The sequence below is a fragment of the Bufo bufo genome, chromosome 9 (genome assembly GCF_905171765.1).
Source record: "Bufo bufo chromosome 9, aBufBuf1.1, whole genome shotgun sequence".
Taxonomy (NCBI): Eukaryota; Metazoa; Chordata; class Amphibia; order Anura; family Bufonidae; genus Bufo; species Bufo bufo.
This window is the reverse complement of record NC_053397.1, coordinates 206,898,714-206,970,802: the sequence shown is the minus strand read 5'-3', so window position 1 is coordinate 206,970,802 and position 72,089 is coordinate 206,898,714.

Here is a 72,089-nt window from a genome sequence, read left to right as displayed (position 1 = left end):
TACTCCTTCCCTCTATCTCTCTGCAGAATCTAAGGATGGCAATTTTATACTTGCAAAGGTGGCTGTAATTCCCAGCTGAGGGACACAGGATTAAGACACGATGGACCAGACTGTGGCCAAGTGGGAAGGGTGTCTCTGCAATGTCCCTCTCACTGCAGTAAAGTCTTTATCAGATACCTTACTGACTGACTCCAGAGCTCGGCTAAGCAGATTCTGGATCTTCTAGGTTCTTCCTTTCTCTCTCTTTTCTGGTTACTGTGAAGTAGAGATGGTTTTCTCTCTGGAAATTTCAGAGATAGAGGTTCTCTGGAGGCCTCCTCTTGTTTCCTTAGCTAACTCTAGACTGAGTTAGGGGCGGACCTAAATCCAACACCTAACTTCCTAAAGGGGCAGAGTCCGGATTATTAACCCCGACTGATCCATACAGAGATATGCTAGTACATTGCAATGCATTAACATATTAAATAACATTAAATAACCTCATGTAACAAGAACAGTTCACAAGTCCCCTATTCTGGGGGACCTCGTATTTGCAATGAAGACTTATGGCTTCATTTTTAATTTGCGATGCATTGGGGGCTTGGGGCAACAAAAAGTTGGTCTCAGAAATAGACACAACCTTTCACAAGCATTTGAGGAAAGGAGCGCTGATGCAAGTGCAAACGTTTTTGCAATTAATCCCAGATTTGCACAGAGGCAAATGATTTTTCAATGTCAACAGCTCTTATTTACATGACATTTTCCACAGAGGACCTCGCCAGATTGTGAACCTCTGATTTCCCCATCATTGTATATTGGATCCAACACAAAGAAAACAGAAAAATTAGTGCGCTGTACAAGGCGAGTCTTGTCGTTACTGCGTTGTGTGTGTTGCTGTATTGATCTGTTTATCATTACATTACCCTGATGGATTTCGGCATTAACCATTTAAGAACCTTAGACAGTTTTAATGTCTTTTTTATGGAAATGTTACTGACTTGAAGTAGAAAGATTTATGTGTTCCTCTCCAGGGCTAACTATAGATTACTCCTTGTTAATGAGCAAAAGACTTCTCCTGAACATTAATGTGAGGAGCGAGAATCCTGCGGCTTTGTGACCGGTCTGGTGGAGGCAGAGAAGAAGACAGACCAGCATAAGATCCCTGCAGGTCCAGGCCATCATTTCCTAGCAAGGGGTTTTCCAATCTTAGACCAGCAGGAGCCTCATTTCAGATTAAAATATAGGATTCTAAAATACTGAAAAATGCCGGTACTCATTACAGTGAATGGGATCCTCCAGGTGCTGGTGGTGTTCAGCATATGCCAGATCTGATAGTTTTGGTATTCTGCTCCTATGCAGGACACAGAATACTGAAATCTGGCTGCAGATGTGAACCTAGCCTTTTAGATCCACAATACATCAGGGGGGCTGCTGAGGTAGCAGTGGTACATCAGGACCTCAAGAGGTCCAAAGGTCCCCCTGCCACAAAAATGGATGCTAGTCTTATAAATGGCACACGGTAGGTGGGAACCTCATTTCAGAGTTGTTATTGGATCCCAGAAGCTTCAGATTAGACACTTAAAGACTTGTCTGATAGGTGTGAGTCCACCTCTGGGACGATCATTTATCTGTTCCAGCAGACGAGAAGGTGCATCCAGCTGAAGACCGAATGGAGATGTAGTCAGTCATTCTTGGCTTATCCACACTGTAACTCCAACTGCAAATGAAAAGAGCCATGTCCATGAGTTTTCACCTCTTCATTCAGTCTATGGCTGGATGAGGCTGCTTCGTCTGATGGATGATGGTCAGGGAGATCAGTTATTCCATCACAGGGGCCCCCACCTATCAAGTGTCACGCTGGCAGTCCATGGCCACCGCGGTCTGTGTGAATTGGAATTAGAGCTCTGTGAACTTTCCTTCAGCACTGAGAGAGTTAATGCTTTTCCCCTGCCCCTGTCCAGGTGCTGGTTAAGTGGATGATCAGCGGCCTGGTTGGTTCCTTGCGACAAAGTCCAGATCCGTGTATAGGGGTTAAAGGGTGAATACCAGGGAACCATCAGTACAACGCCCTTAGGTTTAGCCCAGAGCAAACCAGGTTAGTATGCACAGTGGGTCCACATCCACTGTCCGTAAAATCAAGCCTGTATAACCTGTGGAGATGCCATACGTATCTGAGATCCAGGGGTGCACCACCAATGAGGCCAGGTGAGGCAATTGCCTCAGACAGCACCAGGTAGGGGCAAGAGAGGGGCAGCCATGGGCTGAAGGGAAGGGGTTAGGTTAAGAAATTGGCATTGGGGAGGCATGGGCGCCATTTCAGTTTTCGCCTCAGGCAGCAGAAAGGCTAAGTGCACCCCTGCTGAGATGGAAACATCCCGTTAGGCTTACATACAAGAGAGGCATGCAGAGAGGAAAAGTAGGATCTACTGACAATCACCCCATCACAACCCACCAGTCTCTGTTCATCTGATCTCTTGTAGGACAAAAAGTAGCATGAGCTTCAAACTAGCTGCCATCACATCAATCATTGCAGGCCTCCTTGGTTGCACCAGGAAGCCCTTGACTGAGGGGCTTGCAGCACTTTAAGGCAGGGAGCATGAGTATTCATGGTTTCCAATCAGTTGCAGGTCACATGCTAGGGCTGGCTATTTCCCCCATTATGGTGCACTACAGAGACAGTCTCTTTTTCTATGGACCCTTCCATAGCCAAAGAAAACTAACCACCCACCCTACCCGTTCTTCTCAAGTTGAATGACATTTTCTTTGAACATTTCACTGTGTGTTATGTCATCTTGTCGTTATTGTGTTTTAATGCTTTGTAAGTCGATTTGTATATTTCTATATTTTAATATGCTTTTTGTTATTTAAGCGTCACTGCTGGCATATGGTAGGACCTTGCCCCCTTTCCAAGGTCGGTGAAGAGGATCAACGAGGACATGCCCAGTGTGATGGAAGAGTACAAACATTTGGTGTACTACTACTACCTTCTCCCTTAAAGGTATTGCCTGAGTGTTTAATAGTGATAACCTATCCTCCTGACGAAGCTGAGGCGAAGGTTCTTAGCCTGTCCCGTGCCTGCTGCTTTTACCCTCCATCATGTCTCATGGTATGCTTTAACTCTTTATCTGTTACCCACAGATGAGCTCCTTCCTGCCCTTTACAATAAGGCTTGGTGTGTGTTGTTTCACTTATGTGAGGGCTCTATATAAATAAAATAAAATAAATGTTTTTATTTTTCTCCCCCTTTATTGCTAGACTCTAGCGGATGTTTGATTATTTGTCTCTCATTACATTTTGGGCTGAGCTGAGACTCATCTGGTGGTTATGCAACAGGGTGATGATCACATGAACTACAATTGGAATAGTCATATTTTATGGGCTATTGTGTTGTGAATCACCCCGGTGCATACTACTGGTATACTTGACATGTTTTCCACCTTCTGGCGGGTAGCAGCGACACCGGTCAGTGGATAGCGGCATCCGGTTTTTCTGCTGACTCTTCATACCCTTTTCTTGCTCTCTTTAATATTTTAGTAATCATGATATGTTTATTATAATTAAATAAAAGTATATATTTTTTGAATACACTGGGCATTCTTTTGTTGTTTGTTCAACAACACTATAGGTTTATATGGTTATTCATTCCCTGCCCTAACTTACGGTTTTACATTGAGGCTTTTCTTGTTTGGTTCTATATCCTCAGGATAGGTTATTAATATCAGATCAGTGGTGGTCTGACTCCTGGCACCCCCACTAAGCAGCTGCTTAACCCCTTAGTGACCAGCCTGTTTTGGGCCTTACTGACCAAGCGTTTTTCTTCCTTTTTTCACCGTCGCGTTCCAAGAGCTATAACTTTTTTATTTTTCAGTCTATATAGCTTTATGAGGGCTTGTTTTTTGCAGGACAAGTTGTAGTTTTTAATGGCGCCATTTTGGGGTACACATTTTTCTATTTAACTTTTATTAACTCTTTATGGGAGGGAGATGGGAAAAACAGCAATACTGCCACTGCGTTTTTACGTTATAAATTTTACAGCGTTAATTTTTTGGTATAAATAACATAATATCTTTATTCTCTGGGTCAGTACAATTACAGTGATACCAAATATATATAGTTTTTTCACGTTTTACAACTTTTTTGCAACAAAACCCCTTTTTTTTAACTATTTTTTTTTTTGCATTGCCACTTCCCAAGACCCATAACTTTTTTATTTTTCTTTATATGGAGTTGTGTGGGGGCTTGATTTTTCATTGGTATCATTTTGGAGTAAATGGCGCTTTTTGATCGCTTGTTAGTATGTTTTTTTGGTGGCAACTAAGAATAAATTAGCAATTCTGTCTTTTTTTATTTTTTTTGTGCGGCATTCACCGATAATTTATGTGATATTTATGTATTCCAGGTCGTTACGGACACGGCAATACCGAACATATGGGGAAGCTGTCCGGGCTGTTAGAGCAAGGCCGGGGCTCTCATGTGAGAGCCAGGTCCCCGCTGCACAGTAAAAAAGGGGCGGCCCAGCCTAAGGCCCCTTAGTGACCGCTGTAAAAAGGCATATGGGTGGTCACTAAGGGGTTAAGGAGGCTACCGCGCTCAGGTGAGCACCCCAGCATCTTCACAGCTTACCAAGCACAGACCCGTCCATTAGACAGTCACTGAGCTTGGTATTCACGCCAGCCCCATTTACTTCAATCGGACTGAGCTGTGACTAGGCCACATGACCCATGAACGTGACTTCACTGGCCGTGGAAAAGGCCTCAGCGCTCACCGCTGCCTCTTCAAACAGGTGGGTCCCTGCTGATCTGATATTAATGGCCTATCCTGAGGATAGGCAATCAACCCCCTTCAACAACCCCTTTAAGTCCAGTAACACTGTGTGACAATGTATGATTGCCAATTATGTGGATCTCACAATTCGATTTCATTTGTGTCAGAAAGAAGTGACTCCAATATTTATGGTATTTTTTTTTACTACTACTACTCCCATTTGGTCATTCAAGTTTGGATATTCCTGGATTAGATCAGTGCATATTACAAACCGAAGCGAGCAAATATTGGCTGCGGTCTTTGAAATATGAGTTGCGAGGATAAGTGGCTCAGGTGGGTGAGGTCCATTGCTGTAGACAAATGATTAGGTGAGTAATATAGTCCTGTATTTCCTCTCTGTAAAGCTTCGCTTAGCGGCGTTCCTCCCCTTGTGTGATTTATGAACGCCTTTTGTGATCTTTCTGAAGATCTGAATTGCAGTCAAGAGACCATTTCCTGAGCCTCCAGAGCTTCGTCTTGTAATTGGATCCAACTACTGCATCTGCTTCATTTCCTGCACCTTGCTGACAAAGTGGCCTGAAGACGCACAGAAACATTCCGCACTTCTGAAATAGCAGCAACGCCCAGCGCCACGTTAAACACAATGCTTTTAGTTACTTTGCATGCAATTTATGTTTCCATAGGGATGTATGGAAGGTAATATTAAATAGTGCCACATATGGAATTCATTAAATGTAGACCTGGAAGTGAGTCCAAACAGAATTGACATCAAAGTTGCAGGATAATTCACTGAGAACAACCAGGCGGATGCCTCTATCTCCAGCAACAGTCCCTCCTAGGATTATAATTATATTATCATAAGAATAACTCAGTGACGTCAGTGGTGGAGTGGATGAAGGTATTGTAATGCTGTAGACAAAGTGGTCTTCTCGGGATCCATCATGTCGAGACATCCAGCGAGTGGTTAGTTAATCCCATCGATCAGGATCTCTGCGGCTGACGGTGCAGGTAAGAGTCTGAAAAGGAACGACAGCCGCTGGGGTAGAGACTGGAAATATCATCAGTAAAGGATTAAAGAGGTGAAGAAAATCTCAAATGTCATTTAGTGAGTCGTTGACGTGAAGGAGCATTTTCACCTCAAATCTCCTGTAAATGTTAGTTCTTCAGTCATCTTCTTCTGACAAGTTCTTAATTTCAGTTCCTCCTCATATCTGAGTAAGCTGGGTGACCACTGATATGTCTACTATTACAGCTCGCATAGGGTTGTCATAAAGCTTTCCTAAACCCATGAACAGTGAGATAGGCATAGTTATGGCAGAATTGCCGTAGATGACCATAAGAATGCTAGATGACGCTGATAAGAAGTTGGACTGCGCGCCATATTGATTGTCACCAATGAAGAGATGCAAAACCTTAAAGGGATTTTCCAGGATTATTATGGATTTTAGTAGATGTGCTCATGTAGTTACTTACTACGTGTACATAATGTATTCCCATGTTTTTTCTTCAATTTGGACTCCCCTGAGCCACATTCACCATGTAAACCAATCCCTTTGGTTTGCTTCCATCCTGTATGTAGCAATTCCTGTTACCGTACCCAACTAAACTCATGATGCACTTTTCCTTCCTCCACCCCTGACAAAGCCCAGCGAGTTTATAGCTCCTCCCACACAGCTAGTTACATAGAAAATCCCCTATCACAACCCCTAATAATGTCCAGCTAGTTTACAGCTCCTCCCACCCCGCTAGTGACATAGACACTCCCCTATCACCACTACCAACAACGCCCAGCTAGTTTATAGCTCCTCCCACCCAGCTAGTTACATAGACACTCCCCTATCACCGCCCCTAACAACGCCCAGCTAGTTTAAAGCTCCTCCCACCCAGCTAGTTATATAGACACATCCCTATCACTGCCCCTAACAACGCCCAGCTAGTTTATAGCTCCTCCCACCCCGCTAGTTACATAGACACACCCCTATCACTGCCCCACCCATGGACATAACCACACAGGAAGCAAGAAAGACCTGCATGGACATGGTTATGTGACCACAGCCCAGAACGGGAGATTTTGAAATATTGATGTCAATCGAAAAACCACTTTAACATTAATGAAAACATAAATAATGTTGTCGGATTCTGATGTGGAATATACAGACCCATCTTCAAGGTGTTTTCTGTTAAAATTATTTTTTTATTCAAATTTTTAAGGTTCAAAAAAGTAATTCTGTTTTACAATAAAATGATATTAAAGGTGTTTTCTGAGCAAAGTTCTTTTCACTAGAATGTAAGATACTTGTCAACACATTCACATTTCTGATTTCGCTTCTAAGAAGTATTCCCAGCTCAGTCACGTGATTCTACCACCACCCGATCTTCTTCATGACTGTGACATCACTTACATTGGTCACATGGCTATCCCCCCATACTGACACTGCCTGAATGTATCCAACATCATGAGTCACGTGGCCTACATGGGGCAGGGCTATCTTCCAGAGCTGAGCTAAAACAAAGCTTGCCAATTTCATAGGCAGATTTCTGTTGCAGCAGGCTGCCTCCTAGTCAACCGGGCTGAGTCCCTCTCATCTTCCCAAGCACTAGGAGGGAGAAGGAAAAAGTGGTAATCTCCAAGGACTTTTTCTTTTCTTGGTTTGCAGCACGGAAGAAACTGATTCAGTAAAGAGTAGGATTTATGGTAAATTGTGTTGGTTTTTGGTGTTTTTTGGGGAAAAAGTCTGCCACTTTCATGTTAATCTTTGCAGAGTGTGACCAGCAAGCCAGATGATAGTCATGATATTTGGGCTCCTCCCACCCTCCAGCTGTTGATTGACAGAATTCACTCTATGCTCAGTAATAGGGAGAAACTGTCAATCAGCATCTGAAGGGTTTGGTTAGTAATAGTATGTTTATCATGAATATTGTGGTGGTATAGATATAAAAATAATTTGTAGATAGCAGAGTAGGAGAAAACCCTCCCTGACATTCTTGTTGCTGGCCATAAAACCATTGATGTCTTATTCCCAAACTAATAGAGATTTATCAGGGCTCCCTTGACCTGGTGGAGCCATTCGAAAGGTCATATAGAGGATATCTGTAGATGGTGTAATGTATAGTGTTGATCGAGCACCAAAGTGCAATGGAAGGACAATGGAAGTCAATAGGAGAACAGGAGCACTAAACAGGCTGCCCCTGCTCTGAAGAGGGGAGGGTGTCTGGTTCACAGGAAAAGGTCAGAAATTGATGGAAACACCACTGAAATGGTTTGGGAACAGCATGGGGTCTGGATGCATCCTGAACTCCCAGGTCGCTGCCGGGAACGATGTTGTCCGAGTAGTACGCCACTTTTACAGACTGACAATAATACCGAAGATAAAATCGATTTTAGAGGAAAAATTGTTAGGAAACATTCTTTCCTGTATATTTACTTGTATATAAAGTTCAAGTACTGCCAAAAATTACAAGGAAGAGGCACTCCGATACAACCTGTATATCACATAAAGGAGGGCCTCATTCACATTGTGGTACAATTGTTCAGATAGTGGGACTCCTACACTCATAAAGCCTATGCAGTGAAAGGGCTGCCAAAAATTACAAAGAACCGGCACTCCAATTAGGGGCGAGAGCCTGCTGCTGAGCTGACCATCTAAAACATTATGGGCGAGAGCCTGCCGGTGACCCTCTAAAACATTAAGGGTGAGGGTCTGCTGCTGAGCTGACCCTCTAAAACATTAGGGGCGAGGGCCTGCTACTGAGCTGACCATCTAAAACAATATAGGCGAGGGCCTGCTGGTGACCCTTTAAAACATTAGGGGTGAAGGTCTGCTGCTGAGCTGACCCTCTAAATCATTAGGGGTGAGGGTCTGCTCCTGAGCTGACCCTCTAAAACATTAGGGGAGAGAGCCTGCTGCTGAGCTGACCATCTAAAACATTATGGGCGAGGGCCTGCTGGTGACCCTCTAAAACATTAGGGGTGAGGGCCTGCTGCTGAGCTGACCCTTAAAAACATTAGGGGTGAGGGTCTGCTGCTGAGCTGACCATCTAAAACATTATGGACAAGTGCTTGCTGGTGACCCTCTAAATCATTAGGGGTGAGGGTCTGCTGCTGAGCTGACCCTCTCAAAAATTAGGGGCGAGGGCCTGCTGCTGAGCTGACCAGTTATAAAACATTATGGGTGAGGGCCTGCTGCTGAGCTAACCCTCTAAAACATTAGTAGCGAGGGCAGCCTAATAAGCATATTGCTATGATGGAGGAGGAGGATGAGAATAGGAAGATTGAACCATATACCCTTTTTTGTGGTGGAAGGGGTGCATGGGAATACAGTGTATTCAGTACACCAGAAAAGCCACATTTAAAGTGCCTTTATGTTCAGCCGCTTTCCTCTGGTGAAGTAGAAAAGTCAGGGGCAATCCAGGCCTTGTTCATTTTGATAAGAGTCAACCTGTCAGCATTTTCAGTTGACAGGCGGATACGCTTATCTGTTATAATGCCACCAGCAGCACTAAATACCCGCTCTGATAATGCTGGTGGCAGGGTAGCCCAGCACCTCCAAGGCGTAAAGCGCCAGTTCGTGCCACATGTCTAGCTTGGACACCCAATAGTTGTAAGGCACAGAGGGATCATTGAGGACGCTGACACTGCTATGCACTCCACCATCTTCCAAAACTTTTCTCTCCTTGTGACACTAGGCCGTGCATCAGGGTGAGGGTTTTGGCGGGGTGTCATGAAACTGTCCCAGCCCTTGGAGAGTGTTGCCCTGCCTCTGTTGGAACTGCTGTGTGTTCCCCTCATCTCCCCTCCTCGGTTGCCCAAGGAACTACGTACTCTGCTGCCAACGTTGTCAGCTGGAAATTTTTGGAGCAATTTTTCCACAAGGACCTTCTGGTATTGCACCATTTTGCTAGTCCTCTCTACCACAGGAATGAGAGATGAGAAGTTCTCTTTGTAGCGGGGGTCGAGAAGGGTGAACAACCAGTAATCGGTGTTGGCCAAAATGCGTATAACGTGAGGTTCATGGGAAAGGAAGAGTCAGTCATGTGTGCCAGAGTCTCAACAGACAAGACTTTGCGGTCCTCATCAGGAGGATGACTTTCAATCTCCTCATCCTCTTCCTCCTCTTTGGCCCATCCACGCTGAACAAATGGAATAAACCTGCCATGGGTACTACCCTCTGTAGCGGAGGCAACCGTCTCCTGCTCCTCCTCTTCATCATCATCCAATTCGCGCTGAGAAGACGAACTGAGGGTGGTCTGGCTATCACCCGATGTACTGTCTTCCCCCATTTCCACCTCTTCCACATGCAAAGCATCCGCCTTCATTGTGAGCAGCGAGCATTTGAGTAGACACAAAAGTGGGATGGTTATGCTGATTATAGCGGCATCGCCGCTCACCATCTGTGTTGATTCCTCAAAATTTCTTAAAACCTCACAGAGGTCAGACATCCATGCCCACTCCTCTCTTGAGGGTGGTCTGGCTATCACCCTATGTACTATCGTTCCCCATTTCCACCTCTTCCACATGCAAAGCGTCCGCCTTCATGGTGAGCAGCGCCAGCGTTTGAGTAGACACAGAAGTGGGATGGTTATGCTGATTATAGCGGCATCGCCGCTCACCATCTGTGTTTCTTAAAACCTCACAGAGGTCCGACATCCATGCCCACTCCTCTCTTGTGAAGAGCGGAAGCTGACTGGAAAGGCGACGACCATGTTGCAGCTGGTATTACACTACTGCCCTCTGCTGCTCACAAAGCCTGGCCAACATGTGGAACGTGGAGTTCCATTGCGTGCTCACGTCACACAACAGTCGGTAAACTGGCAATTGCAAGCGCTGCTGCAGCATTGTCAGACCAGCGGCAGCTGTAGATGACTTTCGGAAATGGGCACACATGCGGTGCACCTTCACCAGTAGCTCAGGCAAATTGGGGTAGGTTTTGAGAAATCGCTGAACCACTAAGTTGAACACGTGGGCTAGGCATGGTATGTGTGTGAGCTTGCCGAGCTCCAAGGTCGCCACCAAGTTACGGCCATTATCAGACACAACCATGCCTGGTTGTAGATTGAGTGGCGAGACCCACAGCTCAGTCTGGTCCCTTATACCCTGCCACAGCTCTGCGGCGGTGTGCTGTTTGTCACCTAAGCAAATTAGTTTCAGCACTGCCTGTTGCCGCTTCCCCACTGCAGTGCTACACTGCTTCCAGCTACTGGCTGATGGCTGACTGGTGCTGCAAGATGAGAATTCAGAGGTGGAAGTGGAGGAGGAGGTTGAGGAGGAGAACGGAGGGTTGCAGCCACTAATGTAGGTGGTGGCGGAAATCCTGATGGAAGTAGGGCCCACAATCCTTGGCGTCGGTAGCACCTGTGCCATCCCAGGGTATGACTCACTCCTGACCTCCACAACATTCACCCAGTGTGCCGTCAGGAAAATGTAGCGTCCCTGGCCAAAAGCACTTACTTGTCCATGTGTCAGTCGTTAAGTGGACCTTCCCAATAACTGCGTTGGTCAGGGAACGGGTGATGTTATGGGACAGACGCTGGTGTAAGGAGGAGACGGCACACTGGGAAAAATAGTAGCGGCTGGGGACTGAGTAACGAGAGATGGCCGCCGCCATCAGGCTGCGGAAAGCCTCAGTGTCCACGAACCTAAATGGCAACATTTCCAGGGCCAGCAATTTGGAAAGGTGCACATTTAGCACGTAACACCGGGGAAGAGGAGGCAGTGGTGTGACCCGCAGACACAGATTGTGGACTCAGGCGTTCGGCCCACCTATTATGGTGCTTTGATGCCATGTGGCGGATCATGCTGGTGGTGGTGAGGTTGCTAGTGTTCATGCCCCTGCTCATTTTGGTACGGCACAGGTTGCAAATGACAATTCTTTTATCGTCCGCACTTTCCTCAAAAAAGCGCCAGACTGCGGAACAGCTACCCCTTGGCAAGGGAGATTGCTGCATGAGGGTGCTCCGGGGAACAGTTGCGGGCCTGTTTGGTGTGGCCCACCTTCTCCCTTTTGCCACCTCACTGCCTCTTCCAGCCTTTTGTGGTGCTGCGGATTCCTCCCCCTCTGTACTGCTGTCCTCGCTTGGCTTTCCACCTTTTCCAGGTTGGGTCAGTGACTTCATCGTCCACCACCTCCTCTTCCACTTCCTCACTCTGGTCATCCTCCTGACTTGTTGACCTAACAAGAACCTCACTTATTGACAACTGTGTCTCATCCTCATCATCAACCTCTTGAGACACTAATTGTCGTTGACTTATTGGCAACTGTGTCTCATCATCATCATCCACCTCGTGAAACACTAATTGCCGTTCCCCACCGTCATCTTCTTCTGACTGTGGATGCTCAAGAGTTCAGGAGGATCAGGGTGAGGATTCTGTTGACCAGACTCTTAGCTACTGAGACTGGACTTTGTGGAAGACAGGGTGGTGCTTAACCAACTGGAAGCATTATCTGCTGCAATCCAACCGACCACCTGGTCGCACTGGTATGACTTCGAGAGTGGTGTCCTGCACCGCCCTGCAAACTGGGACATGAAGATAGGTATCGTGGATGAGTGTGTTTCTTGTGCTCTGGCAACAGGCACAGTTTTACGTCGCCCAGGGCCACGTCCTCTGCATGCACCATCAGCAGCACGGCCACTTCCCCGTCCCTTACTGCTCGCCTTGAGAATATTAAATGGTATATATGCTTGCAAGTATGTCACACGTACAGTAGTACAAGTTTTGTAAGTGTATGAGCAAATAAATTAGACTGAATGTCACAGATATTTAGGATGCGCAAACGTTACACAGGAGATATAGCGCTGGTAATGTCACTGCCCCCAGCAGCAAAAAAATTATACTGAATGTCACTGATATTTAGCATGCGCAAATGTTACACAGGAGAAGTAGCACAGGTAATGTCGCTGTCACCAGCGATGAAAAAACTTGGCAGAATGTCACAGATATTTAGGATGCGCAAACGTTACACAGGAGATGTAGCGCAGGTAATGTCGCTGTCACCAGCGGGGAAAAAATTTGACTGATTGTCACTGATATTTAGGATGGGCAAACGTTATACAGGAGATGTAGTGCAGACAATGTCGCTGCCATCAGCCGTGATAAAATTGCACTAAATGTCACTGATATTTCGGATGCGCTAACGTTATACTGGAGATGTAGCGCAGGTAATGTCGCTAGCGCCATTGGCCAAACAGTTGCGCTGAATTTCACAGCGCAAATATAACACAACAGATATAGCAGAGGTTGTGTCACTGTCAGCAGCGGACAAACAATTGCATGCAATTTAGTGCAGGTTGCGCTAATAATATATATGGCAGCCAGATAAAACAATAGTCCTTAAAAGGACTTTTGGGTCTCTAACACCTTTCACCAGTAAACCCTGCATAAAAAAATAAAAAATTCCTGTCCCTACACTATCTGTCCCTTCTGCTGCAGCTCTCCCTGACTAAGACTGAGCCGAACCACGTGTCATCGGGTGCTATATAGCACCCGATGACGCGTTCCAGCCAGCCAATCACTGTAATGCCAGTAACCAACATGGCTACAGCCTTACAGTGAGTGCCAGTACCTACGCACACGTTTATTGTCTGCGTAGCAGCCAACAAACGCGCGGGAGGAGACTCGAGCATCGAGTAAAAAAGTGTTCGGTCGAGCATGCTCGCCCAACACTAGTAATGTATCAAAAGCCATAGAGATGAATATTTATCAAAGAAATACAGGACAGGGTTCTGCAAGCTGTGGTAATTAAAGAACGCACTCTGTACTGTCTCTAACCCCTCCATGTTTGATATGCACATTTGCGGAACATTATGACAGGTTGGATGAAAGTGGTATGAAGTCGCTATGATGTCCACAAGAAAATATATCTAGTGGACAGATTCTGAACCAAGAACTGGCCTCAAAAAACTTGATTGTAAAAGGCCATTATCATACACACTAGCCTCTCCCTGACATCAGAAGCAGGGCGGCTAGTGGTGGAATGACTTACATATAAATTAGGGATGCAAAACTACAACTCCCAGCATGCCCTATTAGCTTAAGGCTCTCCGTGCAATGATGGAGGTTGTAGTTTTGCAACAGTTGGAGGGCTGCCCGTTGGACATCCATGATATAAGTTCTAAAAATCTGCTTCTCTTTCATACATGCTTGACAGACAGAAATCAACATGTCTCCCTCTACACTGGAATGAAAACAGGTTCCCGTTAACTCTCCTGTTTGCGGCGCTTTACCCCTCGCCAAATCCACTTTTATTCTGATGCCGAAGTTTCGAATGTCTTTAAGTATGCTAAATGATCCAGACAGTTTTATTCCCCAAAGATTGTGTGCAGTTAAGGAACTCGTGTCATTTCTCTACATCTTTCATTCAATACAGTTTTTGGTGAAGTCATTGAAATGTGTTTCTGATTCCTATGGAGCGTTAGAACATCTGTTTCTGCATGTCTCGTGTCATAGGTTACTGTATGCTTTGTCACAGGCCTTTGGTCTACCAAGCTACTGATTTAGGGCTGAATCTGTGAATAGGGTAGGGATGGCAGAGAGACGCCTTAAAGAGCGAAACTGAAATGAAAAATAAGATTTTTCAAGGTCTTTCAAATAAATTGCCCAGGTTAGCAACGCTAACATTGACCTTATAAAGAGGGCATCGCTAGCGGAGGCTCAAGGGTTAAAACTGGTTCATGAGGCCACTATATCAAGGGGGCCATAATGAAAATGAATAAGTGGCCCAATTCTCATATTGGTTCATGCAACCACTACAGGTCCTCCAACAAGAGGGCTCAGCACTTGTACCTTGAGCCACGATGAGGATTTAATCACTACATTTAGAGAAGGGGCTTCAGAGCTTGGAAAAGCACAATGGCCCTTTGTTTTTTTTTTGTTTTTTTCAAAAACAGCGAAACTCCTGACCCTGCACTGATTGATTCCCACATCATTGCTAAGGTGTTTAAGATATCAAAATTGGTCCTAGTACTGAGACCCCCTCCTCCCCCCCACTATTCAGACATTGATGGTACATCTAATGGTTGGATGGTGTCTCTAATGGTGGAGATGTACTTCTAGCATAGGCTTTGGTATTATTGCAAATTGTTGTTCAGGATTAAAAAAAAACATGGCTGCTACCTTCCAAAAACAGCGTCCCATCTGCCTACAGGTTGTGTGTGGTATTGCAGCTCATCCCCATTCACTTCAGTTCAGTTGAGTTGCAGTACCAGACACAACCCATAGACAGGTGTGGCACTGTTTCTGGACAATAAAAAAAAAGCAGCAATGTTTTTCGAATCCTGTACAATCCCTTTGAAGGGAACCTGCCATCAACTTTATGCTGCCCATACTAACGGCAGAATGAACAGGTGAGTTGATTTCGGCGATCTGTCATTTATAATTTAAAAGTAAGTGGTTGCCGAGAACCAACATCACAATCATTGCAGACTGGGCCTGGAAAAGAGTCCTGGCCACCTGAGAAGAGTCCTGGTCATTCATGAATTCCTGCTCTCCCGTCCACCTGCTGATGACTGACCGTCTAATACCTAGTCTTCTCCCTTTCTCTCTAGGAGAGAACTGCCAATCATCAGCAGATGGTCGGGGAGAGCAGGAGATTATAATAACCAGGACTCTTCTCAGGTGGCCGTGACTCTTTTCAAGGCCTGGGCTGCAATGATTATGATGCTGGTTCTCGGCGACCGCTTACTTTTAAGCTCATGAGTGACACACGGCTGACATCAGCATTTCTGTCACTATTTTATGTTGTGAAGTCAGCATAACGTTGATGACAGGTTCCCTTTAAATGCGCTCCCCAGTCCTGTCCCTTGACTATAGTAGTAGTAATCTATATAGCGCCAACATAGTCCACAGGGGGTTCAAGTACAAACAGAGTCATAAATAACATAACAGCAAACAAGTCAACAATTAAAACAAGAGGAATGAGGGCGCTGCTCACAAGAGCTTGCAATCTATGAGGAGATAGGGATGGTACCAGAAGGTACCAAGTGCTTGTTTTGTACAATGGTCCGACCATCTTAACACAATAGGAGAGTAGATATAAAGCTGCATGAGCGGTCACCAGCCGATATCTGTAGTGCTTCTGAGAGCATGGGGTGGGATGGATGATGGATCAGGTTAAGCAGGGGTCAAGTCGAGGAGGAACGCGTGGGAACGGCGTTCCTGCACTTTTTTCATGGCAGGAACGCCGTTCCCTTTCAGGGCAAAAGGACCAGGAGGAAGCGGTGAAGGCTTTGTACTCACCGCCGCCTTCCTGGTCCTCGGCTGTCGGCTGTGAGGGCTGCGCACAGGAGCCGAGTGAGTCGCTCTGTGACGTCACTCTGTGCGCAGCCTACAGCAGTAGAAGAGGAGCGTCTGCGTCCATTAGCAGGAGAGGTAAGTGTAAGTGTTTTTTTTTTTCCAAGGTTTAACCCCTTCTATGCCCCGATCAGCGCTGACCGCGACATAGAAGGGATTTGAGGTGGGTGAGGGAGCCCATCGAGTCCCCGCGCTGCTGTGGTGCGGACCCGATGGGTGAGAAGGTAGCCCGATGCCGATCAGAGGCTGCCCAATGCCCTGCACGGCATCGGGACCTGCCTTCTACGGTGCCCAGGAGATCCAGCCTCAGGCCCGGGCTCGGGCTCCTAGGCAACCTGTTAGTGTATGACTAGTGTAATATGCTAACAGGCAATGCATTACAATACAGATGTATTGAAATGCATTGCAGAGGGGATCAGACCCCCAAAAGTAAAGTCCCAGAGTGGGACAATAAATAAAGTTTAAAAAAAAAGTCAAAAAATAGTTTTTAATAAAATAAATAACGTTTCAAGTAAAAAAAAGAAAAAAACGCCCCTTTCCCCTGATTTTATATTAAAAACTGTTAAAAAAAGCTATTTTTTGTCACCTTACATCACAAAAAGTGCAACACCAAGCGATCAAAAAGGCGTATGCCCCCCAAAATGGTACCAATCAAACCGTCACCTCATCCCGCAAAAAATGAGATCCTAACTAAGACAATCGCCTGAAAAATAAAAAAAAATATGACTCTCAGACAATGGAGACACTAAAATATGATTGTTTTTGCTTCAAAAATGCTATTATTGTTTTAAAGTGAAATAAATTAAAAAAAAGTAGATAATTAAGGCTACTTTCACACTTGCGTTGTTCTTTTCCGGCATAGAGTTCCGTCCTAGGGGCTCTATACCGGAAAAGAACTGATCAGGTATGTCCCCATGCATTCTGAATGGAGAGTAATCCGTTCAGTTTGCATCAGGATGTCTTCAGTTCAGTCGTTTTGACTGATCAGGCAAAAGAGAAAACCGTAGCATGCTACGGTTTTATCTCCGGCTAAAAAAACTGAAGACTTGCCTGAATGCCGGATCAGGCATTTTTTCCCATAGGAATGTATTAGTGCCGGATCCGACCTTCCGGTTTGCGCATGCGCAGACTGAAAAAAAGGTGAAAAAATAAATGCCGGATCCGTTTTTGCCGGATGACACCGGAAAGACGGATCCGGCATTTCAATGCATTTTTTCGACTGATCAGGTATTTTTAAGACTGATCAGGATCCTGATCAGTCTTACTAATGCCATCAGTTAGAATACATTTTGCCTGATCCGGCAGGCAGTTCCGGCGACGGAACAGCTTGCCGGATCTCTCTGCCGCAAGTGTGAAAGTAGCCTTAGATATCGCCGTGTTCGTAACATCCTGCTCTATAAAAATATCAGATGACCTAACTCCTCAGGTGAACACTGCAAAAGAATTAAAATAAAAACAGTGCCAAAAAAGCCATTTTTTGTCACCTAACATCATTAAAAGTGCAACACAAAGCGGTAAAAAAGGCGTATGCCCCCCAAAATGGAACCAATCAAATCATCATCTCATCCCACAAAAAAATGAGCCCCTACCTTAGACAATCGGTTAAAAAAGTCTCAGACTATGGAGACACTAAAACATAATTTTTTTGGTTTCAAAAATGCTATTATTGTGTAAAACTTAAATTAATAAGAAAAAGATGACATATTAGGTATTGCCACATCTGTAACGAAGTGCTATATAAAAATATCACATGACCTAACCCCTCAGGTGAACGTTGCAAAAAATAAATAAATAAAAACTATGCCAAAACAACCAATTTTTTTGTCACCTTGTCTCATAGTGTAATAATGAATGATCAAAAAATCATATGTACCCAAAAATAGTACCAATAAAAACGTCAACTCTTCCTGCAAAAAATGAGCCCCTGCAGAAGATGATTTGCAGAAAAATAAAAAAATATGGCGTTCAGAAAATGGAGACACAAAAACATATTTTTTTCTCAAAAATGCTTTATTATTAAAGGGTTTCTACCACCACATTTTGACCTAATTAGTTGTCTGACACTAGCGATCTGCTAGTGTCCGCTGTACCTAACCATGCTATTGTAATACCTTTCTGTGCAGCGGTTACCCTAAAAAACGTAGTTTTATTGGTATGCAAATGAGCCTCTAGGTGCTATGGGGGCGTCTTTTCAGCACCTAGAGGCTCCGTCTACTCACCATTTCTGCCGCCCAGCGTGCTCCAGTCCGCCCCTCTCCTCTAGATTGACAGCATCCATCGCGGCCGAATTCTCGCGCCTGCGCCGTGTGCGTCTGTATTCGGCGCAGGCGCAGTGACTGTCAGACCGCTCCCTGCACCGGGATCTCCACTGTGCCTGCGCATCTCCACTGCGCCTGCGCATCTCCACTGCTTGAGGCCGGGCGTCTTTTGTTCCTGGAAGCACTCTGACGTCATCGGCGCAGGCGCAGTGGAGATGCCGGCGCAGGGAGCGGTCCGACAGTCACTGCGCCTGTGCCGAATACAGACGCACACGGCGCAGGCGCGAGAATTCGGCCGCGATGGATGCGATGGAGGCTGTCAATCTAGAGGAGATGGGCGGGCTGGAGGGACGAGTTGGGCGGCACACATGGAGAGTAGACGGAGCCTCTAGGTGCTGAAAAGACGCCCCCATAGCACCTAGAGGCTCATTTGCATAGCAATAAAAGTTTGTTTTTTAGGGTAACCGCTGCAGAGAAAGGTATTACAATAGCATGGTTAGGTAGAGATCGCTAGTGTCAGACAGCTAATAAGGTCAAAATGTGGTGGTAGAAACCCTTTAAAAATAGCGCATGATCTAACCTGTCAGATAAACTTTGTAAAAAAATATGTGCCAAAACAGCAATTTTTTGGTTACCTTGCCTCACAAAAAACGTAATATAGAGTGATTAAAAATCATATGTACCCTAAAATAGTACCAATAAACCTGTCACCTTATCCCCTAGTTTCCAAAATTGGGTAACTTTTGGGAGTTTCTACTGTAGGGGTGCATCAGGGGGCTTCAAATGGGACATGGTGTCTAAAAACCAGTCCAGCAAAATCTGCCTTTCAAAAACCATGCGGCAGTCCTTTCCTTCTGCACCCTGCCGTGTGCCCTTACATCAGTTTATGACCACATGTGGGGTGTTTCTGTAAACCTCAGAATCAGGGTAATAAATGTTGAGTTTTAACCTAAAGAGTTAAAAAAGTTTGTAAAATCAGTTTTGAGTAACTTGAGGGGCGTAGTTTTTACAATGGGGTCAATTATGGGGGGTTTCTATTATGTAAGCCCCACAAAGTGACTTCAGACCTGAACTGGTCCTTACAAAGTGGGTTTTGGAAATTTTCTTAAAACTTTTTAGAATTGCTTCTAAAATTCTAAGCCTTCTAACGTCCCCAAAAATTAAAATGACATTTACAAAATGATGCAGACATAAAGTAGACATATGGGGAATGTTAAGTAATAAATATTTTATGAGGAATCACTTTCTGTTTCAAAAGCAGAGAAATTGAATTTTTTTTGGTCAATTTGGGATTTTTTCATAAATAAAGGTGAACTATTTTGACTCAAATTTATAACTGTCACGAAGTACAATGTGTCACGAGAAAACAATCTCAGAATGGTTTGGATAAGTAAAAGCGTTCCAAAGTTATTACCACATAAAGTGACAAATGTCAGATTTGCAAAAAATGGCCTGGGTAGGAAGGTGAAAACTGGCCCGGGGTTAAGGCTGGGGCTGGATGTCTTGTGACTGTCGCGGTGAACCCATTCTTTTCTATGGGTTCACCGCTATTCACGTGACCAGTGTCGCCCTAGCCTAAAGAGGATGTCCCTCAAAAAATATTCCACAGATTTCAAACCAGCACCTGGATCTGAATACTTTTGTAATTGCATGTCATAAAAAATTTTGTACAGCCACTGAGCTATTCAATAAAATGTATCTGTATAGTGCCACCTGCTGTTTGCTCTTTTTCCTATTTCAATGTCCACCTTGCTCTAGAATTCTGGGAAGAAACGGATGCAAATGAGCTCTTAGCAAGCTCTGCCTCCAGATGTAGGTCATCGATCCTATAAGTCAATGTTTGACCCTTTAAATAGCCCTTGAGACATGACTCGGATAGAGTCCATATGAACACCAGTGTGCAGACCCTATACATTGGAATACAGATTCTCAATGGGTTTGCATTATGAATCCCATTTATTCAGCATGCCACCGTATAGCGCCACTTTTTTATATCAGGGATCAGCAACCTCCTGCACGTCAGCTGTTCGGAAACTACAACTCCCAGAATCCTCCTTTCACTTCTATGGGAGTTACAAAAACAGCTGAGTAAGTATGAATGCTGGGAGTGATAGTTTCACAGCACCTGGGATGCCGAAGATTGTTGATCCCTGTTTTATATAATGCATATAACACAAGCTATAGATGAGATATTTTTTTTATTCGATGGATTGACTGTTGTCATACAGCAAGCAATCTGTAACAGTAAGTACAATGCGATCCTCATGAGTCTGTAGGTATTTGCACCAAAATGTAAGCAGTGACTATATGTAAGCCTTTATATGTCCAGGCCTTATTTCATTCTGATTGCTGAGCATAGGGATCGTTTATGCTACATTCATTTCTTTTCAGGTTCTTAGTACCTTGTTCTAGTCTAGCATGTTATCTGTGTATTCTGGGACTTGTAGTCCTACGGTCTTTCATTGCTGTATTTAGAAATTTGTCTGTTGCTGAGTTGTTGAATCGTCTTGGCTGGCTTGCTGGGTTGTATTGAGTGCGTTCAGCATTCCTTTGTTTCTGTTTGCTTTGATTCATCCGCTATAAACCTGTATGCCATACCTTCTTCCATCCACACCATTAATGGATCCCATCTCCTCTCTCCTTGGCCATCGTTATTTGGTTCCTAGCATTTATCCAGGAGTGGCCCAGCACATAGAAGAATTCAGTAAGAAGTGGCCTGGTGCTTAGAAGAATTTGGGAAGGAGTGGCCTCGTGAATAACAGAAATGGGAAAGGAGTGACCTGGTAGATAGCAGAATTGGGAAAGGAGTAGATTGGGCAAAAAGAAAAATTGGGAAAGGAGTGACCTGGCGAATAGAAGAATTGGAGAAAGAGTTGCCAGGCACATAGAAGAAAGGCGGGGAGGAGTGGCCTGGTGCTTATAACAATTTGAGAATGAGAGGCTTGGTGGATGAAAGAATTGGGAAAGGAGTGACCTGCTGGATAGAGGAATTGGGGAAGGAGTAGATAGGCAAATATAAATATTGGGAAACAAGTGAACTGGTGAATAGAAGAATTGGGCAAGGAGTGGCCAGGCACATAGAAAAATTGGGGGACGAGATGTCTGGCACATAGAAGAATTATGGAAGGAGTGTGCTGCCAAGTAGAAGAATTGGAGAATGTGTGCTCTGAAAAATAGAAGTATTGGGTAAGGAGTGAACTGGTAAATAGAAGAATTGGGGAAGGAGTGGCCTGACCTATACAAAGTTTGGGAAGAAGTTGCCTAGCACATAGAAGAACTGGGATAGGAGTGTCCTGGAACATAGAAAAATTAAGGAATGTGAGTCCTGGGGAAGGATTGGCCTGACACATATAAGAATTGGGGAAGGATTGGCTTGGCACATATAAGAACTGAGTAACATGTGGCTTGGCACATGGAATAATTGGGTAAGGAGTGGCAGGTGCATAGAAGAATTGAAGTGGCCTGGCCCATAGAAAGCTTGGTTAAGAGGTTGTCTGGCGCATAGAAGTTCTGGTATAGGAGTGCCCTGGCACATAGAAGCATTGAGGAACGTGTGCCTATGAATTGTGGAAGAGCTAAATGGTTATTGCTCGGTGGGTGTTCCAGAGATATATTTGTTTTTTCTAATTACATTTTACAGAAGATTTGTTACAGAGACAGAATTGGAAGTTCAGGGAATGTGACTACATTGATAAACTCCTCGGGCCAGGCTCGCAGTTTTGCACGCTTCCTGCAGAACATAAATAAACCTATAATCTGACTGACAAGCCTGACCTGTGCCAAGCAGTGATTTAATGGCAAAGTGACAAAAGTTTATCACAAAATATGAAAGGTAGCCGGGGAAATCGATGCAGTAATTAGACATTCTCCGTGTCAATATGTGGATAGAGATAATTGTCAGTCAAACGAGGCCCAATCAGCTGGTAGAAATTACGGTAGAATTTCCCAGAAACTGAAAGATATTTCACAAATCGGCCAATTGTCCCAAGCTGTGTATTGAGTGTCTCCTTTGACAACGAGCCATTTGCATGAATGAATTAAAATCATCTGCACTGAGCAATTCTAAATCTCGGAAAAAAGAAATAATTAGAGCCGATGTGCAATAAAGTGTCCCTAGAAAAAAAATAATCAGCGCTCTTCATATTAAAAGTGTCAGCATTCAGCAACTACAAAATAATATATTATATAGTAGGGGCCTGGATGTGACTCTCCGACTATTATATGGATTTTATGATGTCTTTATGAACTAGGCCACAGGTCAGCAACCCATCAATCATGATCTGCAAATAAACTGCAGACTGTTGTAGTGTAGATTAAGATTCAACAGTTCATTCCACGTTATGGATTATCAGCCATGCAAAAAAAGGAGTGCACGCAACAGAAGGATTGGTACTGTCAAAAAGGCTGCATCACCTATCCTAACGTATATTCTTCAGTAAATAGTATTCCCCAAAAATTAACAATTTTCTCTTATTCATACTGAGAATGTATGAGAAAACTGGTTTTACCATCTCCCTTGTAAATGGGTGTGCACAATATCTACACAAAAAGTGTCTGTAGGTACACTCCGCATTGACAAGGGAAATTGTAACACCCAATACTGATACATTTCCAGATGGAATAAAAGAGGAATAGTATATCAGCATTATTATTTTATGGGAAATATAAGTGCAGTGGCTGGGTTTGGGGTGGCCCCAACGCTATTCTCCTCTCCGGAAGGGATGGTAAGGCAGAAATAAGTCCAGAAAATCAGGGCAAACCATTGTGCTTCTTTACTCGAGGAATTCTGGTGCAAAACAATACAGTCGAGGCCTAGAGCTGGCTTCTCCAGTCTCCTCCCTGGCAGAAGAAGGTTTGATACTGAGGAAAGGCCTGAACTAGCTGTCCCTCTCTCTCTCTTCAGAAGGCTGGTACCCTGGCCAAAGGCTGGTGATCAAGGGTCTGTGGCAGCGTATCCCCATCTCAGCGTCTTCTGGTCACTCATGTAGTCTGGCAGAATCATTTCTGACTGCTCTCCTTATATACAGTCTCTGGCAGAACTATAAACTTCTAGTGAGAGAGGGGTGGAGTGGAGAAACTCAGCACAAACTAATACAATGTTACAACTCCCGTCTGTCATAGACTTACATTGGGATCAGCGAGGTGCAATGGCACTGCCTCCATTGCGCCTAGAGGCTAATTTGCATATTACAAAAGTGAAATTTTCTCAGGAATGAGGAAACGAAGGCTGGTGGGACCAAGACCTTGGTCTTCGGCTGTTAAGGGCTTATGTCTCAGGTGAGACGGTTTAATGTCCATGTTTCTGATGACAGAAGCCCTTTAAAGGGGTTGTCCCTTTACAACAACTTATCCCCTATCCACAGAATACATGATAAGTGTCATATCGCCTGGCATACTACAGCCGGGGCCATCGCCGATCACCACCATTAAAACGTATCCCCTATCCACAGGATACATGATAAGTGTCATATCGCCTGGCGTACTACAGCCGGAGCCATCGCCGATCGCCACAATTACAACTTATCCCCTATCCATAGGATACATGCTAAGTGTCAAATCGCCTGGCGTACTACAGCCGGAGCCATCGCCGATCGCCACCATTACAACTTATCCCTTATCCATAGGATACATGATAAGTGTCATATTGCCTGGCATACTACAGCCGGGGCCATCGCCGATCTCCACAATTACAACAACTGATCCCCTATCCACAGGATAGGTGAGGTGACAAGTGTCAGATCCCCTAGGGTATGACCTCTGGGGCCACAGCCAATCAGAAAAATGTTTAAATGGAGCGACGGACATGCACGCTCCCTGCAGTCCCATAGAGCTGAATAGAGAGGCGGACACACATACATGTCTACCTCTATATTAAAACGGGGTAGCACGACCCCTGTTCTCGCAGCCAGCAGGGGCCCAGAGGTCAGATTCCCACCAATCAGACACATCCTGTATCCAGTGGACAGGATAATAGTTATTGTAATGTGACAACCCCTTTAAGGGGGCGCTCTGATTACATTATAAAGGGGTCTTCTGATGACTTCCCTTAGCCATGAATGAAGGTCCCTGCATACACACCTGGTAATAATGTCCTGCAGCTGAGGATGACCCCCTATAACGACATGATATTAGGGCAGAGGATAGCCCCTGTGTTATACATGCATCACGGCAGTAACAGCAATGGGGGTGTAATCGCGTTGTATCAGGGTGTACGGCTCATGCACAGATTCGGCTGCTCATTGCTGCAGAGTGGACAGTGAGAAATTATTTTCCGTATCACATTTACAGCGTGCCGCTCGCGTCTGTGTGGGCCGCACATCCATCTTCCACTATACTCTTTATTAACCCCAGCGGATATGGCACTTCAGCATTTAAGCTTCCTCGCTCTCTGGAAGTAGGCAATTTTTAATATCCACAGATAGTTCAGTAAGAAGGATCCTTCGCCTCCAATCAGCGGTGTGATAAATCCTGGCAAAAACTCTCGTTTAGTTGCACGTGTAATCTGGAGGGAAATATACCGCGCCGTCGCAGAGAGAGGCCCCCGCTGCTACTAAAAAAAATCATTCCATTGGTGGAAAAGAAGGAAACTTCTAGAATACTTCAAGCAAAATGGACAGATTGTGCTATAATAGGTGAAGGGCCAGAGGGGGAGCTGAATCTGAATACTTTTGTAATTGCATGTAATAAAAAATTTAGTATAGCTGCCAAGATATTCAATACAATATACCTGTATAGTGCCACCTATCGGTAGTTCTTCTCTCATCTCTCTGTCCACCCTACTGAGGTGGTCGCACATGCTCAGTTACATCCTTCAGCTGCCACCAGCCATATCTATTGTTAAAACCGGTGACAGTTACGGGGAGAGAACTGTAGCTAAAATTATGCATCCCCTGAGCTGTGATAGGGAGAAAGCTGCAGAAAAAGGACACACTCCCTGAGCTGTGATAGGGAGAATGCTACAGCAGAAAGGACACACTCCCTGAGCTTTGATAGGGAGAGAACTGCAGCAGAAAGGACACACTCCCTGAGCTGTGATAGGGAGAGAGCTACAGCAGAAAGGACACACTCCCTGAGCTGCGATAGGGAGAGAGCTGCAAGCAGAAAGGTCACACTCCCTGAGCTGCGATAGGGAGAGAGCTACAGTAGAAAGGATGCACTCCCTGAGCTGCGATAGGGAGAGAGCTACAGCAGAAAGGACACACTCCCTGAGCTGCGATAGGGAGAGAGCTGCAAGCAGAAAGGTCACACTCCCTGAGCTGCGATAGGGAGAGAGCTACAGTAGAAAGGATGCACTCCCTGAGCTGCGATAGGGAGAGAGCTGCAGCAGAAAGGACACACTCCCTGAGCTGCGATAGGGAGAGAGCTACAGTAGAAAGGACCCACCTCCTCAGCTGTGATAGGCAAGGAGCTTCAAATACAAACATCCCCCAAGATGGGATAGGGAGTGAGCTGAAGCAGAAAGGGGGTCCGACAATGAGGACCCCTGCCGATAGCTGTTTGAGAAAGCCACTTTCCCTAGGCCATGTGACATCACGTTCATCGGTCACACGGCCTAAGTTCAGCTCAGCCCAGGAGCACAGGCGCCTTCTCAAAAAGGTGATCGGTGTTGGGTGTAAGATCTCCTCCAATCAGTTAGAAAGAGTCGGAAAATCCCTTTAAGCCTCCGATATACTAAGTACGGATTCTAAGTGTGCAGCCTCTACAGACACAGGAGAAACCAGTCATGAAATCTAAAAATTTACACCAGTTCTTAAAAGTTCCAATATTTAAAAAGCAAAATCTTTGAATTTAGAAATCCCTTTTGGGATTTTTGGATTTTTTATTTATTTTATTTTTCTGTTCAACCTTTCTTCTGTCATCTTGCAGTTTTTCTCTTTTTTGCCCGTTTCCCTGGAGATTCTCAGTCATCATATGTAATAATTCCCTGTCGCTGATTCCCGACTGTGTAATACTGTGAACGTGGCATCTTAGCAATTCCCTCTGTGCAATCCTATTCAAAAAGCCGAACCAGATTACTCCCCGCTGGTCTTGGTATAGCTACATCCCAGAAACTGCTCCTAGCAAGTGGCCAGAGATTTCTATACATGTACTGATGGAGCTGAAAGCCAGGAACCGCAGCAGGGCGTCTGTTGTATGTTTGCCAACCGACTGCCAACACAATTGAGACCGCATCATTTCGATTCCGACAGAAGTTGCAAAAAAATGTTGGGGGGAAAAAAAGCTTCTTAAAGTTAAAAAAAAAGCAGCAAGACATAACAAATGTCACCGGATTTCATTGCACTAAAACACACAAGAAAATCATCAAAATGTGGATAGAAGCTCCGGCCGTTTGGGAACTTCGATACTTTAATGTATGAGCTACTGCGAGGAGACCACAGTTCATAGCCCCCGCTGGAAACAGAAGAATGAAACAATATTACCGGAGCTGGCAATGATGTCACAAGCCATTTCTTGAAATGTTTTCCAGACCTTCGTCTGGTTCCCAAGTCACTCCATCACTGAATAGGTTAAAGCAAGGAAAATTAAATCAAAAGTAATCAGTGGCATATCAAATGGCTGTGAATCATTGCATGATCCAAAACACTTGAAATCTTGGTTTTATTTTATTTTTGTTTTTTAATTCTTTTATTTTTTAGAAAAATGATTCAACCATATCGTAAGAATTTCCAATAGCGTTCCAAAAAAAAAAGAAAAAAAACCTGGTAAATGTAATTGTTCTGAGCCAGAATGTGCACGGGGTTCCCAGAGCGCTCGACACGACACATGACAGATGGAACCGCTATTTATTATGTCTGCTTGCCATGAACATGGAGCAGAGCTGTGTAGATTTTTCTTTTTCTGTATGTGGCCTTTATGTGTTGACATTCCGGGGTGTAAGGAGATGAAAGCTGCTCCAATGTGAACACAATGAACACTTCAAATAGCTACACATCACAGGGAACGTTCCCTGATGTTGTTGCAACTTTCCGTGTTGAACCCACAAGAGATGTTGCAAATTTTCGGAGAAAATTCTGGTCTTCTTTGTTATAACCCCTCCCTATTAGACAAATTTGCCCTGGATCCAATATGGCAGCTTTTTTAAGATGGCGGCCATGTTCCGGACATGGCCTAAAAGACAGGCCCCCTCACCTATTACTTGCTGGGGTATTTAGATATTTCATATTCCCTTTCGTTTCGGAAATAAAAGGATGTCCTGCAACCTATAAATATAATGAGGCCATCTTGAAAGCTGACATTTTGGATCAAGGGCAAATTTGTCCGATAGGGAGGGGGTCATATCAAAGAAGACCAGAATTTTCTCCGAAACATCTCTTGTGGTTCAACACAGAAAGTTGCAACAACATCCGGGAACGTTCCCTGTGATGTATAGCTATTTGAAGTGTACAGTGTGTTGCCCCTGGTGCTGAACACAGAACTTTGAAGTTTTGAACACTGTATATATATATACTAGACTATCCTAACTCTCTCTGCTCATCTCTTTTGAGGACAGTTTAGGCAAGGTGCTGGATCTCCTAAAAGAAATCAGTCCTTTATGCAGATTTATTGGCAATACTGCATGGGAAAGGATAAGACAAGTGAAAATGCCAAGCTTGATATACATCCGTAGACAGCTGTTTTGGGGTGCTTGCCCCTTATCAGTACAGGGTAGCATGCTGGCTGGCTGGCTGGGTGGATGCACTGCCTTAAATGCAGCTTAGGCAGGGTGCTGGATTTCCTTAAAGAGACCAGTCCTTTATGGAGACTTACTGGAAATATTTCATGATATGGAGACCTATTGGCAATGCTCCATGGGAAAATAATATGCAAAAGATATCTCCTAAGGAAGAGAACCATCTCGCTAGCGCCACCTCGTGGAAGTCGCTCCCTATGTGTAAAAATCCGACACCCGGCCTAAGCCGCATTTAAGGCATTGTACCCAGCCAGACAGAATCCTACTCCTTACTGATGCGGCGCAAGCACCCCAAAAGAGTTGTCTACAGGAAGGGCAAAAGAGGCAAAAGGTCTAGGCCCTTTACCATTCACCTCCACCACCATCTTCATGATGAGCAGGGTCTTACTATTATTTCCTTAGCTTGGATCTGGACATTTTGTAGTTTTTTGTCTCCTCAAAATTGCTGACAGAGGTAGAACGGTGAGGGATGCCGCTGTTTAAACATACCTTGGTCAGTGCTCGTCCTTTCTGCATGACCAAGGAGGAGAAATCAGAACTGCCATGGAGGCGATCCCTTCATGTGCAGTGTTCTGGCTGCATTGAAACCTCCCCATACCTTTTCCTCTCTTCTGAGTGATGACTATAGGGTCCAAACTGGTGACCACTAGAACTTTAGCTCTGAACAGAGGGAAGGGTCTGGGCAGGGGCGGATTGGGAACCTAAAGTGGCCATGGAAAAAATATCTAAAAGTGGTCCCATGTTGTTGTAGGGTCTAAATTGACAGAAGGCGGGGCAACAAATTTTGAGCCGGATGCTTAGGAGGTGAGAGGCCATAATTGAATTCAAGAGGGCACTGGCCGGGTCCATGAGTACCTGATCCTAACAGAGTTAATTACCACAGATAACTTATTATGTACCCAGCCAGTGGCAGAGATGGGGGCTTGGGTGGCACCCTAAGCATCGGCCCACCGGGAAATTTCCCTGTAAGGTCTATGGCCAATACGCCCCTGGGTCATGAAAGACTTCAATGTAGAGGGCATGGGACAATGCACATGGAGATACTGCCCCCATGGCAGTTGTGATCATGATGCCAGGGACATAAAAATTTCTCCTCTTCGGTCAAGCAAGAAGTATGACCACCACCAAGGTATTTTTAAACAACTTTACCCCTCTCAAATTTACCTCTTTCAGGAGTTTTGAGAGGTCAAACATGCTGACAGACTCCTTTTAAGCAGTGAATGGTGGTATTTATACGGCATTTATTTAGACATGATGTGGCTCTATTATTTGGGCGTTGGGATGGTAATTGGGCACTGTAGAACACTGTTATTTTTGCATTTTTTTGCACTTTATGGTACTTTGAAGAAAGATTATTGCACTTGTGTTCCTTTTTGAATCTCCAGTAGGATAGTCTCCCTTCCCTTCCTTACAAATCAAAGAGGGGGACACTGCATAACGTTTTTTCACAGAAGACTTCACAGACCCTGATTACCACAGTGTATTGAGGAACCCTTTGGGACAAATGAAGATCAGAGGGAACTGAGTCAACAAGAAACAACTCCCCCCCCCCCCCCCCCCCCAAAAAAAAAAGGTCATTCTGTGTAAGGCTACTTTCATACTTATGGAAGCCTTTTCCGACAGGATGTTCCAGCAGGGGGACAGCCTGCCGGATCTGTGCTATCGCTAGTCCACCGTGCCGCCAGAAGTCCGCTCCAGCCCCATTCACTGTAAGGGGTCGGGTCGGAGGTCCTTACAGTGAATGGGGCCGGAGCGGACTTCTGGCAGCACGGTGGACTAGCGATAGCACGGATCCGGCAGGCTGTTCTCCCTCTGGAACAGCCTGCAGAAAAGGCTACCGCAAGTGTGTAAGTAGCCTAAATAGTCTTCTTACATAGATCCATCATTATTGGTCGACTAATCTATCAGTAAAATGCAGTACAAATGAAGTCAAATGAAAGGCCAGCGATCCTCTCGAGGAGAATATATGTAAAATATATTGCAAGTGGCACTTCCACATACTTTAAAACATTAGACGTTAAAAAGGTATTAATAAGTCGCAGTGAAGAGAAAAGAAGCGAGAGGGAAAGATTAAGTGTCATTTACAAATACGAGATTGAGACTGAACACAATGCACAATTACTTCTTCTCAATTAGCATTGTGAAGAGCACTTTTCGCCGTAAGTGAGATGGAAGATTTTCTCAATAACGTCTCATGTTGTTACAATGTTCCTTTTTCAAAAAATTTCCATGAAATGAGTTTGCATGATTTGCTGTGTATGCACCAATTTCCTGGAAACCGATTCATCTGCATAATGGGGTAGGCTTACATTGCTGGACTGTAATGCGATCTTCTGATTTTCTTTGAATGTGTCACTCAAGGGTCTCGATCATAAAGGGCATCTGTCACCAGACTTATCAGCAGTGATCCGGCTGACATGTGCACAGTGTAATGCTCTTGGTCCCATTTCTTTAGGTGACCTCAATCTGTAGAAAATTGATGTTTTATAATAAGTAAATGAGCTCCTAGATGCAACGAGGGTGGTGCCATTGCACTCAGAGGCTACGCTCCCTTTCTCCTATGCCGAGCCCTCACTGCTAAGACTGACAGTGAAAACATATTCGCGCCTGGCCCTGAAGTCTTGCGGGAGCGCGTGCACATAGTTATTTTTAGGCTCAAAAGTCTGTGCTGATTCATTTCTTAAAGGGAGAGTTTTACCATCGACCTCTCTATCCAACTAAGGAAATAGACACTTTGCTGTAGTACACCAGAATAAAGCATTGGCCCAAATGTACTAATGTGTCTACGCCAAGAATCTGTCTAAAAAGTGCACTTTGGAGGATCTAAGTTTTTGACACTTTTTTCCGACATGCTCAACAAAAGGGTGGGACTTAATGTAAAAGGCGGGTGCTTCACTGGAAAATGGGTGGGGCCTAAGATACACCATTTAAGCCACAATTCTGGCAAAAAAATCGGTCTCAAAGTAAGCCAACCCAGAAAAGTGTCTATCCCAGATTTATCACCCAGCCTGTGATGAATCTGGTGCCGGTTTAGGCTACTTTCACACTAGCGTTCGGGGCTCCGCTTGTGAGTTCCGTTTGAAGGCTCTCACAAGCGGCCCCGAACGGATCCGTTCAGCCCTAATGCATTCTGAGTGGATGCGGATCCGCTCAGAATGCATCAGTTTGGCACCGTTTGTCCTCCGCTCCGCTCAGCAGGCGGACACCTGAACGCAGCTTGCAGCGTTCGGGTGTCCGCCTGGCCGTGCGGAGGCAAACGGATCCATCCAGACTTACAATGTAAGTCAATGGGGACGGATCCGTTTGAAGATGACACAGTATGGCTCAATTTTCAAACGGATCCGTCCCCCATTGACTTTCAATGTAAAGTCAAAACGGATCCGTTTGCATTATCATGAACAAAAAAAAAAAAATTTTTTTTTTTTTTTGTTCATGGTTATGCAAACGGATCCGTTCTGAACGGATGCAAGCGTTTGCATTATTGGAGCGGATCCGTCTGTGCAGACACCAGACGGATCCGCTCCTAACGCAAGTGTGAAAGTAGCCTTAGACAGCTTGCCTTTTCTGGGGCCACTCTTTTTCTTTTGCTGATGTGAGGTTCTATTCCCGAGTTTTGATACTTTTTGATAATATGTAAACTATGCATTTGGTGCAAGAAGGGTGTCGCCATTGCTCTTTTTGCACTTTTCTGCTCCTTTCTGTGGCCAGCCTCTCCCTCTCTGCCTTTGATTGGCAGGGCCAGGCAGTGGCGACGTAATCTCGCCTGGCCCTGTGTTCTCGTGCATGTGCCGTTGGTTCACCTACAGCCTTGATTCTTGGCAAGTGTACTGTGCTTACGCTAATGATGTAATCCTCCACCTGGAAGAGGTAAATATTGACATTGCAGAGGACAGGGCAGACGCTTAACGTCATGGTCGCATGCACAGTACACCTGTTATTGGCCATGCCAAGAATCAAGGCTGCACAGCGAATGTGCAAGACCACGGGGCCTGGCAACATTACGTCACCACTGCCTAGTCCTGTCAATCAAAGGGAGGCCACAGAAAGGAGCAAAGCTTTGGTGCAACAGTGATGCCCTTGTTGCACCAAACTTCTAAATTGCATATTAACAAAATCATAACTGAGGAAAGGAGCCTTAATTCATCAAAAGAGATGAACTACAGCCATGCATCTATGCCCTCGGATAGGGATGTCACTGGTGACAAACTCCCTTTAGAGGCCTTTTTTGAGATGGTAATATTGAAGTCCTAGTCTCATAATGGGTCATCAATATCAGCTCGGCGGGGGTCCAACACCTGAGACCCCCAATGATCAGCTTTTTAGGGAGGCCGCAGCCCTTTTCCAGGAGTCGGACCTCTGCTGATATGATATTGATGACCTGTCTTGAGGACAGGCCATCAACATCAAAATCTCAGACAACCCCTTTAATATATCTTTCCAGCGATGGACGTCCAAATTCCTATTCATAGACACAGATTTACGGTAAATAGCAAATTTCTAGCTGCAATAATTTCACACCTCAGATGACCCTTGAGTAGGTTCCTATGGCTCTATAGTGTCCTTTCACCCAACAGATGCCACCATCACGTCCACAAATGACCAATATTACTGTGCAGCCACTGGCTAAACAGAGCAGAGGGGACCTCATAGCCAAAAATCAAAATTTGCCCCTACTGACATCACAACCTACCACCCAGTATCTTATTTCCACCTCACCTTTACAGTAAATGTGCATAGGGGAAACCAAGGGCATGCTCACAACGCCATGGAAAAGGGTAATAGGGCTAATCCATACTTCACAGGTGTGGCCCACGATGGAACTTTTTCCAGACATTGACATTCACATTTTTCAGACCATGCCCCATTTTCCATAGTCCATGCCTCTTTTTGTCATTTTTGGGGCACTGGGTTGAATCTGGTGATGTAGAAACCTGGTGCCACATACAGTTAACATTCATGAAGGGCTGACTTGCAGCACCTCAGAGATTTGCAGCTCTTCCAGGAGTTTGGGAAGTCGCCTCCTGTACATTCTGGGAGTGATGTCAGGTGCAGCAAGCCCTGGTGGAGGCGGTGCAGAGGATGGTAGTGGTAGTGGCCTTAATGAGATGCTGTGTGACAGTGTGCTCCCTGGGGATTGGTGCGGTGGATTTAGTTTCAAGAATGAGGCCAGGAGTGAACGTATCAAAGTCTCTTTTTACTAAGCGCAACTTATAACTTGCGTACATCCAATAGCAACAAGTCGAAGTGCAGTTTTTGGCACTAGTTAAGGAGGTATGGAGGCTGCAACTTAGCACTTGAGGGTATAGGTGCCCACTGTAAGGTTCATACTTGAACTTTGAATCTGGCCTAGTGGTGGTTTGGGTGATAGGTGTCTGAGCCGTAGTCCCTCACCTTGCAGCAGTGTCTGTAAGGCCTCATGCACACGACCGTTTTTTTTTGCGGTCCGCAAAACGGATTTCCGTTGTTCCATGATCCGTGACCGTTTTTTCTTCCGTGGGTCTTCCTTGATTTTTGGAGGATCCACGGACATGAAGGAAAAAGTCATTTTGGTGTCCGCCTGGCCGTGCGGAGCCAAACGGATCCGTCCTGACTTACAATGCAAGTCAATGGGGACAGATCCGTTTGACGTTGACACAATATGGTGCAATTGCAAACGGATCCGTCCCCCATTTACTTTCAATGTAAAGTCAGGAGTCCCTATTATACCATCGGATCGGAGTTTTCTCCAATCCGATGGTATATTTTAACTTGAAGCGTCCCCATCACCATGGGAACGCCTCTATGTTAGAATATACCATCGGATTTGAGTTAGATCGCGAAACTCAGATCCGACAGTATATTCTAACACAGAGGCGTTCCCATAGTGATGGGGACGCTTCAAGTTAGAATATACTACGAACTGTGTACATGACTGCCCCCTGCTGCCTGGCAGCACCCGATCTCTTACAGGGGGCTGTAATCCGCACAATTAACCCCTCAGGTGCCGCACCTGAGGGGTTAATTGTGCGTATCATAGCCCCCTGTAAGAGATCAGGTGCTGCCAGGCAGGAGGGGGCAGACCCCCTCCCTCCCCAGTTTTAAATTCATTGGTGGCCAGTGCAGCCCCCCCTCCCTCCCCTGTATTTAACTCATTGGTGGCCAGTGCGGCCCCCCCCCTCCCTCCCCTGTATTTAACTCATTGGTGGCCAGTGCGGCCCCCCTCCCTCCCTCCCCAGTATTATATTCATTAGTGGCCAGTGCGGCCTCCCCTCTCCCCCCCTAATTAAAATCACCTTCCCCCATCATTGGTGGCAGCGGAGAGTTCCGATCGGAGTCCCAGTTTAATCACTGGGGCTCCGATCGGTTACCATGGCAGCCAAGACGCTACTGCAGTCCTGGCTGCCATGGTTACTTAGCAATAGAAGCATTATACCTACCTGTGATGTCTGTGACCGGCCGGGCGCTCCTCCTACTGGTAAGTGACCGGTCTGTGCGGCACATTGCTTATAGCACAGACCTGTCACTTACCAGTAGGAGGAGCGCAGACATCGCAGGTAAGTATAATGCTTCTATTGCTAAGTAACCATGGCAGCCAGGACTGCAGTAGCGTCTTGGCTGCCATGGTAACCGATCGGAGCCCCAACGATTAAACTGGGAATCCGATTGGAACTCTCCGCTGCCACCAATGATGGTGGAAGGTGATTTTAATTAGGGGGGGGGAGAGGGGAGGCCGCACTGGCCACCAATGAATATAATACTGGGGAGGGAGGGAGGGGGGCCACACTGGCCACCAATGAGTTAAATACAGGGGAGGGAGGGGGGGCCGCACTGGCCACCAATGAGTTAAATACAGGGGAGGGAGGGGGGGCCACACTGGCCACCAATGAATTTAAAACTGGGGAGGGAGGGGGTCTGCCCCCTCCTGCCTGGCAGCACCTGATCTCTTACAGGGGGCTATGATACGCACAATTAACCCCTTAGGTGCGGCACCTGAGGGGTTAACTGTGCGGATCACAGCCCCCTGTAAGAGATCGGGTGCTGCCAGGTAGCAGGGGGCAGTCAGGTACACAGTTCATAGTATATTCTAACTTGAAGCGTCCCCATCACTATGGGAACGCCTCTGTGTTAGAATATACTGTCGGATCTGAGTTTTCACAAAGTGAAAACTCAGATCTAAAAAGCTTTTCTGCAGACGGATCAGCGGATCCGTCTGTGTGAAAGTAGCCTACGGACACGGATGATGGACGCGGATGACAATCTTGTGTGCATCCGTGTTTTTTCACGGACCCATTGACTTGAATGGGTCTGTGAACCGTTGTCCGTCAAAAAAATAGGACAGGTCCTATTTTTTGGACGGACAGGAAACACGGATCACGGACGCGGATGTACAACGGTGCATTTTCCGAGTTTTCAACGGACCCATTGAAAGTCAATGGGTCCGCAGAAAATCACGGAAAACTGAACAACGGACACGGATGCACACAACGGTCGTGTGCATGAGGCCTAAAGCTGTATTTCGCTGATCACTCTGCTGTCTTGTCTCTCAAGTGTTTTCTTAAGACAGGATTGAGTTGTTCTCTCTGGAGAATCTTTGCAAGGAGCTGGAGCTCTTACATGTGCTTGCTTTTCCTTCTCTAACTGCATTCGAACTCCCCCTCCTGGCAGGAAGCAGGACCAGCTGACTCCTACCAAGTGTGGATGAACAGGTTGGTTAGCCGTGTTCCTGCCAACCATTTGCCATACACTTCTCCTTTGCTGGTAGGCACGGCCAAAACATAAAATACATTACGATGCACAAGTACGTTCCAACCAGTGATGGGCACGTTGACTTACAGGCCCTATAGAAACTGCATGGGCTGCCCCCTATGGCCCTTGACTGTGAATGTAAAGTGCCAATGACGTTACATTCTGCAAGTCTATATAATACAGCCCCAGCATTGCCCAACTGGACCCAGTCAGGATTGCACCACCATTGAGGCCAGGTGAGGCGATCGCTTCAGGCAGCACCAGGTCGGGGGAAAGAGGGGGGGGGGGGCAGCCGAAGGGCCATGGGCTAAAGGGAAGGGGTTAGGTTAAGAAATTCGCATTGGGGGGCCTTTCAATTTTGGCCTCAGACAGCAGAAAGGCTAGGTGCACGCCTGCATACAGTCCAACGTTGTTACCACTTTAACAGCAAGCCGTCCTCTTGCTCAGCTTCCCAGCATTGCTTGCATCAGTGCATCTTATTATAAAAGATCAGATCATGGGGCAATGACTCTTGAGCAGAAATAGCCGCCATTTGCATGACTAAAACTACATTATGAAAATCACTATCTGTGTCTATCTGGGGAATTAATACTGGGAATATAGATTTCTGGGCCGAAGCAGAAAACAGCTGATCATGTCCAGAGACTGTCTCTCTCCCACTCAGCGCCAGGGATGTCTTACTTCCAACAAATGCTGTTGTATTTCTTTTTTTTTTTTTCATCTAAGACTTTGCTGAGGGCTGGATCCTAGCGCAAGAGCTGAGCATTTCTTTTCAATAAAAGATTCTTGGAAGCAATGATAAAGTGGCAAGTGACAGTAAGAATCTCATCAGGAAGCTTTCATGAAGCATCAGCTACAAATTAACGAGGACTTTGGCAAGCCAGAACAAACAACAGCAGGAGTCCAGGAGACTGCAAGACCAGACAGTAGTTAATAACAGGAGTGAACCTAATTTCACAGCGCGCACTCATTGGAAAGAGCCAGAGACCAGATGAGGTAAAGGCAGGGAGTGTGCAGATGAGCAAAGCAAGCTGCAAACAGGAGGCAAACACTTTCTGCGTGGGGCCCCGCACCCGCATTGACTCCTGTCTAAAAGCCACTTCACCTGGCGATTATTTCCGCGTGTTGCTGATGTATTCACATTACAAATAAATTTTTCTCCAAAGCATAAAAAAATAATAGCTTGGCTCCATGGTGCCGAGAGCGCGGCGTGCCGGGATAATGATAATGGGTTTATTGATGGAAAGCTACAAGCAAACTGGGATAAAGGTACACAAACTTTTTTTTTTTTTTGCACGGTAATATATTAGCATGCAAACTTTGTGTCAACACGTGCAGGACAAAAGAATGGAAGTCATGGATGAATTGCAGATGGGGGACGTTTAAAGGGCACCTGTCACATTGAACATGGTGTTTGAGCTGAAGGCGGCATGTGATAAAGCAGGAGGAGCTGAGCACAAGGATATATAGTTTCATGGGAAAAGATTCAGCAAAACTTGTATTTCATCCACTGAAATTCCTGCTCATTCTGGGCTTTAAAGTCCAGGAGGCGGTCCTATCAGTGATTGACAGCTCTCTCTGTTTGCACACTGATAGGACCGCCTCCTCGACTTTAAAGCCCAGAAGGAGCAGGGATATAAATGAATAAAATACAAGTTTTACTGAATCTTTTCCCCAAAAAATATATATGAAACTGCTCAGCTCCTCCTGCTCTGTAATGTTCTGCTTGCAGATTACTTTGCATTTTAAAGTGACAGGTTCCCTTTAAAATACTGCCCGGTTTGGGGGGGTTTCTGACAGGTGAAATGGATGTATTCAAGCAATACGTGCATCCAATATTTTTAGAAAAAGTTTGTGGCATTTTAGACTATAGAAAAATACAGGAAGCTGCTCGTGGGCTGGACCCAGCTTTCTTTAGCTCCACCCATTTGTCTATGCAACCACAACATTGGTAAACCAAGGTGGGGAGGACCTTGGTGGGAAATCATACCATTTTTTTTCTCCTTCAGAAGATAGAAATTAATTGCAAATAGGGATATGGTCATGCTGTGGATTTGGGGTCAGCAACTATCACTGAGAGAGGACACATTTTTGGTATTCTTGTCTTGTGTAATTTCGAATGACTAATAGCAGGACCCCAGCTTACATTAGCCTCATACCCATTGACTATGATGTAATGGTGATCAGGGGGGTCATACAATCTGCACCTTCTACACTTTGTGAGGGATTGATCATCATGATTATGGAATGGTGGTCCAGTACTTGGTTGAGGAATTAAGGGTCAGAAAGAGCTTGCCGAGCAGCTATACCCCTTCAAACAGCTGGTCTGCGAGGGTGCCGGGAGTCCGACCCCTGCCGATCTGATATAGATGACCTATCCTAAGAATAGGTCATCGATATTGTAGCACTGCACAACCCCTTTAAGAGTGACAACCTCCTTGTTCCATACAAATGACGGAAGGATTTGTGGTAAAGGAATGGGGCAGTACCACGAGAGCACACCAAGGAAATGGGGTATCGGACCAAAAAAATCTCAGGTAATTGCAATCAGTTTTTAATCAGCAGAATCCAAACATATATTAATTATTGCAAGTGAAATTGAATCGGCTTCATTATTTACGAGATTTGTGAGCAAAGTCTTTAGAAAAAGATTAATGTTAAACTGCTTCTTATCTGTCATCAGGTCTGGTGATTCATCTTTCGTGGCCATATTATGATTATTGTTATCAATGTAAGATCTGTTTAATTGTTGGAGGGTTTTGCGACTTTCAGAAAACTTTGATTTATTGGCTCACAGTTGACATGACAAATATATAAGAATTGTTTCCAAATGATTTCATTATCAAGGGGGCACATGAATCATGGAGGTTGTCCAGAGACTGAATGTATTTCCATGGAGAGTGATGAGGGCTTGCAAAACTTTCTAAATGAAAATTGTTACGTTGTATCTCTGCAGTAACGAAGATAGTTAAGGAACGGATATCTGTCAGCATGACACTAAGTGACTGCCACCTTTAAGGACGATGTCTGATGCCTCTGTCTCTTAAAGAGGACCTTTCATCAATACCTCCTGTTGTAGGCCAAGATTAGGAGATGTGATATCGCTATTTTATTTACTGATCTTCTGATCCGTTCCCCCTCTGTGCCCCCCTGTTCTGCTTTGGCGCCCTGTATGTTAATCAATAGCATTGGTACAGGGAGGAGGAGACGGCCGTGTTTCTCAGGGGGCGTCTCCTTCTTCCTGACTGTGAGCTGTCCAATCGCAGCGGAGAGCGTCACAGCCAGGGAGACGGTGAGCTGTGGCCGTGACGCGGTCCGCTGCCATTGGAAGCTCAGAGCCAGGTAGAAGGAGACGCCCCCTGAGAAATACGGCCGTCTCCTCCTCCCTGTACCGATGTTATTGATTAACATACAGGGCGCCAAAGCAGAATGGGGGGCACAGCGAGGCAACGGAGCAGCGTATCTGTAAAGAAAAATAGCACAATGACATCTTCTACTCTTGGCCTACAACGTGAGGTATTGATTTTAGAAAGTACAAACGGAACTGATGAAAGGTTCTCTTTAAAGAGCAGCAGGGTCAACCCCATGAAACCATGCACAGTGCCTGGTAGGGCTGATCCTGCTGGGTAAAAGGAAGCTGTTGCAGAGTTGTAACCATTTTTGCTAGTATGCAAACGCATGATGTTGCCGGTGGTTACGTGTTTCGTATGCTTGTGTGTGCACTTCCCCTTTAAGTTGTAGCCTCCCTCTGTCCTGTCTGGTGCTGTAAGGGTTAACTCCCTGACTGGGTGTGGTCACTAGGGTTTTATCCCCTGTGGCTCCCTGGCTGGAGTCAGTTGTACTTCAGCTGTTGTTGGTGCTGGAGCTCTGCTCCAGTCCAGGGTGTTCCATCTGTCCAGTGAGGTCCACCCTTGTCATCCCGGTGTCTCCTTCCCTTCCTGTCCTTATTTGTATGGAGTGGGTTATGTTCAGGGTGTTTGTATGTCTAGTTTGGTGTTACATGTCTGGTGGTGTTTGGTGTCATGTTTACTAGACATTCCCCTGTCTCATGTTTATTGCAGCTATAGGTGTCCTGGGTTCCTGTGAGGTTTGTGGTGTGTGCTGTGTCCTTTAATGTTGGTGTGGACAGCAGCACTAGTGCACGGGTTCCAGTCAGTGTGTCTGTGGCAGGTAAGTGTGTTATTGGTTTTGCCTACCTGCCATCTCCTTATGCTGTATGTGTTCCCCTCTCCTTGCAGCCTGGCCTCAGATTGAGACTCCTGTTCCTCCATTACTGGGATGAACAGGTCGTCTCTTCCCTGCTCCTTGGTGAGGGATTACCAGGGCAATTTAGGGTCTCCAGGTATCCTGAGTATGAGTCGTCCTACCATCGGGGTCCGCTAATACGGTGAGGAGTCAGGGAGAGGATTAGGGGATGTTGTAGGAGATGACCTGCTCCCTTATTACTCCTTTTTGGCCAGGCTGATCCCATTTTACCCTTTGACACTGCACGGTGGGGGGTTTCCCCCACTCCCCACCGTGACAATATGAGGCGCTCGTACCAACACAATATGTAAATGTTAGTCAGATTTACATATGTAAATGTTCCCATAGGGTACTCACTCGAGCGGAGGGGTAGACAAGATCAGCACATGTACTTGTACCCCACACCTCTTGTGTAGGGCTCGCTCCTTTGACATTTTATCAGCAGTCACCTAGGATCGAATCGGGGATACCACTTTCTGAAATATCTTTTTAGGCACTCAACACCTTTCGGGGATGATGGACCCTTCATCAGGAATAAAAAAACGTAAGCAAACCTGACTTAAATTTACATATTGTGTTGGTACAAGCACTTCAGATGTTTTTTGTTTTGACCCATATTACACACGGTGGGTGGATCCCCCTCCACCCGATTTTTATTTTCGCTATCTCACACTATGTCTGCTAACATTTTAGATAATATTTTAGAGCTACCTTGTATTTGGGGTTTTGATTTCTCATTGCTTTTGGATATATACAGTCCTTTGATGGTTTTTCTTGTTCTTATTCCTTCTTTACCTTCCCAATATTTTTAGCACATTCTGGTCTCCCATCCTAACTTTTTCTTTTGCATTGCTTCCTCTTGATTGACAAGGTCAGGCATCTCGCAGGCCGCAAATCTCATGCCTGCACCATAGTTTCCTATATCTACACCGCTCAGAAAACAGAACCAGATGCATAGTTTTACTTTTCTAGAATCAACCCTACCAGTCATTATGCTTGGTTTGAAAGGGTTGATTCTGGCAACAAATGCTCTATAAAATGTTTGGCAGAACGTGGCTAAACTATTTGACGTGATCTGTTCAGTGATAACAGATCCACATGCTCCGGCAGGTAAAAAGTTGTTTATTTCTCTTCCAAAGTGGAATCCAAGTTCAACATTTACTTGGTTGAACCCACAGCAACATAAACCATAACAGTAACATAAAAAACACCTGCCCTTCTGGGCGCTAACTAGACATGACTTCTTTCTCACCTTTCTCTCAGCATCAATATTAGATCAGGCTTTGCACAACAAGCAGGTCTTGCAGCTTCCAGGCACTGACTCTGAATGAGCATTTCAACCCTGTATTTATCTCTACAGTAATGAGCCCAGCAGTTACACCTGAGTTTGCCTCAGGCTAGAGGAAAGTGGTGTACTGGAGTGGGGAGGGAATGGCCATTCCATGAAAATCCAGACCATAATACAAATTGCCTCAGCAACTACACTTTGCTGAAGCAACCCATCTTTCTGGATTCTATTTACCTCACTAATCTAAGCATTCTGGGTGAGATATACACCTCCTCTAGTACTTTACCAGTCACCATGTTACACATTGCACAGTAAGAACCCAAAAATGGAGGCCTCTGCACAGCAATGTGTATTTTGCAGCTATCACAGGTCACAGCTGTAGTGCCAAAGGTTGCTAATCCCTGCTCTAGCAAAACTCCCAATTAGGCTCCTCTGTTGCTTTAATTCATCATTGCACACCAACATTTCTGTCCCTGAAAAGAGGGTCCAGTAGCTGTATACTGGGCTCTTCCAAATCAGAACAAGTCCCACAGGAACTTCAGGCTGCTTTCTTCCTTCGTTATATGCTAATGTTGGACTATGGTCCATGCCATCCAAGAGGAAGGAAAGCAGAGAAAACTTGCAGTAGACCCACCTATCCATGCGCCCTATAACAGCCAAGTGAAGAAAATACTGTATGTAACCTGATAGCAAAAGAGTGCACAGAACTGGAAAGTGAACTTGATGAACCTGAAGTAAGATGAAATGGAAGATAAAAAATGAGGTGAGTCAGAAATTCCAAAAACATTAAGGAAACATGAAAAATACTTAGCAGAAGTTCATAGGCGTCATAAAAAGTGAACACGGGTGAAGAATAGTTAAGGAATTTGCCTATGATCTGCAACTTTTGGAAGATACATTAGATTTAAGAATATTATTAGATTTAAGAATATCCATTTATTTAAAGGTGAAGTAATGTAGCTTTTTCAAGAATTAGGTTTCTCAAACTTGTTCATCAGGTGATTGATCCATAGTGGCATTTGGACCTCACCAGCTATTTCTATGTAATGTGGATGTTGTGCATTTCCCCATTACATCCCATATATGTATATGGCTGGGTAAACTATCAGGCCCCGATGTGTTGGAGCCCAGTAGTGATTATGATTGGAACCATAGAGAAATCTACGATCATTGTCAGTCTTCACTGCAGGTCTGACATTTGGTTCTTGAATTAGGATGAACAGTGTTGTATTCCCTTCTAGATAGCAGAGAGCTCAGTACAAGAAACTGAGGAACAGAATAGAAAAACGGAAGTTAATTGATTACATACACATAGCGTATAATGTGAGTGAAGAACCATAACTTAGAAAAATAACTTTGCAACTGTTACATGTTGTATGCTAATTACCTGGGAAGAGTCATCTGGGCGTAGCCATAATGTCGAAGAGTCAGGCAGTCCACTCTATAAACCTGCACTCTATAGGCTTTATAACAAGTCTGTCCTGGTCCTGGAACACAAGAGATTTTGCATAAATCACCACTCTGCATACAATTGGAGTGCACGGGGCTAAGTATGAGTAATGAGTCAACATACAACTGAGATATATAGAGTTACTAAAGTATGACCCATGATTATAATGTACATATGGCATACAATGGGTTACCCCAGCAGGACACTAGATACAATTAGTGCATTAAGTGGTAAGCTCTTCAGAGAAGTACTATACAGTCCCTAATGCCCTGCACCCTAAAATCATCCCCTTCCCAACACTTCCCCCTTGCACACAGACCCCTTTGCCCAGACACTGTGCTGTCACCTCAGGGCATGCCACATGTCCTCTGCTTGCACTCGGCATCCCCTCTCTTCCTACTTAATCCAGTGTTTAGGGAATTTAAGGGTTCAGTCTAGTTTTCTGAATTTGGCCTTGAGTCTGCAATTAAATAAGGGTTCCGAATTAATTTAAGGATCTGGAGTCTCAATATATTTGTCTTGCTGTGGAGGGTGGACATGGTTGGAAAAGCAAGAAGCCAAAGACCTCAGCAGTAAACTTTTACAGACATCAGGAGAAGTTGTCATAGCGGTCTGGGCCAGATGAAGAAGAAAAAGAAAGACAGCCTCTAAAATCAAAGAAGATAGGATCTGTGAACCATTGGATTTAACTGTGCTACATCACTTACAGTATACGGTCTGCAGAATACCTGTGTAAAACTGGTTTCTAGTACCAAATGGTCACTGATTGTCAAAAATATGGCACTAACCAAATAGCTCTGTCTTCTCTGCTAGCCCTGCCCCCACTGCAAGCTCTGTCTACACTGCCTCAGGCCAAATAGGCACAGTTTTTGTCACCATACCCTTAGGGTCCATTCACAGGACTGCAATTTAGCGGAACGGGTGTGGACCCATTAATTTCAATGGGGCTGCAAAAGATGTGGACAGCACACCATGTGCTGTCCACATCTGCATCTCCGTTCCCCGCTGAAAAGATAGAGCATGGCCTATTCTTTTTGCGGACAAGAATAGGCATTTCTATCATAGGGCTGGCCGTGTGCGTTCTGCAAAATTTGGAACTCACACGGCCAGTACCTGGATGGACCTATAATGGACCTATAATGTGTAAGGCTGGCCAAAGTTATGCTGGTGGGGGGAGGTCGAAGTTCTTTCTGCCCAAAATGAAGAGGCAAGTACTTTAAAAATGCATGATAGTTGGGGCCCTTGTTACAGATTCCGCACTGGGGCCCAGTAGGAGTGTATAAATACCGGTACTTAGCTCCAATTACCAGTACAATACATTTCCCTATCTGCAGCTATTTCTCAGATTCAAGCATTAAATCTCAGATTATAATATCATGTTACAGCCGAGATCTCAGAGAATCAATGACATCAGAGCCAGAGAAAGAGAGAAAATGTTTGAAGAGGACTTCATTATGACAGCCAGTCAATGCAAATCCTATCCGGTTTAACCCTGGCGGTAACAAGGTCCTTATAAATATGGAAGCCATTGTCGACGCATTCTCTCCTATAACCCTTCCGTCTCCTGGCGATCCAACGTACGTCACGGGGGGGGGCAATTTTTTGCTCTTTTACCGACATGTGCTTCTGTCTATTCTAATTAAAAGGCACTGATTAGAGGACCCAGGAGGGTGGGAAAACTGTTCCCGTTGTCTACAGACCATGACAGACAATCCATAGCGAAACGTTCACTCCGTTTTCAGCGGCAATTACAGATCATTACAGCTAATAACCTTCCACATTCTGTGGATTTGCAAGAATAAAAAAAATATATAAAAAAAATTCATGTCATGAGTCCTCGCAGAAAGGTAACATACTGGGGGGAATCAATAGTGAGTCCTGTTACCAGGCAGATCCATTTAGAACAGGTAGACAGAGAGACGACAGGGCTGAGAGGGACGGGTTATTAAATAAATAAAAACAAGAATTTGTGGAAGTCGAAGAGAGAGAGAGAGATGGGCAGCCAGAGCGAGCTGGAGAGAGAGCGAGCGGGAGCTAGCTGCCTGGCACATATTGGGTGACGGGAGTAATGTGGCTCGAAAGCTCAGTTCAGCATCTCTTCATGTCACTTGTAAGATACGGTGTGATATGTTCACAGTTTCATAGTTTCAGTGAGGAGAAAGAGCTCTCCTGGCAATTGGCTGTCACAGGTGCAACTGACAAGAGTTTGTTCTTCTGAATACTGAATTCGAAAGTCTTCCACAGACTGGAATAGATTGTATATTACAAAATAATCAACAGAGGCTGCAATTTCCACTCGAATGTATAAAAGACTCCGCCACCAGCGGCAGTCTCCTGGAGTTAGAGGAAAACTCTGCTCTGTATTATATCTGTATTTTCTTCTTCTGTTTATTAAATTGTCGAATTAATTCATTCTTTGAGAAAAAGAAAATATATAGATAATATTTGTGTTCGGGTCGGCTCGAGATAAGTACGCCTACCTACCTACCTACTATGCTAAGCAGTAGGGGTATGCCGAGACTGCTGTACGGAGGGTAGGCTAAAGGGGCCCATCCCATTGAGTAGTTAGAATAAAAGGGGACTTGGGAGGGTGGGGCAGAAATGAGCCGCCGGTACGGTGAGGAGGAGGCTGCGGCTTATAAGCAGTATAGCCCCGCCTCCCCTCACACAAATGCGGCAAATAGCCATTTGCCTATAACTTGTATTCGGGTCGGCTCAAGATAAGTACGCCTACCTACCTACTATTCTAAGCAGTAGGGGTATGCCGAGACTGCTGTACGGAGGGTAGGCTAAAGGGGCCAAAAATAACAAACATAGCTCAGGGCAATAGTGTTATTAACAAAATTACAATACCAGATTCCTGAAAGCATTAAACATTTCACGCCGCGGATTTGGTATATATCGTGCATAACAAGCCGACTGCCACCTGCCCAACTTCTTAATAACATGCACTGAGACGTTGTGCTTGGGGACGGCGAAGCCAATGCGAAAGGAATGCCCTGTGATGGAACTGGGACTGACCCCAACATTCCTCAATAATATTCGGATGAATTTGGGAAAGTTCTGACAACTCAAAGGCGCAGAGCCCAGCTTTAGCAGAAGAGCATCCCCTGGGGTTGCTTCGGTAAAGCGCGTCCATTACTGCCATAATGGGCCCCACTTATTACCAGTGGGGAAGTATCTAACCTCTGTGAGCTGAGCCGCTCGGGCCGTCTTTGTAGACGCAAAAGTAAGAACTTAGCATGACCCATCCCATGACAGCTGATCCTTCCTCAGATAGCTCTTGCATGTTGTGGAGCAGGTGAACCCGTCTGGTCTGAGGAAGCCGTAGAAGGCTAGGTACATGGTTGTCTTGATCAATAAACGAGTGTGCTTACTGAAGGGGTTTTGCGTAGTTTAACTGAAAGCAATCTGAACATTGGCCCTGTAAATGTCTGTCGTGTAGGGCGGGCCACAGCGGACCCCTTCTGGATACCCTTCAGTAGCATTCTAATTGGATCGGCTGAAAACAAGGAGGGTTGATTAGGATGCCGTAGATACAAACGATGTTGAATCCCAGCCGGGTATAACTTAATAGTGCTAAATGACAGCTTGTGGTGAGAGTGGCAAAAAATGCGGCAAAGGCCAGTAGGTAAGAGATGTTGCCCACTCCTGCCGAAGAATGTGTTCTCTTAAAATTACAGAACGCATATATAAAAGAAAAACCTGTAGACAATTGACCCAATAATTGATAAGTAACGCACTGCTTGAGACTAGAGAAGATGATGGGCAATTACCTTGTGACACACGCTGCGGAACCTTAACCACCTCCGGACCGCCTAACGCAGATTCGCGTTCCGGAGGTGGCAGCGCTGCGCAGAGTCACGCATATACGCGTCATCTCGCGAGACGCACAGGCACGCACGTTCACAGGATCGGAAGGTAAGCGAGTGGATCTCCAGCCTGCCAGCGGCGATCGCTCGCTGGCAGGCTGGAAATTTGATTTTTTTAACCCCTAACAGGTATATTAGACGCTGTTTTGATAACAGCGTCTAATATACCTGCTACCTGGTCCTCTGGTGGTCCCTTTTGTTTGGATCGACCACCAGAGGACACAGGTAGCTCAGTAAAGTAGCACCAAACACCACTACACTACACTACACCCCCCCCCCCCACCCCCGGTCACTTATTTAACCCCTTATGAAACCCTGATCACCCCTGATCACCCCATATAGACTCCCTGATCACCCCCTGTCATTGATCACCCCCCTGTCATTGATCACCCCCCTGTAAGGCTCCATTCAGATGTCCGTATGATTTTTACGGATCCACTGATACATGGATCGGATCCGCAAAACGCATACGGACGTCTGAATGGAGCCTTACAGGGGGGTGATCAATGACGGGGGTGATCACCCCATATAGACTCCCTGATCACCCCCCTGTCATTGATCACCCCCCTGTCATTGATCACCCCCCTGTAAGGCTGCATTCAGATGTCCGTATGTTTTTTACGGATCCACGGATACATGGATCGGATCCGCTAAACACATACAGGCGTCTGAATAGAGCCTTACAGGGGGGTGATCACCCCATATAGACTCCCTGATCACCCCCCTGTCATTGATCACCCCCTTGTAAGGCTCCATTCAGACGTCCGTATGATTTTTACGGATCCACTGATACATGGATCGGATCCGCAAAACACATACGGACATCTGAATGGAGCCTTACAGGGGGGTGATCACCCCATATAGACTCCCTGATCACCCCCCTGTCATTGATCACCCCCCTGTCATTGATCACCCCCCTGTAAGGCTGCATTCAGATGTCCGTATGATTTTTATGGATCCACTGATACATGGATTGGATCCGCAAAACACATACGGACATCTGAATGGAGCCTTATAGGGGGGTGATCAATGACAGGGGGGTGATCACCCCATATAGACTCCCTGATCACCCCCCTGTCATTGATCACCCCCCTGTCATTGATCACCCCCCTGTAAGGCTCTATTCAGATGTCCGTATGATTTTTACGGATCCACTGATACATGGATCGGATCCGCAAAACACATACGGACATCTGAATGGAGCCTTATATGGGGGTGATCAATGACAGGGGGGTGATCACCCCATATAGACTCCCTGATCACCCCCCTGTCATTGATCAGCCCCCTGTCATTGATCACCCCCCTGTAAGGCTGCATTCAGATGTCCGTATGATTTTTACGGATCCACTGATACATGGATCGGATCCGCAAAACACATACGGACATCTGAATAGAGCCTTACAGGGGGGTGATCACCCCATATAGACTCACTGATCACCCCCCTGTCATTGATCACCCCCCTGTCATTGATCACCCCCCTGTCATTGATCACCCCCCTGTCAGGCTGCATTCAGATGTCCGTATGATTTTTACGGATCCACTGATACATGGATCGGATCCGCAAAACACATACGGACATCTGAATGGAGCCTTATAGGGGGGTGATCAATGACAGGGGGGTGATCACCCCATATAGACTCCCTGATCACCCCCCTGTCATTGATCACCCCCCTGTCATTGATCATCCCCCTGTCATTGATCACCCCCCTGTAAGGCTCCATTCAGACATTTTTTTGGCCCAAGTTAGCGGAAATTTATTTTTTTTCTTACAAAGGCTCATATCCGTTTGGTGCATTTTTTCTGTGATTTATATGATTGTATTTACATCCGCACAATGCTCCGTTTTGTGTAGGATGCCCTTGTGGTGCATGTGGACCGCGCCGACATCCTCCACCGTATGCATTTTTTGCTGGGGATAGTCGTTTGCTGCGGTCCACATGCGGTGGGGCTGCTCCCCCAATGTAAAACACGCTACAGTGTTAGGGGTTGAGCCGCTCCTCCAGTATTGCCACTATATTTCTGTGTTTTTGTCTTGTTTTATATGTAGTGTATGTGCCGTTACCTGGCATTCAAACACTCTTTTGCACCTGGTGACCTCCATCACAGGGTCTGATATGGGCGTGGCTTGCAGTCTTGGCTTTGTTCACATTGCACTAGTTGTCCTGCTAGGCGTTTGTGTGAAAGCCTGGCTGCGAGCTGGATTACATCACCTTCAGACCCTGTTCACACCATAGGTAGCGTAGTGGTAGGACCCTTTGCCATGCTGAGTGACCGTGACGTGGTGCAATGATGGGCTCCGATATTTTCCTGACAGGAATATATTGGCGAAAGTCTCAGCTTTTAATATCTGCATTTATGACTAGCCAGTATAGTCAGTGGCATATCCGTTTGGTGCATTTTTTCTGTGATTTATATGATTGTATTTACATCCGCACAATGCTCCGTTTTGTGTAGGATGCCCTTGTGGTGCATGTGGACCGCGCCGACATCCTCCACCGTATGCATTTTTTGCTGGGGATAGTCGTTTGCTGCTGTCCACATGCGGTGGGGCTGCTCCCCCAATGTAAAACACGCTACAGTGTTAGGGGTTGAGCCGCTCCTCCAGTATTGCCACTATATTTCTGTGTTAAAGTCTCATATTCCACTAATACCATACCCCTCACGGAATCCAAATGCATAAAATTTTTTAGACATTTATATTCCAGACTTCTTATCACGTTTTAGGGCCCCTAGAATGCCAGGGCAGTATAAATACCCCACATGTGACCCCATTTCGGAAAGAAGACACCCCAAGGTATTCCGTGAGGGGCATATTGAGTCCATGAAAGATTGAAATTTTTGTCCCAAGTTAGCGGAAAGGGAGACTTTGTGAGAAAAAAAATATATATATCAATTTCCGCTAACTAGTGCCAAAAAAAAAAAAATTCTATGAACTCGCCATGCCCTTCATTGAATACCTTGGGGTGTCTTCTTTCCAAAATGGGGTCACATGTGGGGTATTTATACTGCCCTGGCATTCTAGGGGCCCTAAAGTGTGAGAAGAAGTCTGGGATCCAAATGTCTAAAAATGCCCTCATAAAAGGAATGTGGGCCCCTTTGTGCATCTAGGCTGCAAATAAGTGTCACACATCTGGTATCGCCGTACTCAGGAGAAGTTGGGCAATGCGTTTTGGGGTGTCATTTTACATATACCCATGCTAGGTGAGATAAATATCTTGGTCAAATGCCAACTTTGTATAAAAAATGGGAAAAGTTGTCTTTTGCCGAGATATTTCTCTCACCCAGCATGAGTATATGTAAAAAGACACCCCAAAACACATTGCCCAACTTCTCCTGAATATGGCGATACCACATGTGTGACACTTTTTTGCAGCCTAGGTGGGCAAAGGGGCCCACATTCCAAAGAGCACCTTTCGGATTTCACAGGTCATTTACCTACTTACCACACATTAGGGCCCCTAGAATGCCAGGGCAGTATAACTACCCCACAAGTGACCCCATTTTGGAAAGAAGACACCACAAGGTATTCCGTGAGGGGCATGGCGAGTTCCTAGAATTTTATATTTTTTGTCACAAGTTAGCGGAAAATGATGATTTTTTGTTTTTGTTTTTTTCCTTACAAAGTCTCATATTCCACTAACTTGTGACAAAAAATAAAAACTTCCATGAACTCACTATGCCCATCACGAAATACCTTGGGGTGTCTTCTTTCCAAAATGGGGTCACTTGTGGGGTAGTTATACTGCCCTGGCATTTTAGGGGCCGAATGCGTGAGAAGTGGTTTGAAATCAAAATCTGTAAAAAATGGCCGGTGAAATCCGAAAGGTGCTCTTTGGAATGTGGGCCCCTTTGCCCACCTAGGCTGCAAAAAAGTGTCACACATGTGGTATCTCCGTACTCAGGAGAAGTAGGGCAATGTGTTTTGGGGTGTCTTTTTACATATACCCATGCTGGGTGAGAGAAATATCTTGGCAAAAGACAACTTTTCCCATTTTTTTATACAAAGTTGGCATTTGACCGAGATATTTATCTCACCCAGCATGGGTATATGTAAAATGACACCCCAAAACACATTGCCCAACTTCTCCTGAGTACGTGGATACCAGATGTGTGACACTTTTTTGCAGCCTAGGTAGGCAAAGGGGCCCACATTCCAAAGAGCACCTTTCGGATTTCACCGGCCATTTTTTACAGATTTTGATTTCAAACTACTTACCACACATTAGGGCCCCTAGAATCCCAGTGCAGTATAACTACCCCACAAGTGACCCCATTTTGGAAAGAAGACACCCCAAGGTATTCGCTGATGGGCATAGTGAGTTCATCGAAGTTTTTATTTTTTGTCACAAGTTAGTGGAATATGAGACTTTGTAAGAAAAAAAAAATCAGCATTTTCCGCTAACTTGTGACAAAAAATAAAAAATTCTAGGAACTCGCCATGCCCCTCACGGAATACCTTGGGGTGTCTTATTTCCAAAATGGGGTCACTTGTGGGGTAGTTATACTGCCCTGGGATTCTAGGGGCCCAAATGTGTGGCAAGTAGTTTGAAATCAAAATCTGTAAAAAATGGCCGGTGAAATCCGAAAGGTGCTCTTTGGAATGTGGGCCCCTTTGCCCACCTAGGCTGCAAAAAAGTGTCACACATGTGGTATCTCCGTACTCAGGAGAAGTTGGGCAATGTGTTTTGGGGTGTCATTTTACATATACCCATGCTGGGTGAGATAAATATCTTGGTCAAATGCCAACTTTGTATAAAAAAATGGGAAAAGTTGTCTTTTGCCAAGATATTTCTCTCACCCAGCATGGGTATATGTAAAATGACACCCCAAAACACATTGCCCTACTTCTCCTGAGTACGGAGATACCACATGTGTGACACTTTTTTGCAGCCTAGGTGGGCAAAGGGGCCCACATTCCAAAGAGCACCTTTCGGATTTCACCGGCCATTTTTTACAGATTTTGATTTCAAACTACTTACCACACATTAGGGCCCCTAGAATGCAAGGGCAGTATAACTACCCCACAAGTGACCCCATTTTGGAAAGAAGACACCCCAAGGTATTCGATGATGGCCATAGTGAGTTCATAGAAGTTTTTATTTTTTGTCACAAGTTAGTGGAATATGAGACTTTGTAAGAAAAAAAATAAATAAAAAAAATCATCATTTTCCGCTAACTTGTGACAAAAAATAAAAAGTTCTATGAACTCACTATGCCCATCAGCGAATACCTTAGGGTGTCTACTTTCCGAAATGGGGTCATTTGTGGGGTGTTTGTACTGTCTGGCCATTGTAGAACCTCAGGAAACATGACAGGGGCTCAGAAAGTCAGAGCTGCTTCAAAAAGCGGAAATTCACATTTTTGTACCATAGTTTGTAAACGCTATAACTTTTACCCAAACCATTTATTTTTTACCCAAACATTTTTTTTTTATCAAAGACATGTAGAACAATAAATTTAGAGAAAAATTTATATATGGATGTCGTTTTTTTGCCAAATTTTACAACTGAAAGTGAAAAATGTCATTTTTTTGCAAAAAAATCGTTAAATTTCGATTAATAACAAAAAAAGTAAAAATGTCAGCAGCAATGAAATACCACCAAATGAAAGCTCTATTAGTGAGAAGAAAAGGAGGTAAAATTAATTTGGGTGGTAAGTTGCATGACCGAGCAATAAACGGTGAAAGTAGGGTAGGTCAGAAGTGTAAAAAGTGGCCTGGTCATTAAGGGTGTTTAAGCTAGGGGGCTGAGGTGGTTAAAGATTCCCCTTGAATTTTTTTAGATTTTTTCTGCCCCCTTTTTTTTTTTTTTTTAAACCCAAACTCCCACTTTTTTTTTTTTTTAACCACTATCACCTGCTGCCTGGAGGCTCCAGCAGACCAGATGAATCAAGAGCCTACCAGAAGCAAAACTGCCTTGCATGCACCCCTGCCTCACTACGAGCACGGCGGCCCGTGCTATACAGTGGTGGCCAAAAGTTTTGAGAATGACACAAATATTCGTTTTCACAAAGTTTGCTGCTAAACTGCTTTTAGATCTTTGTTTCAGTGGTTTCTGTGATGTAGTGAAAAATAATTACACGCACTTCATACGTTTCAAAGGCTTTTATCGACAATTACATGACATTTATGCAAAGAGTCAGTATTTGCAGTGTTGGCCCTTCTTTTTCAGGACCTCTGCAATTCGACTGGGCATGCTCTCAATCAACTTCTGGGCCAATTCCTGACTGATAGCAACCCATTCTTTCATAATCACTTCTTGGAGTTTGTCAGAATTAGTGGGTTTTTGTTTGTCCACCCGCCTCTTGAGGATTGACCACAAGTTCTCAATGGGATTAAGATCTGGGGAGTTTCCAGGCCATGGCCCCAAAATGTCAACGTTTTGGTCCCCGAGCCACTTAGTTATCACTTTTGCCTTATGGCACGGTGCTCCATCGTGCTGGAAAATGCATTGTTCTTCACCAAACTGTTGTTGGATTGTTGGAAGAAGTTGCTGTTGGAGGGTGTTTTGGTACCATTCTTTATTCATGGCTGTGTTTTTGGGCAAAATTGTGAGTGAGCCCACTCCCTTGGATGAGAAGCAACCCCACACATGGATGCTCTCAGGATGCTTTACTGTTGGCATGACACAGGACTGATGGTAGCGCTCACCTTTTCTTCTCCGGACAAGCCTTTTTCCAGATGCCCCAAACAATCGGAAAGAGGCTTCAACGGAGAATATGACTTTGCCCCAGTCCTCAGCAGTCCATTCACCAAACTTTCTGCAGAAGATCAATCTGTCCCTGATGTGTTTTTTTGGAGAGAAGTGGCTTCTTTGCTGCCCTTCTTGACACCAGGCCATCTTCCAAGTCTTCGCCTCACTGTGCGTGCAGATGCGCTCATACCTGCCTGCTGCCATTCCTGAGCAAGCTCTGCACTGGTGGAACTCCGATCCCACAGCTGAATCCTCTTTAGGAGACGATCCTGGCGCTTGCTGGACTTTCTTGGACGCCCTGAAGCCTTCTTAACAAGAATTGAACCTCTTTCCTTGAAGTTCTTAATGATCCTATAAATTGTTGATTGAGGTGCAATCTTAGTAGCCACAATATCCTTGCCTGTGAAGCCATTTTTATGCAACGCAATGATGGCTGCACGCGTTTCTTTGCAGGTCACCATGGTTAACAATGGAAGAACAATGATTTCAAGCATCACCCTCCTTTTAACATGTCAAGTCTGCCATTTTAACCCAATCAGCCTGACATAATGATCTCCAGCCTTGTGCTCGTCAACATTCTCACCTGAGTTAACAAGACGATTACTGAAATGATCTCAGCAGGTCCTTTAATGACAGCAATGAAATGCAGTGGAAAGTTTTTTTTGGGATTAAGTTAATTTTCATGGCAAAGAAGGACTATGCAATTCATCTGATCACTCTTCATAACATTCTGGAGTATATGCAAATTGCTATTATAAAAACTTAAGCAGCAACTTTGCCAATTTCCAATATTTATGTAATTCTCAAAACTAAATAGATTTCAGTCTGCTCTCCAGGTACAGTATATATCAACTATACATGCCCAGAAATCCCAGGGGACCCTTTCTCATCAATAGCTCAAAGAATCCAAACAAAACAAAATTACTAGTCCAAAGTAAAAAAAAATAAAAAAAAAAATCGTCACTTCTTCTTTCATGTATTTATATTGTACTTTTATTGGAATAATGTATCAATAAAATAGTTTTTTCGTTTTTTTTTATTTGGACTAGTACTTTAGTTTTCTTTGGATTCTATGAGCTCCAGGTACAATGTGCCTGTTCTAGTAAATACTTTCCATGTGAAATAAAAATCTGGAGCAGTTTTTGGAAGAGATGTAAGTGTTGTTCCTCCATTATACCAGTTTACTTTTAAAAAAAATTGTACCCCCTCACAGTAGTATTGCCCTCATTGTACAACCTTCACAGTAGTTTTGTACAGATGTGTGCCCCCTCACAGTAGTTATGCTCTCTGTTACCCTTTCACAGTTGTAATGCCGTCTTTGTGCCCCCTTCACAGTAATAATCCCCACTGTGTCCCCTTTATAGTAATAATGCCCATTTTGCCCACTTCACAGTAATAATGCTCATTGTGCTCCCTTAATAGTAGTAATGCCCACTGTGCTAGTAATGCCCTATGTGCCCCCTCCATAGTAGAAATCCCCATTGTGTCCCCTTCACAGTAATAATGCCCACTGTGCCCCCTTCATTGTAGTAATGCCCTCTTGCTCTGTGCCCCTTCATAGTAGAAATGCCCATTGTGCCCCCTTCACATTAGTAATGCCCTCTGTGCCCCTAGCTGTTTGAAGAGAGGGCAGCGCTCATATTAGAGCTGCTTTCTCTGTTCTGTTCACCTGCTCGCCGTAGCATTTGCAGTAAAGAGCAGGTAAACAGTGCAGAGAAGGCAGCGCTCATACAAAAAAAAAATGCGGAAAACCCTTTAAAGACATACATGGAAAACATTACATACAGCGCTACAGAACATACAGGGTCATACAGCACCACATATGTACCTCTTACATCTAGTGACTTCTCCTTTTTGATGTAGATATTCTCTTTCCTTATCTTCTCCTGTCAGACCAGACCACCATGGTGACTTCTTTCAGCCGCGCCTCGTCTCTGCAGAGTTTAACAAACAGACATCTTACTTTCCTACTTTTCCATCATCCCCCCACCTTCTCAACACCCCATCTTGCCACCCCCAATACTGTGTCCACTGTGCTCCCCAATAATTTCCTGCAGAAACAGTCTCCCTGAAAATACTGGTACCACACAAAAAAAAAAAGCTAGTACAAAAAAATCCCCCTTCCTTTCAGATCAGACCCCCAAACCCCCTTTAGACCTCTATGTCAGACCCCATATAAGACCCCAGTTTTAAACCTCAGATCAGACCCCCATTAGACCTCCAGGTAAGACACCCACCAAATATCAAACCTCAGATAAGACCCCCATTAGACCTCCAGACCCCCATATCCGATCTCCAGACCCACATATCGGAACTCAGACCGGACCCCCATATCAGACCTCAGACCAGACCCCCATATCAGACCAGACCCCCATATCAGACCTCCAGACCCCCATTAGACCTCAAGACCCCCCAGTCAGACCTCCAATCAGACCCCCATTAGACCTCCAGACCGCCCAGTCAGACCTCTAGACCCCCAATCTGAGCCCCCATGAGAACTCCAGACCCCCAATCAGACCCCCATTAGACCTCCAGACCACCAATCAGACCCCCATTAGACCTCCAGACCCACAGTCAGACCTCCAGACCCCCAATCTGATCCCTATTATACCTCCAGGCCCCCCAGTCAGACCTCCAGACCCACCAGTCAGACCATCAGACCTCCAATTAGACCAGTCAGACCTCCAAACCCCCAGTCAGACCTCCAGAACCCCCAGTCAGACCTCCAATTAGACCAGTCAGACCTCTAGACCCCCCAGTCAGACCTCCAGACCCCTGCAGTCAGACCTCCAGACCCCTGCAGTCAGACCTCCATACCCCCCCAGTCAGACCTCCAGATGCCCGCAGTCAGACCACCAGCCCCCCCCCCCCCCCCCAGTCAGACCTCCATATCAGACCTCAGATCAGACTGTAAAATAATAAAGTAACTTTCTCCTGTCACCACTCTCCCTGTCCTGCCTGTCTTCTGTTCTCAGGGCCCACGCTGCAGTCACCTGACCTCCTGCAGCGTCAGGTCAGAGTGCGCTCTGTACGTCCTGACGCTGCAGGCAGCAAGGACACAGCAGCGCGGGCCCTGAGAAAAGCGAGCATGAGGAGGGGTAAGTACTAGTGTTGATCGAGCACCAAAGTGCACCCGAGCACAATGGAAGTCAATGGGAGAACCCAAGCATTAAACCAGGCAGCCCCTGCTCTGAAGAGGGGAGGGTGTCTGGTTCAAAGGAAAAGGTCAGAAATTGATGGAAACACCGCCGCTTTCCTCTAATGGAGTAGAGAAGTCAGGGGCAATCCAGGCCTTGTTCATTTTGATAAGAGTCAACCTGTCAGCATTTTCAGTTGACAGTCGGATGCACTTATGAATTATTGCTCTGACAAAACGCTATCGGCAGGGCAGGCCAGCATCTCCAAGGCGTAGAGCGCCAGTTCCTGCCACGTGTACAGTTTGGACACCCAATAGCTGTAAGGCACAAAGGGATCACTGAGGACGCTGACATGGTCTGCTACGTACTCCTTCACCATCTTCCAAAACTTTTCCCTCCTTGTGACACTAGGCCACGCATCTGGGTGAGCTTGCTGGCGGGGTGTCATGAAACTGTCCCAGGCCTTGGAGAGTGTTGCCCTGCCTCTGTTGGAACTGCTGTGTGTTACCCTCGTCTCCGCTCCTCGGTTACCCAAGGAACTACGTACTCTGCTGCCAGCGTTGTCAGGTGGAAATTTTTGGAGCAATTTTTCCACAAGGACCTTCTGGTGTTGCACCATTTTGCTCATCCTCTCCACCACAGGAATGAGAGTTGAGAAGTTCTATTTGTAGCAGGAGTCAAGAAGGGTGAACAACCAGTAATCTGTGTTGGCCAAAATGCATATAATGCGAGGGTCGAGGGAAAGGCAGCCTAACATAAAGTCAGCCATGTGTGCCAGAGTCCCAACAGACAAGACTTCGCTGTCCTCATCAGGAGGATAACTCTCAATCTCCTCATCCTCTTCGGCCCATCCACGCTGAACAGATTGAATAAACCTGCTGTGGGTACTACCCTCTGTAGCGGAGGCAACCGTCTCCTGCTCCTCCTCCTCATCATTCAATTTGCACTGAGAAGACGAACTGAGGGTGGTCTGGCTATCACCCTGTGTACTGTCTTCCCCCATTTCCACCTCTTCCACATGCAAGAGTAGGGCACGCAATCCTTGGCGTCAGTAGCACCTGTGCCATCCCGGGGTACGACTTGCTCCCAGCCTCCACAACGTTCACCCAGTGTGCCGTCAGGGAAATGTAGCGTTCCTGGTCAAAAGCACTTGTCTATGTGTCAGTCATTAAGTGGGCCTTCCCAATAACTGCTTTGGGTCAGGGCATGGTTGATGTTATGGGACACATGCTGGTGTAAGGGCAGGGATGGCACACCGGGAAAAATAGTGGCGGCTGGGGACTGAGTAACGAGGGATCACCGCCACCATCAGGCTGCGGAAAGCCTCAGTGTCCACAAGCCTAAATGGCAACATTTCCATAGCCAGCAATTTGGAAATATGCACATTTAGTGCTATGGCCTGTGGGTGGGAGGCTGGGTATTTGCGTTTTCGTTCAAAGGTCTGGGGTATGGACATCTGTACACTACATTGGGACACAGAAGTGGATGTGCTAGCTGATGGTACTTGCGAAGGTCCAGGTCCAGGGCAGGAGGCATTTGGGCCTGCGTATTGGACAGGGGATTGGCCAGCACGTAACACAGGGGAAGAGGAGGCAGTGGTGTGACCCGCAGACACTGATTGTGGACCCAGGCGTTCGGCCCACCTATTAGGGTGCTTTGATGCCATGTGGCGGATCATGCTGGTGAGGTTGCTAGTGTTCACGCCCCTGCTCATTTTGGTACAGCACAGGTTGCAAATGACAATTCTTTTATCGTCCGCACTTTCCTAAAAAAAGCGCCAGACTGCGGAACAGCTACCCCTTGGCAAGAGAGATTGCCGCAAGAGGGTGCTCCAGGGAACAGTTGCAGACCTGTTTGGTGTGGACCTCCTTCTCCCTTTTGCCACTGCACTGCCTCTTCCAGCCTGTTGCTGTGCTGCAGATCCCTCCACCTCTGTACTGCTGTCCTCGCTCGGCTTGCCACCTTCCCAGATTGGGTCAGTGATTTCATCGTCCACCACCTCCTCTTCCACTTCCTCACTCTGTTCATCCTCCTAACTTGTTGACCTAACAACTACCTCACTTGTTGACAACTGTGTCTCATCATCATCATCCACCTCGTGAAACACTAATTGCCGTTCCCCACCGTCATCTTCTTCTGACTGTGGATGCTCAGGAGTTTGGGCATCAGTGCGCACGATCTCCTCATTTCCCTCTTCAAGCGAGATTGGCGAGAGGCCCAAATCAAGGAATGGCAATCCTCAGAATATCCGAGTGTGGGATCACTTGTTTGCCAAGACTCTCCATGGTTGGAGGAAGGAGGATCAGGGTGAGGATTCTGTTGACCAGGAAGACAGGGTGTGTGCTTAACAGACTGGAAGCATTATCTGCTGCAATCCAACCGAACAACTGGTCGCACTGGTGTGACTTTGAGAGTGGTGTCCTGCGCCGCCCTGCAAACTGGGACATGAAGCTAGGTATCGTGGATGAGTGTGTTTCTTGTGTTCTGGCAGCAGGCACAGTTTCACTGCGCCCATGGCCACGGCCTCTGCGTGCACCATCAGCAGCACGGCCACTTCTCCGTCCCTTATTGCTCGCCTTCTGCATATTAAATGGTATATATGCTTGCAAGTATGTCACACGTACAGTAGCGCAGGTTTTGTAAGTATATGCGCAAATAAATTAAACTGAATGTCACTGATATTTATGATGCGCAAATGTTATACAGGAGATGTAGCGCAGGTAATGTCGCTGCCATCAGCAGTGAAAAAATTTGACTGAATGTCACTGATATCTAGGATGCGCAAACGTTATACAGGAGATGTAGCACAGGTAATGTCACTGTCACCAGCGGCACCAATGTCACTACATTTTACCTACTGTAAGTGCCTAAATATATTGACAGGTGACTACTGCTATTCATAAGAGATTCATGATACATTGATAGATAGATAGATAGATAGATAGATAGATAGATAGATAGATAGATAGATAGATAGGTCAGTGAGTGACATTCTCAGACTATGTGGGGACACACCCTATACACAAGAAAAACCGTAATACCCAAATGTTGTGGATTCTCTAAGCCACTCTCCACTTGGGACTTGCTAGACTGGAATGCAGAGTCTAAGGGATCCCCTGGTCTTCACCCTTAACCCCATGAAGAGGTATGGGCTTTGCTGCAGGAAGATCCCCAGCTCACAATCGCCAGAAGAGTCAAGGATTGTTGGCACTTGTGCTAATGCAGGACTAATATAGTCAGGAACAGAGGCAAAGGTCACCAGGAGAGCAGTAAGGATACAACAGGCCTGGAATAGGAGCATAGTCAGAAAAGGAGTCAAGGATCAGAGCCAGGAGTAGAACAACTGATGCCAGGTGAACAACTCCAAGGGTAAGGCAGAAGCAATATCCAGAAACAAGGTAGAGTTCAGGATCAGAGTGAAAGTCAAGATCAGAGGCACCGGGAATGAGATCTAGGAAAAGGAAACCACCTCCATCAGCAAACAAGGCATTTGTGGGTGATTGTCACTTAAATAGCCACAAGGCTTGTAATAATCAGCCTCAGAATGTGATGGTGCTGGCCAAGGTAAAGAGAGGAACCACAGGTAAAGAGGAAGGCTTAGCGGACATCAGGACAAATCAGAGATGTCAGGAGGGCTGATGGCCCTCTTTAAGGTGAATCATGTTGACCATGGGCAAATTACAGAGTGAGAATGACAGTTCTCACACCAAATGCACAATATCTATAATACACATCACTGGATATATTAGGAGAAATGTATGAAACCTACAGCATAAGAATGACCAAAGATCATCCCTGGTCGTTGTTATGCGATAATCAATTTCCCAATATTATGATGCAGCGCTCTCGAGAACATCGAGAGGCAGGGTAAGAATGACCAGGGGTGACTCCAACCATTCGGAATGAGTTCAGACGACAATAAATGTTTTTCTAGTGAATATTTATTGCAGGGCAACAATAACAATAAGATCAAACGTGTAAATTGACATATAGATTCAAGTATAGGTGAATAGTGATATAAAACCACCTAGGTTATAGTTCATGGGCCATCTTTACCTGTCCTGAGCGAAGTCAACAGAAGCCGAAGTGAGACATTACTTTTACATTTTGATGGTGGCCCTGCTTGGATTAGACCAGTGCTATTCAGATTATGGTTTCCCAAAGCACACTGGAAGTTGTAGTTTTCCACCATTTTGAAACCACAAGTTGGACACCATACAAGCTGTTTTATTATACTATCTCTCAAATGTATTATAGCTAGAAAATTAAGTTTTCTTAATCCTATTTGTTGGTTTCTCAATACGAATAGGTAAATCTCGACAGATACAATATATGGTATGTCTGCATCATGGATTGGATATTGTAGGGATATTGGATAATTCTTGGCTTGTAGTCTTAGGTTCCTTAGAATATTGTAGGATTCTGTAGCACTGACAGCATAAGTAGTGATATTATTCTGATATTACGGAGATTGTAAAAGAATATTGCTTAAAATAAAACTGGTTTATTCACAGCCGTACTGGTAATGTCGTGGAGTGATCTTTGTTCAGCTCCTCTTGGCCGATGTTCTTCAGAAGATTCCCATAATTCTCTCTGCCCTTTGTACTACCTAAGTAGTTCTACAATAACCTTCTTAGATTTCTTCCAAAATTTCTAGTGACTTTATAATAAATCTTGAGGAGCATATCAATAATCAAGTGAAGGTTGTCTAGTTATTTTGAAATGTGATTGTCAGCGGGAGAACACTCCACCATTGATTTAACGCTTACATGAAGGGCACATTGATTTTGCATTACTTAATGATTACGGTGTGACAGACCTCAAGTCAATCACTCTAACTACTTTATTTGTCACATAGTCTTCTGTTTTCATCAAAGTTTTTCTCTTTACCCACAAATGAAGACCCATAATGAAGCATGTACGGCCATCTCAGAGACAGAGCACATCTATATTGTCATTCTATTAAAGCATTTATTCACTGCAGTCTCTAGCGGCATATGTGCTAGATGTACCAAAAATATATGATCAGTCCAGAAACTGGGACCTCCACCACTCTTGAGATGGGGATGGCCATTGAGTCAAATGGTCATGCACAATCGCTCAGCATTAAAATAATGGGGCATATTAAACCATAGCAGTCCCAACCAATGGGACCTCCAATAATCTGGAGAATGGAGATGTTGTAGAGGTAGCTATTCATGCACAATCACTATTGTTTATAGCAGGGATGCTCAACCTGTGGCCCTCCAGCTGTTGCAGAACTACAACTCCCAGCATACCCAGACAGCCTACAGCTATGGCCATGCACATACAATCACTCTCCATTAAATTTATAGGTCAGCTGAAACCATACCAGTCCCATGCCAGTCAAACCATTAGGACCACCACTGATCTAGAGTATGGGAATGCTCATAAAAGTGGCCATGCATGCACAATCACCCTCCTTTAAAATAATAGGGCACCAACCACTTGGACCTCCAATAATCTAGAGAATGTGGATACTGTGTGGTGGCCATGCACATACATTCACTCTCCATTAAAGTTATGGGTAATATGAAACAATACCAGTCAAACCATTGTGTCTACCACCAATGTAGAGAATAGGGATGCCCAAAGAGATGGCCATGCATGCACAATAACTCTCCATTAAAGTAATAGGACATATGAAACCATACCGGTCACACCATCGGGAACACCACCAGTCTAGAGAATGGGAATGCCCATAAAGGTGCATGCACAAATAATTTTCATTAAAATAATTAGACATATGAAATCATACCAATCAAACTACTGAGACTTTTGCAAATATTGAGAATGGGATGACTATACGGAATCAGCAGAGTGAGCCAACGATCCCTATTCTTTGGATTGGTAGACATCTCAACAGCCATACCTCCATTGATCATACACAGTGGATGTACCATAGAGGTCTTTGACAGGAAGTCCCTATCAATAATGTGATTAACAAGAGCTTGCTTTCCAGGGTAACAGATGCAGCAATTACTATAGGATTTTGCACCTGGGAGGGAAAGGGATATCTCCAGTGTTTAAGGACCATCGAAGGGAAAGATAGATGATGGAGTGAAAAGACAATTTGAGCAGAAAGCCATATTAACTGTTCCATTTCAATGAAGGTAATAATATTGGCATGGGACCCTATTCCATTTTTTTCTGTGAGGTTTCCATTGTAAGGGTATTTTTTAAGTACTCATTGGTTCTGTCCCTTTAATTCTGTTTCCTTTTATTAATACCATTCTGTGATTATTACCATTCTGTGTAATAATTTACCATGTAATGTAGTACCCATCCCCCATTGTGCTGATAAGACAAAATTACTGAGTGATCTCAGAGACATGTGTGCTGCACACTGGAGGAGGGGCAAACAGGTTTAAGCTCTGTGGTATACATACATTTCGGGAGACTCCATCTTGGACTTATTGATTTTCCCTATCTCTTGAACACCCTGGGGTGTTGGTCATGTATTACAATGTGGTAGACATCCATGTGTTATAGCATGATTGACGTGGTCTCCACCCCATTTAAGCTAGTGATGATGATTTACTTTTTATTATTCTGTATCTGATTTGTTTGTGTCATCATATATTTAATCACTTATTAAATATATTTAATCACTTAGCCTGCGTAAGCTTATTCATTCTTAAATCTTTTGAATTCATGTTATGTTACAGAGGTCTAATGATTAAATATTATACCTCTTTTAATTACCCTATGTAACCAACAATTACCAACACTGTTTAAATATGGCAACATTGTGCTAAAGTGCCCTAATTAAGCTCTTTTATGAGGTCAGCTATTTTAGATATTATTATTATTTTTTATGAAAATGGCTCAAGTTGCTCAGTTTGGCTTTGTCTTGCTTACCAATGGGTGGCGTGCATGTTTGAAAATTAACGAGGTGGGGAACTAAGTGTCATTCCACCTATCCTTCCTAGAAGAAAACAGAAGAGGTAAATGGTGGGTATATGATCCAACACCAGGAGGAAGTCGTTCATTCAATAAACCAAAGTCCTATAGTGTTGTAGATCATCAAGGCAATAAAGTTCTTGAAACTATGATGACAATTGACAGAGATGAGTGTATGGAAGCACAACATTTTGACTTGACCCTTTACTCGTAACTCAGATCCTTTATTTCTTATTAGTTGTCCTACTTAAGAGGACCACTATAGTTCTTGAAAACGTGAAGACATTTGACAAAGATATGTATATGGAAACACAACATTTTGAGTTAAGTTGAGTTGAGTTTATTTGTAACTCAGGCCCTTTATTTCTTATTAGTTGTCTTGCTAATGAGACCACTGAGGGTTTGCATTAGTGCTAAGTTCACAATAATTGTCATGTACACTAACGAATCTCATTTCTACGACTGTACTATTCTGGAGAGTCATTCCCCACCGGTTAAATCAACTATCTGGATGGTTGAAAGATTACTGTAATTGTTGTCCATGGGCATTAGACATGTATCCAGGGACAAAGCATGGTGCTACCTAGAGTCATGTCCCAGATATTATGAGTGACAGTCTTAGAATATGAGTGGCAATTTGTTTTCTAGAAGCTTAAATAGGTTTTACCTTCCTAAAATATGATCAAATATGTGACTTTGCAGAATGGGCAAAGGAGGGAACTCCAGCGTCTATAGGATATAAGCGTTCAGGCTTCGTATTCAGACTCCATTATAATACAACAGAGAGTAACCACCGCTTAAAGCGAGCTTCCAGTTACAAAAAAAACCTTCATATTAAGGGCTCATGCACATGAACGTGTGCCGGCTGGGCCTGTGCTGTGGACCCAGAGGTGCACCTAGATTTACTGCTGCCTGAGATAAAAACTGAAACGGCGCCCCCCCATGCCAATTTCTTAACCTAACCCCTTTGCCACAATGAAAGCGCTCAATGCCCATGGCCCTTCTGCTGCCCCCCTCTTGCCCCTTCCTGGTGCTGCCTGAGGCGATCGCCTCACCTGGCCTCATTGGTGGTGCACCCCTGTGCGGACCTCAAATTGTGCGCGGCCAACCGTGTGCCCACCATCTGCCGACATGGACCCATTTAGTTAAATGGGGTCCGCGATCATCAAGCATGCATACTTTTTTGCAGTGCAGAAGCACGGACAGAAAACCCACGGATGCACTCCATATTGCTCCTGTGGACTTCTGATTCGTGTCTCCGTTCCGCAACACATCGTCAGGATTGGGGACCCATTCAAGTGAATGGGTCGTCATTCGGGATACAGGCTGCCCGTATATTGCAAACTCACTGTTTACAAGCCGGAGAACAGGCACAGACGGGCAACGGCCGTGTGCATGAGCCCTAAGTGGGCACATCATCATTACATTCCTCATATTAGAGCACGCAATGACAGTTCCACACAAAATTGGGAAGAAACAGAGAACAAATGTGTGCAATTTTCAACACATGGAACAGAGTACAGGCACCAACATTATTTTGTAAGGTGGGCGCCTTACACCAATGCCCCCATACCCCGCCGCATGACATCATGTCACTATGGAGCTCCACTCCTTTACAGAGACACATACTGTACTTTTCTTGCACTATAAGGCTAATAAGATAATGGGTGGCATCAAAAGGGGCATAGATGCCCGTGATGAGAACATAGTTCTACCACTTTACAAATCACTAGTCAGACCACACATGGAGGACTGTGTACAGTTCTGGGCTCCTGTGAACAAGGCAGACATAGCAGAGCTGGAGAGGGTCCAGAGGAGGGCAACTAAAGTAATAACTGGAATGGGGCAACTACAGTACCCTGAAAGATTATCAAAATTAGGGTTATTCACTTTAGAAAAAAAGACGACTGAGGGGAGATCTAATTACTATGTATAAATATATCAGGGGTCAGTACAGAGATCTCTCCCATCATCTATTTATCCCCAGGACTGTGACGAGGGGACATCCTCTGCGTCTGGAGGAAAGAAGGTTTGTACACAAACATAGAAGAGGATTCTTTACGGTAAGAGCAGTGAGACTATGGAGCTCTCTGCCTGAGGAGGTGGTGATGGTGAGTTCACTAAAAGAGTTCAAGAGGGGCCTGGATGTATTTCTGGAGTGTAATAATATTACAGGTTATAGCTACTAGAGATGGGTCGTTGATCCAGGGAGTTATTCTGATTGCCTGATTGGAGTCGGGAAGGAATTTTTTATTCCCCTAAAGTGGGGAAAATTGGCTTCTACCTCACAGGTTTTTTTTTGCCTTCCTCTGGATGAACTTGCAGGATGACAGGCCGAACTGGATGGACAAATGTCTTTTTTCGGCCTTATAAACTACACTGCCTGTCCAAAAAAAAAGTCGCCAACTGGGTTTAACTAGTTCTGAGCCTCCTATTGGATAATTACTGCATGGCCGATTATCTTTCAGCTGGCAATAAGTTATTTAACCCCAACTGGTGCAATGAGTTGCTTCTCATTTCTTAAACAACCCTGTCGAAAGACACATCTCGTGGTCGTGGAAAAGATGTTAGTCTGTTTGAGAAGGGTCAGATCATTGGCATGCATCAAGCAGAGAAAACATCTACGGAGATTGCAGAAACTACTAAAATTGGGTTAAGAACTGTCCAACGCATTATTAAAAACTGGAAGGATAGTGGGGACCCATCGTATTCGAGGAAGAAATGTGGCGGGGAAAAAATCCTGAATGATCGTGATCGGCGATCACTTAAATGTTTGGTGAAATCAAATTGAAAAAAAACAACAGTAGAACTCAGGGCTATGTTTAATAGTGAAAGTAAGAGCATTTCCACACGCACAATGCAAAGTGAACTCAAAGGAATGGGACTGAACAGCTGTGTAGTCATAAGAAAACCACTAATCAGTCAGGCAAAGCAGAAAAAAAGGCTTCAATTTGCTCGGGAGCATAAAGATTGGACTCTGGAGCAATGGAAGAAGGTGATGTGGTCTGATGAGTCCAGATTTACCCTGTTCCAGAGTGATGGGCGCATCAGGGTAAGAAGAGAGGCAGATGAAGTGATGCCCCCATCATGCCCAGTGCCTACTGTACCAGCCTGTGGGGGCAGTGCTATGATCTGGGGTTGCTGCAGTTGGTCAGGTCTAGGTCCAGCAACAGTATGTGCTCCAAGTATGAGGTCAGCGACTACCTGAACATACTGAATGACCAGGCTATTCCATCAATGGATTTTTTCTTCCCTGATGGCATGGGCATATTCCAAGATGACAATGCCAGGATTCATCGGGCTCAAATTGTGAAAGAGTGTATCAGGGAGCATGAGACATCATTGTCACACATGGATCGGCCACCACAGAGTCCAGACCTTAACCCCATTGAGAATCTTTGGGATGTGCTGGAGAAGGCTTTGCGCAGCAGTCAGACTCTGCCATCATCAATGCAAGATCTTGGTGAAAAATGAATGCAACACTGGAAAAATAAATCTTGTCACATTGCAGAAGCTTATCGAAACAATGCCACAGCGAATGCGTCCCGTAATCAAAGCTAAAGGCTTTTTTTTGGTGGCAACTTTTTTTTTGGACAGGCGGTGTATGTTACTATGTTACTATGTTATGCATCAAAAGCATCACTGACTTGCGTTGTAGTCTGGTTGTGATGCTCAGTTTCTATGGGCATGTACTGTATAATTACTGTATAATTCTGCTTCTTTTGTACATTTCTTATTCTATGCCGTAATGTGATCTTTATTCTGAAATGTTTTATTCATATTTCATGGATTCCATTCACTTGATTTATAGAAAAAACCTGAATTAAAAGTCAAATGGGTTAAATTAGAAAATCACAAAGAACTTGACTGCCACAGATATGATTGTCGCCTTTTTGGTGACCTTATGTTTGCATTATTTTTTTATTTTCATGTAGAATGGGATTAGGTGAATATATCATATTATGGGTTAATATATGTGGCGTTACATCACAGTGTAATAACCCAGTAGATTGTGAACTGATCATTTTGAGCTTCATCTTTTGCAAGCATACATGACCATGTAGATTACTGACAAGTGACTATATCGGGCCGCTAACAACACATGGAGTTCAGGGCGTGCTCATGTTGGGACTGATGATAACACTATAACGTAAATTGTTCAAAGAATTGCATTTGTGAATAGGGTGGAGTCCAGACTATTGGAGAAATTAATAGATGTAATTACAATTTGTGCCAAATTTTCGAAATGGTCTAAATGGTATTCAAAGTGTAACTGTCGTTTAAAGGAATTTTTCAGAATAAGCACTGAAGTGTGAGTAAATGAGGAATAAAACTATTTCAGGTCATTCTATGATATGTATGTAGCATTTTTAGCAGTTTTTCCCTGTGCAATCTGTGTACAATTCTATTTTTTTTATAAGCTGGTGGGTGAAGATTAGCTAGTATCGTGTCTGCCCATACACTGCACATGAAAAAACAGCGGATTCTGCTCCCTAATTCTCTAATTCAACTTTAAAACCAACAGCAGCAGTAATGGAGGACATTATACAGAGGAACTGATAAGTTTAGATGTGAATCCAGCACTAAGGTTAGTCAGTAAAACACTTAAAAGCCAGCAGAAGTCTTTGTGCCAGTCTCTATGAAGCAGCCACTCCCTTCTGCTCCTCCTCCCACCCTTCTTTGAAGCCTATCTTCACATGGATCTGAGCAGTGAATTGAGAGTTAGTGAAGAAGCGGGGAATCAGAGCTTGATAAGAGAAGAAGGAAGCATCTTTCTCTGATAAAATATATTACAAAGTTGCCTGTACTATTTATTTATGGGGAAAAAAATGAAATTGGAGTTACTTTTCAATATTGGTTCAACGCTCTAAACATGATAGATGTTTATACCTTCTATATGACACCAGGGTGTGAAAAGCTTATCTTTAATACACTTAGGGCAATTTACGACTCCCTTTATTATCGCCCATTTATAGACACTGCTCAAAACTTTTGAGAGAAGCAAGAAATCCAAAAACTTACATTTGGAGCGGGGACCTTCATTCCATTGTAAGGGATCGCTCTCTCTCAGGGGGTCGCACAGACTTCTTCCCAGACAACAGGATTTAATGTCCAAACTGGTGCTTTATTTTGGCACTTCAGCACCCACACAAACATCCAATAAACACCTGCCCACTTCCTAATACACAGTTGTTTTCCCTGACTCACCTCTAAGCACAGCTTATAGACAGGGTCTCAGGCTCCAAGCCTTAGCAAGTCTGCTCATCAAACAAAAGTCCAGACAGGGAAGAGATCAGGCTTTACATAGCCTTGTGGCCCCTCAGCCCTCCTAACTGAGACCACCCAGAGCCCTTGCAGAAAGATGGTCCAGTAGTCCCCCCGACTCTGACCGTGCCAACCCTCTTTCCATAGGCATCACTGGGCCCCCCAAACTTCAGGCTTCTGTTTCCAAGTTTTCTCTTCCCAGACTGACACACAGAGGGTTGGTTTTATCCCTCCTTGATTACAGCAGGCCTCACCTGCGATCACCTCAGGTAAAAGACAAAACCCGTACTGGAAGGGTGTGAACTGGCAGATCCCACTACCAAACCTATCCACCAGTTCAAATGAAATCCAGCCCAGAACAAAATGTAAACAAAACTGTCTCAGCAAACTAAGCTTTGCTGAACCCCCTGCAGCTTTTTGGATTTTATTTATCTCACCCAGCTGCGGTATCTGGGTGGGATATACACGCCTCCCGAAACTTATACTGTACACATCACCACACCATTTTTTAAGCAAATTTGTGCTAAAATTTCTCCTAACACATCTCCCTCTTTGCCTCCCCTGTCAGTTTCTCTTTTTCCTTTCCATACAACTGAAGTATTACAAATATTTTAAAATCTTTAACTTGTTCCACCAAGCTGTGCTTGATTCCAGGGACCTTCTTACCCTATGTGGACGTGGTAGTGCTAATGGTCATATTGCTATCTTCAATTTGCAATGGATAATGCTGTCTAAGACAAGAACTAAGTCTTTTGTAGCATATCAGATTAAAATTTATGACCACATCCTTTTGGTCACCAGCTACAATTGATACCCAACTGACTGTGTTTACTTACAATATTTAGCAGGAAAAATAGCTATTCCTCCCATAAAATCAGAGCTTCAAAGTCGGGTTAAGTTGGCATTGCAAGACAACTGATAACACAAGGCAAGGGGACTCATCTTGGTATATTACCAAAAATCTTTCATGGATCCCATTACCACTCAGTGGTAACAATGACCCTTGACTGATGATTACCCTTTCAAATATTATCATGTATGATATAGTTGATACATGTCAAGTTTATACAGAGTTTCCTTAGGTTACACAAGATAAATGGGGAAACTGAGTTGACTTAATAGTCCTGTTAGATTCAGTCGACCTCATCTTCTTCCATTCTTCAACAAGAAATCTATACTTTCTTGACATTTGCATTGTACCATTGAAAATTGTTGCCGCCATTTTGAAAAAGCCATTGACTGGACAGGGTCAGAGTTGAGTAATGTCACTGAAATGGGACAACAATTTACTGGAAATAAAGTGTCTTTAACAAAAGGAGAAGATTGATATAATATGAGGAATAGAAGAATTGAAAGCTGCTCATAAAGTTTTTATTCCATTTACCAACGACCAAAAAAAGGAAGGATAAAACTCAAGCAAACATTTGTCAAGACCAAATTGCCATGATGAATGTGTTGGGCTGTGACCCTGATAAATATGCCTCTTTGTCTAGGTAATCAGCAGAAGAACATTCTGTGAGGTCTGTCATCATGGGTCTAGTGACTAAAACGTACAAGATAACAACAAGCTGATAAGAAGATGTATTCAATTTCTTTTGGAGAAATAAATATATATTAAAAAACACAAACAAAAACAAATGAAACCAATTTAAATTATTATTTTTTTTATATGGAATCTGATTTTATATATCCTTTTTTATTGAAACTGATGGGACACAAATAACCTACCCAGCAAAATGTGCAACCACTGCCAAACTTGATACTAGCTACTCGGTTCAACAAGAGATAGCACGGGCCCTGCAATGCACCTATCAATACAGGGCCCTGCAATGCACCTATCAATACAATGGCTGCCCTAGTAAGGGTAATCCCACTATCAGGAACCTGACTAGATCAGACTCAGTGGTCTCACTGTGGATGGAAAGAAATCTATCTTGAATTTTTTGGGTAGCTGATGGCAGATTAAGAGGACAGCTTGAGTAGTCTTACTAGCTAGGGTCAGAAATAAAGTCTGATGTTGAAGCCATAACACTATCCAATAGCAATGTTAGAAATGAGGTGAAACAGAAGAGAGACATAAGGTAGAGAGATGCAAAGCCAGGAGAATGGTCGCTAACCAGTCTAAGGTCAAACACAATAGCAAACAAGGAGAAAGTAAAGAGTAAAAAAGACAGGTCTGAAATACAAGAATATTCACAATTAGTGTTGAGTGAATCGAAGCATCCGAAGTGGAATTCAATCCGAAGTTTTGAAAAAATTTGATTAGCAACAAATCTGAATTTCCTGTCGCTTCGTGGTAACTAACTGATTTTTTATTAAAATGGCGGCTACATGAGTTACAAAGTAAAAGTAAGAAGCCCGGGAACAAGAGATCGCCCATAATTCAGTCCAGCCAGCCAATCAGAAGATGGCCATCCCTTGTGACACAGCCCTATAAAAACCTTAATCCCGCCCGGTCTCTGCGATTTTACAGTGAACTGAGCATATGAACAGATGTGCCAAGTGCTAGGGACAGTGTTTAACAAAGCCTAAATTGTAGAATCTTGAGTAGGGAGACTGCAGGAACAGTGTAGGGTGATCATAGGGAGAGTTTTTACACACTGTAGGGAGAGCATAGGGAGACTGCAGGGACAGTGTAGGGTGATCATAGGGAGAGTTTTTACACACTGTAGGGAGAGCATAGGGAGACTGCAGGGACAGTGTAGGGTGATCATAGGGAGAGTTTTTACACACTGTAGGGAGAGCATAGGGAGACTGCAGGGACAGTGCAGGGACTGTAATCTGAAGCTGAAGGGATCCATAGGAGACAGCTCAGTTTGCATCAATCCCTGCACAGAGCTATCTAACTAAGCAGTGTCTAACTTGTTTAATAGATACGCAGTTCTATTACTCCTTGCTTCTCAAATTGGGGTGAATAAGTAGTGTAATTTAACTGTTTTAGGGTTCCCCCCTCGTAAAATAGATATGTAATTCTATTATACCTTGATTCTCAAATCGGATTGAATGAGCAGTGTAATTTAACTGTTATTGGGGTTTCCACCTTGTTTAATAGATAAGCAGCTCTATTAGGCCTTGATTCTCAAATTGGGGTGAATAAGCTGTCTATTTTTACTGTTATTGGGGTGTCCACCTGCCTGTCACAGTAACTGTTCAATACCAGAAAGGACTAGCTATGCATGTGGCTACAATGCACGGTGATGAACACCGAGATACACTCTGCAGGCAAGAAACACCTATATGTTAATCCCTATGCCTGTATGACTACAGAAGAGACCAATGAGCTTACATGGAACATTCTGCTGATCAGTGGACATAACCAGGGTAGACACCAAGTAGAAATTGATAGCTCAAATTGAGTAGAGGCCATCAACTGAAAAAACGGACTAACCCGGAAGGGTATATTCATGGTGGATATTCATAGTGTGGCAGAAAAATGCCTATTTGTTAATGCTGCAGCTCTGTAGAGTGCATTCGTACAATATGGGGAAGTTATAGAGCGCTTTGCAGCAGTATTTTGATGTAGACAAGTTGCA